The following is a 60948-nucleotide window of genomic DNA, read 5'->3' as shown; positions in this document are numbered from 1 at the left end:
CTGGCAGTTGTGTCTTTAAAAAAAAATTTTTTTTTTGTAGTTGTTTATGGACCTTTATTTATATGCGGTGCTGAGAATGGAACCCAGTGCCTCACACATGCTAGACAAGTGCTCTACAACTCAGCCACAATCCCAACCCCAGTTGTGCACTTTTTAAAATAAACATGGGTTGGGCTGGGGATGTGGCTCAAGCGGTAGCGTGCTCGCCTGGCATGCATACGGCCCAGGTTCGATCCTCAGCACCACATACCAAGAAAGATGTTGTGTCCGCCGAGAACTAAAGAATAAATATTTAAAAATTCTCTCTCTCTCTCTCTCTCTCTCTCTCTCTCTCCCTCTCCCCCTCCCTCCCTCCCTCCCTCCCTCCCTCCATCTCTCACTCTCTCTTAAAAAAAAAATAAAATAAAATAAACATGGGTGCTGCTTCAAAGGTACACTTTTCTATAGGGATCAAGAAAGTTGAGGGCTGGAGATATTGCTTAGTTGGTAGATTGCTTACCTCCATGCACAAGACCCTGGGTTCAATTCAGTCCCCAGCACCACATACACACATACACACACACACAAAAAAAAAAAAAAAAAAAAAAAAAAAAAAAAAGAAGAAGAAGAAGAAAGAAAGAAAAGAAAATCGAACAAGCTGGAGGTTAGCTTGTATGGTTCTTGCCTGTCATGCAAGAGGCATGGATTCCATGTTTGACACACACATAGTCCTAGGAAATAGTATACCCCATTGTATTAGCTTTGCACCTGCCTTATCCCAGACTTTTATACAAATTAAAACAGCAGATCTTATATCAGTTCATACGTTTTGACTCTAAATGTTTGTGGCTTCTAAATAAAAAAGCAAGAGGATGAAAAATTGACAGTTTCATGCTAAGTACTATATGGTATCCATTATTTGTATGTTAGTGTATTATTGTAATCAAAAGGATTACAATAATACAATAATAAAAAACTGATGTTTTGTACGGCCTTAAAAAAAAGCAATCAAAACTTTTCTATTAAAATAAATTACTTTCATTTTTGCAAGATGACCTACTTCCATAATTCATATATTACAAAATAAAAGACCAATACAAGGCCATGGTTTTTCTTACTGGAAGATCTGCTAATGATACAGTTCTTCTATATTTTCCCATATATTTCACATATTTGATTTCCAGTTAGTTTCCCACACAGCTTTCCCTGCTAAACCTAAATCATGTCAGACATTTAAAATCTTATTACAGAAATTTTAAATCGTATTAATTTCTATAACTCCTTTACATGGGTGCAAGGCATACTTTTTATTAGAGAATCTGAGGTTCTTTAACTGTTTAGATATTGAAATTGGTAGTTTTCTCTGTGAAGTTACTCATTCTGCCAATGACTCATAATATTTGGGAATCAAAAGTCATAAAAATGTCAAGCAGTACACAATGGAACAAATTTAAATAATACATACAACATATTGTCTTAGAGATCTGTATAATCCTATTTTGGCTTAATTCCATTTATTCCAATTAATTCATTCTTTGAAAGTTTATTCTTGGGGTTGGGGTTGTGGCTCAGCAGTAGAGCACCTGCCTAGCACATGTGAGGCACTGGGTTTGACCCTCAGCACCACATAAAAATAAAGAAAAAAAAAGTTAATTCTTACCAGGTTAAATACAGAAAATCTTAATTCACATTATTTAAACTGTGATCCTTGGCCATTATTCTACTAATATATTATTATATAGCATGGATTGGAAAATGTTCTGTAAATGTTTTACACTTTGTAGGCCATATAGTCTCTGTTGTGATTCTTTAACTGCTACTATGACATAAAAGCTATGGGCAATAAAACATTATTTATAGGCACTGAAATTTAAAGAGAAAACAAAAAAACCTCCTCTTGCCAGGTACAGTGAAGCAGGCCTGTAATCCCAGCAGCTCCAGAGGCTGGGGAGGGAGGATCTTGGGTTCAGAGCCAGCCTCAATAACAGCAAGGTGCTAAGCAACTCAGTGAGACCTTGTTTCTAAATAAAATACAAAATAGGGCTAGGGATGTGGCTCAGTGGTTGAGTGTCCCTGAGTTCAATCCCCAGTACACCCCCCCCCCAAAAAAAAGAAAGAAACCACAACTCTTCTCTACAAACAACTCATCTATAATAGACGGTTCAGAGATTTGGAGTATTTTGAGTCTATGAAAATATTTCAGTTCATAGCCATTGAAAAATCACTTTACCTGTTAAGCTTTGACACTTCTCCCACCTTCCCAGGACAGATTCAAGAGAAGTTTCTTGTTAAAAACCAGTATCTGTTAAATAGCAGTAATAGTAACTAAGATATTTCACATTCAATGTACTTTGACTTGTCTTAATCTCATTTAAACCATATAAGAACTCAGCAGTAGGTGTATAAGAACTCATCTTCATTTAGTAGAAGAAATAAGGCAACAAGCTGTATTTTCCAAAGGTTTTTAGATGGAAGGTCTGAGCATAGGGTTAAGGATGTTGCTTTCTGGTTCCAGGGTCTATACTCTGGTAGTAAGGATTAAACCCAAGGGCGCTTTACAATGCTACATCCTCAGCCATCTGACCTTTTTTTTTTTTTTTTTTTTTTTTTTTTTTTTTTGAGGCAGGGTCTCACTTTGCTAAATTGCTGAAACTGGTCTCAAACCTGCCATCCTCCTGAGTCACTGGGATTACAGACATGCACCACTGTGCCCAACCTCAGGATCTGTACTCTGAACCACTACACAGTACATCCTAGTGACTTTCAGACTGGCTTTTATAAGCCCTTTCTCTGTCTTCCTTTCCTGTTTGAGAGGACAATGAAGGACCTGAGAAAGTGAACTAACTGTCCAATCATGACAGAATAGGCTCTGTCCATATGTTACCTTTCTCCCTAGGGTCAGGTGCTCTAGTAGGCAGAGAGATGAAGTATAAGATAACCCAGGAGGGAAGCAGGTAAATTCAGCAGTCAGAGCCTTGTCTGGTTTCTTTATTTTTGCAGTGTTAGGGATCTAAACTAGGGCCTGTTCATGTTAGGCAAGCACTCTGCCACTAAACTTATATACCTTGGCTCAAGAAAAAAAAAAAATTTTTTTGGTACCAGGGATTGAAACTTAAGGGCACTAGACCACTGAGCAACATCCCCAGCCCTATTTTGAATTTTATTTAGAGACAGGGTCTCATTGAGTTGCTTAGCACTTCGCTTTTGCTGAGACCAGCTTCAAATTCATTTCCCTCCTGCCTCAGCCTCCCCAGCTGCTGGGATTTCAGGCGTGCGCCACCACACCCAGCTCTATATATATATATATATATATATATATATATATATATATATATATATATATTTTTTTTTTTTTTTTTAAGAGAGAGGGAGAGAGGGAGAGAGAAAGAATTTTCATATTTATTTTTTAGTTATTGGCAGACACAACATCTTTGTTTGTATGTGGTGCTCAGGATGGAACCCAGGTCGCACGCATGCCAGGCGAGTACGCTGCCGCTTGAGCCACATCCCCAGCCCAGCAATATTTTTTTTAACTGAAAATACTGCCAGTCTTGGTAGTACCCAGTTGTAATCCCAATGACTTAAGAGGCTGAGGCAGGAGGGAAATGAGTTTGAAGCCGGTCTCAGTAATTTATTGAGACCCTTCTCAAAATAGAGAAGGGAGTGGTAGAGCTCAGTGGTATAGTGCCCCTGGGTATTATTAATCCCCAGTGTAGGGGTGGGAAGGAAATAAACTGAAAAAAATTATTGAATGGTACTAAATTTAAAAATATATTTATGTATAGCAAATAAACAGGCAGGTCAATCTTTAAGAGGCAGCATCTTGAAATGATCTTCATTTGTAAAGAATTCAATTTTTTAATATTTATTTTTTAGTTGACACAAGACCTTTATTTCACTTATTTTTGTATGTGGTGCTGAGGATTGAACCCAGTGCCCTACACGAGGCAAGCACTCTATCGCTGTGCCACAACCCCAGTCCTTCAATTATTTTTTAAACCACAAATCTCAAAGATGTATCTTTGTGTGGGTGCTTTCATTTTAAATACATCTGTTTAGATTTCACAGCTTAGAGGAGACACTTTTTTTTTTTTTTAGTTGTAGTTGGTACAATATCTTTATTTACTTACTTTTATGTGGTGCTGAGAATTGAACCCAGTATCTCACACATGCTAGGCAAGTGCTCTACCACTGAGCCACAGCCCCAGCCCTTTAGAGGAGACACGTTTATGGAGATGTATAAAGATTTGGTAGTTGGTCAGAAGAGGCCAAATATTTGTGGAAAAGGCCTGGACCCATAGCACCAGTCTTGAGTGATTCCAGCCATCACTCTGGAAGAGTTCCTCTATGTGACTGTTCAATGCTGAAAAAGATATCACAGTAAACAGCAGGGATGGACCCCTAGGACCAGCAGGAGCCTCAAGGCCCTAGTCTTGCATTCAGAGACGATCACCCCAGACTATGGATAACTGCAGACATGAGAGGATCCGAGAACCTATTTGGCTCAGAGGCCCTCTTATAAAGGGAAGATTATATTACTGAAAGATTATATAAACACAACTTCTTGGAGCTTATTTAGTAGTCACCAAATCCTAAAGCGATTTTTTTTTTTTTTTTTTTTTTTTTTGATACTAGGGATTGTACCCAGGGACACTTCACTACTGAGCCACATCCCCAGCCCTTTTTTGAATTTTATTTAGACACAGGGTCTTGCTGAGTTGCTTAGGGCCTCATTAAATTGCTGAGGCTGGCTTCTGCACTTGTGATCCTCAGCCTCCCAAACCATGGGCATGTGCCACCTATAAGCATTGATTTTGGGGGGAGTACATGTTTCTTGATATTTGACTGATTTGACATTTTCTCTCCAGAGATTATTCCTTAGTATGAGTTGTAATGGAATTATTCTAAAGTTTCTTATTTTGAATTCCTATCTGGGTTTTGGGGATGTAAGTCAGTGGTAGAGCTCTTGCTTAGAACAGGAATATCTAATTTGTGTGTGTGTGTGTGTGTGGTGATGGGGATTGAACCCAGGGTATCGTGCATGCTAGGCAAGTACTCTATCAACTGAGCTATAGCTCCAAGAATACCTAATTTTTGTAGGACCTGTTTTTTTACAATTTTGTTTCAAATCACTTAATTTTTCCCATTGGACAATTTCTTTTTCTTTCTTTGTGGCACTGGGGATTGAATCCAGTAGGGTTTAAACCACTTAGGGACGTATGCAGCCCTTTTTATTTTTTGAGACCTGGCCTGGCTAAATTGCCTCGAGTCATGTCCCTTCTGCTTCGACCTCCCCAGCAGCCAGGATTACAGGCCTGCACTACCTGGCCAGCTGTTTTTTTTTCCCTCCAGGTGCTAGAGATCGAACCCAGGACCTCACACATTCGAAGCAAGGGCTCTACCATTCATCTATACTCCAGCCCCAACATTTCCCACCTTTTGACAGTTGTTTTTACACTTCTTGTTTCCTGAAATCAGCTTTTTTTTTTTTTCTTTTGAAACACTGCTCCTTCCTTTATGATCATCATCTACTGGTAATCTGACACTATTTTACGAATCCTTTATTTTTTCCGATGATTAAAAAATTTTCAGCTTAATCTGTGGTAAATGCCCTGACATCTTATCATGACACTATGGCACAATAAAATGGTAATAATTACTAGCCCTAGCCAAATCAGGAAAATTTGTCCCTCTGCCTTAGGCCATTATCCACCAAGTCTGTCAAGCTCAAGTGCTCTATGACTAAAAACCCTGCACTCCTCCGGGATCTTCTGAATCACGTTCTAAGGCTGGGGGTCTTCTCAACCCACGTGATTATCACGTGACCATCTTCGACCAGATAAATCCTTCCTTCGGCCTTTTCAAAGATGGCTTTATGTGCTCTCTTTTCTTCCTGAATAAGAACTCTTATTTTCTTCTCCCACGCTGATCTCTAAATCAAGCTTCCTTTGGGCTTCCGCTTCGATGAATAGCAGGGCTCACCCAGTGATCAGTGTCCTCCAGTGGTCCGTGATCGGTCACTGGGACCTCCCTCCAGCAATCGCGCCTGCGCCGCCACTGTACTCACCCCCCCCCCCCGCCAGAGACGGGCCCACTTCCCTGACCCCGCCCCACCCCCGACTGGCCAATCCTCGGCTCCGATTTGGGCGCGTCACAATGGCGCCGTCGCGGTCTCGCCCTCCGACGTCTGCCGCGGAGGCTCCACCCCGTCCTGGTCCTTGCGTCCTTCCGGCTCCGTCGTGGAAGCAGGACTGCGCCGTGTCTTCCTGAAGAAGGTGGGGTTCGAGGGAGGCCAGTTCGCTGTTACACCGGCAGCTGGCAAAGGGACGGGGACGTGGGCCCCTGGGGTGATTGTTTTCCGAGTATCCGGGGTGTGGGGCCGGGCCTGGGCTGGGAACGCCGGGAGCAGGTGAGCTTCCGGAAGCGCCGCGTGCGCTCGACGGGCGGGAGCCGAAGACCCGGGCCTGCCGCGCGCCTAACCCCGCCCCTTGGAAGCCCCGCCCCGAGCGCGCTGCCGGGGGTTTCCATGGTAATGGTAAACAAGCCTCAACTGCCTCAACTACAACTGCCAAGTCCCCCGCGTTCCACCCTCCTCTAGGTGCTCGGGGGGGACGACCTAGGTGTTGGGTGTGAGAGCGGGAGCGTGGAGAATCGGCGCCCAAGGTGAGGGCCGACCAGGCGGCGACTGGGAGTCCAAGTCTAGGGTCAAACAACCAAGCCGAACAGGAATTGGATCCACTAGCGGTGGGAATTTGGGATTGGGATTTGGAGTCAGGGAGGCGGAATCCGAGATCCGTGGCATAGGACCGCACTCGGAGGTGGGGTGGGAGGCCCTGGGCCCATTGGGGATGGTACCGCGTGATTGGGATTTGGGGTTAGGGAAGCGAGTTCTGAGGTCTGCAAGCGCACACCGGAGGCGGAGTGCGGAATGCGGACTGGTCCCTCTGGAGTGGGCCGGTGAAGTTGGGATTTGTGGTCAGGGAAACGGGATCCGAGGTCTAGGGGCGCACACCAGAGGCCTACAGGGGATTGGTCCCATTAGGGTAGGACTGCGGGGTTGGAATTTGGGGTCAGACAGATGAGTTATGGCCAAGGCCTCACACTCTAGGCCCATCCCTTGACTGGGACTCGGGGTTTGGGAGCGGTGGTTTGCCGAAGGCCGCATGCCCTGGGACGGGGCTGGCGGGTTTCTCGGCCTCTGTCTGCCCGCGGAGAGTATAAACCTACGTTCGCCTGCGAGAGTAAGTCCTCCGGGCAAGCCCGGGACCCTCCGAGTACTGGAGAGCTCTTTGAAATGAAAGCGGACGCTCACGTGGCTGGAGCCGCTACGAGTTGCACAAGACTTGGGGGAGGGAGGCCGACTCCGCCCCCCTCCCACGCCGGGCCCGAGCCTCCGCTTGCAGTGCCCGCGGCCTTTTCTTCCTCCTCGTGGCGGCGCGTGTTCCCGGAGCGCCGGTCTCTGCGTTTGTCCCCTGCTCCTAGAGGTATCGTAATTGCGTTTTGAGTGAAAATATTTTGACTCAGGATCTTAGTTGGTCACTTCTTCTTGCTTTTGATCTACTTCTTTGTGTTTTTGAATATTTTTGCTGGTCCTCGCTGCTCCCAGGAACTTGTGTGCTCGGCTGCACCTTCGCACCCTGCCTCCCAGAGCGTCCCGGAGATGGCTGGCCGCTCGGGGCTTGACCACTCTCTCGGCTAATTTTCCAGACCGCCCCTGGGTGCGTAAGAGTCCCCTCTCGCGTCTCCAGGTGCCCGCGAGAATACCGCCCTGCTACACGCCGGTCCGGGACGGGACTAAGGGCCCGCGGCCTTCCTCCCGCAGCGATCGGGGCAGCGGCGTTGCCTTCCGCAGGCAGTTAGGACTAAGGAGTAGGTCTCCCAGTTTTCGCAACTGCGGTGGGTCGCCGGGGGCTTCTGCTTGCGGCCGGGGCCCAGAGCACGCTGGGGCGGGCGCGCGGAGGGGCCATGTGGCCAAGCCTGCCGCAGCCGCCAGTGTCGCGGGCGGGCTGGATAGCTGGGGGGAGGGGTGCGGGCGGGCGCTGAACCTGGTGGGCTGGGAGTTTGAAGACTGGATCTTTTAAGTCAGAAAGTCATCCGAAGAGTGTCGATTAATATAATTCGTTCTGTCCACTGTGATCAAGTTTTTGAAAGTTAAATATTTCTGAGTTTCTAATAAGAATGAAAATACCTCAGGTTAGACAAAGATATATTGGTGTTTTTAAGTAAGAAGTGGTGTTTTTAGTGCTAATTTCTGGAAAGATTTATTTTATTTAAAAACAAGTAGTCGGGGCCCTATGGCGCACGCCTATTATCCTAGTGATTCGATTTGGGAGGCTGAGGCATAAGTTCCAGGCCAACCTAGGCAATTTTTGCGTAACCCCTGTCTCAAAATAAAAACTAAAAAAGATTTGGGGATGTGGCTCAGTGGTAGAGCGCCGTGGGTTCAGTCTTCCAGTATAAAAAATAATAAACGAAGAAGAGTAAATTTCTACTTGTACGATCGAGCCCAACACACTGCTGTCACTCCCACTAAATTTATGGGGGAGGGAGTTTGAACCACTGAGTTAAAACCCCAGTCCTTTTTATTTTTTTATATTTTGGTACCAGGGAATTGAAACCGGGGCGCTTAACCACTGAGCCTTTTAATAATTCTTTAATTTTGAGACAGAGTCTTCTAAATTGGTTTTGAACTTGGGATCCTCCTGCCTGTCCCCCTCTCTCTGGGATTACGCCACCACACTCGGCTAAATTTCTTTTTTTTTATCCTGACATATCATACATTTGAATCAGATGGGGTATAATTTCTCATTTTTCTGAGTATACAGGTTGCCGAATCATATTGGTCATGCAGTTAGGCTAAATTTCTATTTTTAATGATTATTAAGTGATTGGGTTTCTTGTTTGTTTTGTGTAACACTAGAGATTGGACCCAGGCGTGCTTTACCCCTGAGCTATATCCTCAGCCCTTTTAATTTCGAGACCTGGTCTTGCTAAATTGCTCTCCAGCCTCTGTCAGCTGAGAAGAGCTGAGATTACAAAAGTTCCCGCCCCCTACAGCCTTTTTTTAAAATTTAATTTAATTTTTTTTTAGTTGTTGATAGGCCTATATTTTATTATGTGTGGTGCTGAGAATTGAACTCAGTGCCTCACACGTCCTAGGCAAGCGCTCTATCACTGAGCTACAACCCCAGCCTCTTTTCTTTTTTAAGCTGCAAGTGACTCCAATTTTCACTTCAGGATGGTGTTACAGAGCTTTTAAGCATAAAATATTAAGGTAAAAATATAAATTGATTTAAGAGAAAATATTGTGTAAAGAGTGATTTTTTTTTTTTTAATCCCCTGTGGCCAATCATTGCCAACCTAGAGACAGGAGAGGGGCCGTGGTATTTAACCATAATTAACCCCTTACCAAGCACAGAGCTAGGTAATTTAACCCATTTTCTAATCAGGTGCTTATAACTACTCTAAAGGGGATTATTATTAATCTAAAGGGGATTATTATTAATCCTGTAGTTGGGGCGGGTGGAGAACTGGGACTTAGGTTTGACAGGGACAGACTTATGCCTAGGCCCCTATCCTCACCTTGTTCTGAGCGGAGATTCTTATGGAGGCCAGCAAGATGGGCAGAGGGAGAACTGAGCTCAGTTAAGACAAGCCTAGTTTATAGCAAATGCCAGACCAGTTATTTAAGATTTTAAATTTTTGTTGCTGAGGGCCTCACCTATTCAAAGCCAAGCACTCTCGAGTTATACCCATGGCCCTCAGTAAGTCTTATTAATGAACATTCCTCCCTTTTCTAAAGGCTCGTAGACCATAACCATAAAACCCTTATCACACTTGTTGACACCAGGTATTTAATTCAAAAGTATTGTGTATTAATCCTCAGCCCCCCCTGTGCTGGGGATTGACCCAGGTCCTCCAGCCTATTAGGCAAGCACTACCACTGAGCTACAGCCCCATCCAGCTTTAAATATTTTTATATAGGTGGTTAGTTTGAGTCAGGATCCAAACAAGGTCACACCTTATATTTGGTAGATATAAAATGTCTTATTATCCTATTTCTTAATAAGAGCAAATACTGTCCACTAGAAATATAGTGCTGCGAGTTTTCCTTTCATGTGACACCTTCAAAGCCCAGTATGAATTTGCTCTTAACAGCACATATCAATTTTATACCTATCACATTTCTACTGTGGTAAGTGGCTGCTATATGTTAGTGATCTAAAGCATCCCTTTTCTTAAAAGATCTTCCCTGCGACATTTGTTGAACATATCGGGTTGATCCATTGTAAAGTTTCCTTTTCCATGCTGGGTGTTTATTACATTCCTATGATGTTTTTAAGTCTCTGCGTTTTGTATTTCCTATAAAATGGTAGAAGACCTGTATAAGGTGTTCTGATTTTGATGAGTTTGTAGAGTACTTCATTTGAGGTGCTATGGTCCTGCCAGTGGCTTTAATTCATTAGTGTTCTCTTTTATGATGTAACTCTTGCTGATTATTGCCTAGACCCTTGGTTTTTTCAGTGGTTTCCAAATAGTGATGTATTTTAAGTGTTTTTTACTAATGCATTATAGTTATGCATAAGAGTGGGGTTCACTGTGTCATGTTCATAGATGCATGTAACAATTTGCTTCACAAATTGGCTATATTTTAATTTTTATATTCCTTCTTTGGAGGGGGGTTACTGAGCACATACCCAGCCTTATAATTTTTTCTTAGTCATCAAAATAAAACACATCTTAAAGTGATCAATTTTCTTTTATTAATCATTTGATTACTTTTAAGATGTACTTTGTTTTATTTTGAGATAGGGTCTTGCTAAATTGCTCTGAGTAGTTGGGATTACAGGTTTGGGCCACCATTCCTAGCTATACTTTCTATTTGAAGGGCCAGTTGAGGGTTTTTTTTTTTTTTCTTCCCCTTTTTGGTTCTGGGGCAGTAGAGACAGGGTCTCACTCAGTTGTTTAAGGCCTGGCCAAAAACTTGTGTGATTCTCCTGCCCCAGCTTACCAAGTTGCTGGAGTTACAGGCATGTGCCACTGTGCCCAGTTTGATTTCTTTTTTCTTTCTTTTTTTTTCCAATATTTATTTTTTTAGTTTTAGGTAGGCACAGTATCTTTATTTTTATGTGGTGCTGAGGATTGAACCCAGTGCCTAATGCATGGCATGCAAGCACACTCTACCAGTGAGCCACAATCCCAGCCCCCAGTTTGATTTCTTTTTTATGCTTACCAATATTCAGCATAATGAAGTGGATTTCTAATCTCTACCATGTGCCGAAGGTGGAAAAATTTTCTAGTCTCATCATGAAGTCATAGATTTTAACATACAGGACATGTTTGTTGATGTTGTATCAGGGATTGAACAACTGAGGGACACTTGCCCACTGAGCTGCATCCCATCCCCAGCCCTATTTTGTATTTTATTTAGAGACAGGGTCTCACTGAGTGCCTTGCTTTTGCTGAGGCTGGTTTTGAACTCCTGTCTTGATCCTCCTGTCTTGGCCTCCTGGCTGCAGGAATTACAGGCCCCTCTAGGATGTGTTGTAATTCAGGCATCTTTTAGATTCTTTGATTCTCTAGTGATCCAGTGTCTGGCCAGTGGGAGCCCTTCATACTGGTTCTTAATATGTCCCTACATTCTAATAATGAGCTACATCTCTAGCCCTTCTAATTATTTCTTGACACATTAACTTAGTAGGTCTTATAAAGAACTTAAAAATTACCTTACTTCATACTTTGTCTCCATTGATAAATCAGTGTTAAATTGCAGTGATGACCTTGAAATGATTGAGTACATTTGCAATCCTGAAATCCAAATTGGCATAATGTTATTGCTTTGTGTATTGCTGGATTTGAGCTAACATTTGCTTAGGATTTTGGCATTCGAATTTGTGAGTAAATTTAACTTTTGGAAATGGAAAATCAGTTTCAGGTTGATTATAAATCTAAGTGTAAAAGTACAGGTCAAAGCAACAGAACATTGTAAGTTAGTGAAATATCCATGTGATTTCTTGAGACAGAAAAGGCAGCAATCAATTATTAAGGAAAAAAAAGGTATGCTAGAATTTATAACCCCTAAATTCTTATTAGAAAGTATGCCCTTTCTATTACAAGACATCTCATGCGGTGCTGACTTTATAAATTTTTCTCTGTCTCTTTTAAGTCTTAACTGTAGATATATATACACTGCAAAAAAATGATCCATCATTGACATCTCCATTCTTTTTATTTTCCAGTCTAAGCTCCTCTTCTGCTTTTGTGTGTATGTGTGGTGCTGGGGGTTGGATTCAAAGTTTCTCTAATCCTAGGTAAGCGCTCCCCTGCTGAGTTATGTTGCTAGCCCTTTTTCTTTTTAGATAGGGTATCACACTAAGTTAGTTGCCCAGGCTGGCCTCAGACTTGTGATCCTCCTGTCTCAGCCATTCTGAGCAATTGGCACTGTGCCACTAGGCAGTTGCATGTGCCAGTATGCTTGGCTCTATCAGTATATTTTTAAAAGAACACAATCCAGCCATATGTTGGTGAAACTTCTAAATTATAGAGAAAACTGACTTGAAAAAGTATATTCTCTAAATCTCTACTTCATTATGTTTTTTCCCCCTCCCTCTGTTTCATGATTATTTTTTCCACTTGATTTTTCTAGGCTACTCTTCCTTGGTATCAATAAGGTCCCCCCCCCCTTTGGTAGTAATTGGGGATGAATTTAATGATTTATGGTAGCAGTAAATTTGTCTTTGTTTTTGGTACCAGGGATCAAACCCAGGGGTGCTTAACCACTGAGCCACATCCCCAGTCCTTTTTTTATATTTTATTAGAGGCAGGGTCTCGATGAGTTGCTGAGGCTGGGTTTAAACTCAAGATCCTCCTGCCTCAGCCTCCCTGAGCCACTGGGATTACAGGTGTGCACCACCCACCAGGCTCGAGAAAGTTTTTAAAAATTCTGTAATGGAGTATCTGAAATTACTCATGGTTTCGATTGGGTTTTTTCCTATTAAAATATTTATGGTTTTGTTCAGCACAAATTGCTTCCTGAAGCCTGCCTATGATAGAAATATGTATTTTTCTCTGGGAGCTAGAGCCCCTCACTCTTTCATTGCCAAGTTTCTAAGTTCTTTTCTTCCTCCTTTTCTCTATGGCATCCCCCAGGACAGAATGCTGTGTTCTTTTGAAGTTAGAAACAAGGAATCACTAGGAGCTATAGTTCCTGTCTGGACTCTTGGTGTGGCCAGTATGAGAGACAAGATAAAGAGTAAGATTTCTGTGAAGGCTTTTTGAGGAAGCCCATCCCTCCTAGACCCCTAGGAACAACTTTTCTGAAGGGACTATGGGCTGGCATTGCAGAGGTCTCTCTGGAGACAAGGAACCCAAACCGCAGACTTCTTGAGGCTTGCCCAGCTCCAAATTTAAGACTAGCTAGGAGAACAAATTTGAGTCAAGCTAGGCGCTAGTTGTCCCAGCAACTCAGGAGGCTGAGGCACAGGTTCCAGGTCAGCCTGAGCAACCTTATCTCAAAAAAGGACTGGGGATGTACTTCAGCAGTAAGTACATCAATCTCAGATGTAAAGTTTTTGGGTTTTTTTTTTTTTTTAGTTTTTCCTATTAGATATTTTTTTAGTTGTTGACAGATCTTTATTTATTTTTATGTGGTGCTGAGAATTGAACCCAGTGCCTCACACATGCTGGGCAAGTGCACTTCCACTGAGCCCTAGCCCCTTAATACAGATATGCAAAAAATATAGTGTAAGGTAAAATTGAAAAAATGAACACTGAAGAAAACAGTAGTATTATCCCAGATTTAACTTAGTATACTAAATAAAGGGGCTCCTCAGAGTTAAAAAATAGTGGATCATGACATTCCCTTTGGATAAAAATGTAGTGATGGAGTAAAATTTGAAATGTTAGCATAATGAAACAATAGCATCTTGGTCCTTTATAACTCTTATGATAGTGTTGTGTATGGATTGGCTCAAGACTCCTCATTTCAGATCCATCAGCCCCCTGAAAAGTTAAGTATAATGATGTATGTGGGTACATGTTTTTGATGAAGCTGGTCCAGACTTGCATGATAAAAAGCCACTCATTTGGGACTTTAATTTTTGAGGCCATTAAATACAATTTCTGGCAGAATCAGAAGACAGTAATAATAAATAGTCTAGGGGCTGGGGTTGTGGCTCTAGTGGTAGAGCGCTTGCTTTACACATGTGAGGCCCAGGGTTCGATCCTCAGCATCACATAAAAATAAAATAAAGGTATTGTGTCCAACTACAATGAAACAAATAAATAAATAGTCTAGGCTCTGCTCATATACTATACCACCATGAAATTATTCCTCAGACCCATCCAACCTCATTTGGAGAACAAATACGAGCAGCACATACTGTATCCCAAAAGAATTTACCACAAAAATATTAATACAAAGGAAATGTGTGACAAGGGGCTACATGAAAAATAAAAATTTCTAACAAGTGTCTAGGAGGAATAGGTAGGCAGGGTACAAAGGGAAAACATTATATTTGAGCTTCCACCTTCTATATTTAAACCATAACTATTTGGGAGAGGGGGATGCTCACCTTCATTCCACATGAAATTCTAGTACTGTTTTCCACCCCATCACTCACACAGAACCCCAATCTGAGTTAATCCCCATCAAAACTTGTCATTTATTGATTTCCTATATTCCACTCTTCTGTAGACTTACGAAGGTGGAGACTATGCCCGTCTTTCCCACCATCTTACAAATGCACATTTTTTGCTGAATAGTCAAATCTCTTTTAAAGTTTGGCACCTTTTTTTGCCTGTCACTCAAAATCTTTCACATTTCTCCAGTTCTCACCAGTCTCTCTTTTTGGGAGTACCATGATTGAACCCAGGGGCACTTTACTACTGAGCTACATGTTTGAAATGATATAAAAAATTGTTTAGGATCTCACTAAACTGTTGAGGCCAGCCTAAAACTTTCAATCCTCCTGCTCCAGCTGGCATCACAAGCATGCACCACTGCTCCCTGTGCACCATTCATTTCCATATAGCACCTGAACTGTTCTAAAAAGCAAAACTTTCCACTGATCTTAGAATATAAAATGTCATAGTGGGCCTTCAAGGATATGAAGAATCTTGTCTGGCCAGGCACAGTGTCGCATGCCTGTAATTCCAGCTGAGGCAGGAGGATCCCTGAGTTCAAACCCAGCCTCAGCAACTTAGGCCCTAAGCAACTCAGCAAGACCCTGTCTCCAATAAAAATTGCTGGGGTTGTGGCTCAGTGGTTAACTGCCCCTGGGTTCAATTCCTAGTACAAAAGAAAAAGAATCTTGTCTGCAGCCTCCTTTCATTGTACTCAGTCTGCAGATTTCCTCTTCCCTGGCTCAAGTCATTTGCACATATTCCTCTTTACCCTCACAAGATAAAACATAACTTGATTGATAATAACACTTGCCTTGACTTAGTCACAAAACTGTTAATTTAAGGCATGCAAAAAAAACCACTCAAGTACAACAAATACATTCAGATGAAATACATGGTAAAATAACAAACTGATCATATAAATTACCAAGAATGTATTTTTGAAAGAGGACTTTAAGAAGCACACTTAAAGAATGCTTATCAGTTAAGACCATTACCAAATAGAGCACTCTTTCTGAAAACAAGCCAATTTTATGACTAATTTTCCTTCACAATATTGTTTCACTTCTTGAATGTGGGAATTTTTAGTGTTTTTCTCACTTTACTTGAGATAGCTGGATTTTGAAGCCTGAGAATCCTTTATACTAAGAATAAGCAAGGAATTAGGGTTGATAGCTTGTTATTTTTTATATCATTTCAGACATTCAAAAGTAAAAAGTATAATAAAAATGAACTCCCATGTACCACCAGTCACCCAGCTTCAATTAACAATCAATTTCAGGATGTATCTCTTAAAAATTAACTTCCTCATTTTTTAAAAAAATTCTGTCAGACCTAAAGTGTAAATTTCTAGTCAATGTTTAAATTTCCCTTATTGCCCTACAAATGTTTACCAGTTTGAATCAGGAGCCAAATCTGCTAGGACAGCAGCACACACAGGTATAGGTAGAAGGATGGTAAGTTCAAGGCCAGCCTGGGCAATGTAAGAATGTAGGGAAATACTGTCTCAAAATAAAAAGGGCTAGGGGTATAGCACAGAGATAGAATGTTCCTGGGTTCAACCCCTGTGTGTGTGTGTGGCAAAATACGTCCCTTGACTTGTCCTTGAAATCTTTAAAAGCTTTTCGAGGGATAAATGCCATGTTCCTCCCCCCCCCCCCCTTGGAGCTATTCTGTGGAAGGACTGGCTGATTTACTATTGTGAGTTTCCCTTCTGCATCACAATATTCTCAGTACCTTTTCCCTATAACTTGTACAAAGTGGTGATTATCTATAGTAAATAATTCTGAAAACTTTTTTCTTTTAAAAATGACAGTAATCCCAGCCGCCCTCGAGGCTGAGGTAGGAGGAGCAGGAGTTCAAAGTCAGCCTCCGCAATTTGTGAGAACCTGTCTATAAACAAAATATTAACAGGGGCTGGGGATGTGGCCTAGTGGTTAAGTGCACCATCCTTTCTCCCAAGACGGTTTTTAAATGTCAAATGAAAGTGTAATGAAAATAAACATACATCACCAGGTTTCATCTGTAAATATTTCTATTCTTAATAAAGAGGGGTCTTTTGTAAAATTTATTTTTTAGTTGAATACAATACCTTTATTTTTTTAAAATTTATTTTTATGTGGTGCTGAGGATCAAACCCAGGGCCTCTCACTTGCTACGCCTACTAGCTAGCTCTACCGCTGAGCCACAACCACCCCAGACCAATGAGGGTCTTTTCAAGAATTTAAGAAATCCACAATAACAAAACAAAATATATTTTCTAATTCTTTAACAAAATGGTCACTGCCCATTACCACAATTACTTTATAATTCTAGTGGCTCATTTTAAGTAGAATTTAAGTTTCATAAAATTCATAGCTGACAAGCAATTTTATGAACTGCATTTTTAAAGTTGTCTTAAAATAGGTGAGTCCATGTTCAAATGTACAAAATATTGCTTCCACCTTTCCACTGTAGAATCTAACCTCCTTCAGAGATCATTTGTTTTTAATTTGGTGGTTTCTTTTCCACGCTCCCTCCCCTCTCCAGTAGCTGGTACTGTGGACTTTGACCGGTTGCTGCCTCGCTCCTTTCTAGAACTCACTGAGAACTGTCTTCCCCGTTGCTTTCTTCTCTCCTACCCCCACTTCCTGCCTTGGTCGACCGCGCGGGCCGCGGGCCGCACCTGCAGGAACGCGTTTCCCATTGGTGACATCTTGGCGGGCCCGGCGGCGGCACTTCCTCCTTTGCACCCCGTGACCCACGTCCGGCCGCCGGCTTAGATCACGCGGCCTCTGCTCCCGTACTTCGGACCCGACGGCCTAGTCCGGGCGTGGTGAGCCGTGCGGGGGTGCTTGCCCCTCAGCGCTCTTCCTCTCTCTCTCCCCTCCCTACCCTCCCGTCCCAGACCCCTTTCTGGCTTTCCCTCCCGGACCTCGGGACGCTAAACCTGACCTGGTAACTCTCTGGCCGCCGGGAAGTTCTCCGGCCTGTAACTGCTCGTCGCCCGTCGTCCCCCCCCTCCCCCCAAACCCGCTCCCACTGCCGCCGCCGGGGCGCTTTTCTCCCCACCCCCACGCGGCGGGTGAGCTCCGTCTCCCGAGCTTTCCCCCGCCGCCCGCGGGCCCTTGGAGGAGCTCCAGCAGCTCCTCCCCCACTCCGCCCGAGAGGCACTGAGTCCCCCTCCCCCGCTGCTCGCCCCGCCCCCGCCCGGAAGCTCCCGCCCAAGCCGGAGCCGGAGCCCGCGCAGGCCCGGGCCGACCTTCCTGCCCGGCCGGAGCTCTCCGGGCTGTGGGTTCGTCGTTAGGTGGAGGCCGGAGGGAACGCCGTCACCTTGTCACCGGATCTCGGCCTTGCTTCCCGCCAAAACAGTGCCGCGCCCCTGGGGTTTCGACCCTCACAGAAAGCACTTGCTCCAGCGATTTGAACTTCCTTTTCAGGTTAAGAACAAAAAAGATGCACCTGGACTTTCCCCAGAGCCTTCTACGTTTCTAAGCGTCGGTGGAATTTGAGGTTCTCTGGCTGCGAGCCGCGCTTACTTGATGAAAGAAATCAGCCCTACCTTCCTCAGTGGTAAGTCTTAGCAGAAAAGTCCGCGGCGTGGCCCTCACGGCCTCGGCTCCTGTGGACTTTTGACTTGAGTAGAACTTTGAGTAAAATAACCTGGCTGGAAACTCGCCGCCACCGGGAGGTTCAAACTCAATTACAAAATAGAGGGAGAGGTGGGCTCCTAGTGAAAACTGTTGGGGACGCTAAGATGAGAAAGGAGGGCGAGGCCAGGGTCCCACCCGAGCCCCTGTCCTAAACAAAAGAACAACGTGGGTGGTGCCTGAACTGCCCTGTTTACTCGGCTGATAAACCCAACTAGCCAAGGATTTAAAGGCGCACCCTGTTTATCTTGATTAGAACTACCTGAAGGCGGTGTAAATCCAGTCTAACCAGTATCACCGAGTGGGGAAGAGCATATTCTTTTGAGCTTGTTAGAAACGCAGGACAATATCAGTCCCCAGTCGCGTCTGGGTTTTCTCTAGTCCCTCGGTGATCCATGTGCATGCTCAGGTTTGAGAACCATCGATCTAGAAATCGGCTGGCTACTCTGTCACACCATCTTGTCTCCAGGGGGCAGTTGTGCAAAGCCCTCCCAGCACTCCATACAGCTAAATCTGAAAACGGGAGAAGTTTTTTGTGTGGTCGTTTTTTTGCTGTTGTGTTTTTGTTTGTTTTAAATACACTCAATTACAATTGCTGTGCTGTTAGCAGTAAGACTGGATCTTTTAATCTGCCTCTAAACACACACACCCACACACACAGTGTTAGTGCATTTCAAGTGTTAAAACTTCTCTGAAGGAATTAAAGTGTTCTGGCTTCCAGCTGTATGTCTCCCAGAGGGGCCTCAGGTGTTAGTGAGTGGACTAAGTTAGAAAAATCTTTGGAGCTGGAATAAACAGCTCCAAAGGTTTTTCTGCCTGCAAGAGACAGGATATGGGAAGTTGAAGGGTTTTGAAAACTTGATTCCAGGGTATTTTAAACTACCTTTTCCTTTTTGTGTGTTTTTTTGTTGTTGCTGTCAATTGACTTTATTTGTATGTAGTCCTGAGACTAAAACCCAGTGGTAGGGTAAAACCCATGGTAGGCAAGTGCTTTACCACTGAGCCCCAACCCCAAACTACCATTTCTTAATAAGTTTCCCAATAACTCTTACTTTCCATTTGTATAGTCCCTCAGCAGTATCTTAAGAAATAATCACAGGAAGTTTGTAAGACAAGGCAGATGTAATTGTTCTAAGACTACAGACAGATTCAGCAGGGTTAACTGACTTTCCCATTTCACATTTTCAAAACTAAGAATACTACTTAATTCTCAGAAATATTCCATAGACTTCAGCCCATGTCTAGTTCTTTGGAGACAGCTTTCTCAGGTGACTGAGAATGTAGTTGTTTTTCCTACTGAAAAACATATTTCAACATCTCCTCTCTTTGGATAATTAAAAGATCAATGTCAGATCAAATACATTTTGCTCAGATAGTTACCAAATAAAACTGGGAGAGTCCTTTGAGTGTCTCCACACTGCCCCCAGAGGGATTCTTGTAAACTGTAAATTAAGTAAAACAATTTCTAGTGAATAGTGTTGTCAGGGTGCCCATCCCAGTGAAAGGCAAGCTGCCACTTTCATCTCTAGACATGCTCTCTTTTTCATCCTATCAGTATTTCAATTTTCTCCCATGGGGTATTTCCCTTCTGTTCTCTGTTACCCTATGAAAAGGTAAACTTTCGAATTGCTGTTGGGATGGGTATTGTGAAATTTAACTGTGTCCACCCAGGGATATAAAGGGTGTCTCTGGCCTGTTGGAGCTTAAAGTTATCTCTCACTCTGTTTGTAACAAATAATCTCTTTTGTTGTTGTTGTTGTTTTAGGACAATTTGTTACCTACTTTAAGTGTCTCCCACTGAAGGCATCCATCTTTCCTTGAGGTAAGACAAGTCTTTTTTTTTTTTTTTTTTTTTTTTCAGTTACATTTCATTTGTTAAACAGAAAGTGTTTTTCTTAAAAGTTTAAAGTGTTTTCTGCCACTACTTTAAATCTAACTTTGAACAGGACTCCACTATTTTCAACTGAGTTTTAGTTAATGAAAAGTTAAGGGCTTCTAGAAAATGGGGTATAAAACTGATTCTGGAGTAAAAAATGAGCAATAGGTGTATTAAATGTAGGGATGGTTCAGGAAAAAAGTGCTTTTTTCTTCATACCTTCAGAGAGGAAATCACTTTGTATCTGAAGCAACATTTATAATCTAAGGGTTTCTACTAGGGGTCATTTTAAGTCATTCTTTGAGATGTCTGTGTTGTTTTATGCTTCTCTTGCATGTCTTTTCAGCCTAGCTAGGCTGCTGCATTCTTGAGGAAGCTGTTGACCCCACATTGGCCAGTTAATCCTTTGCTAATCTTGGTCCTGCTGTGCCAGGCCTGTGCTGAGGATGAGGTCACAGTGGACAACAGAACAGAGTCTGTTCCCAGTAGATATCCAATGCAGTTTTTTAAGACACTTTAAACCACAAAAAGAGTACTATGGGAATGTAGGGCCATGAGTTTTAGGTTGTGGATAATGGGAAGATCTTTTGGAAAGATGAGCTATTGGAGCAGAGACCTAAAGGATTAGCAGGATTTAGCTAGAAAGAAGGTTGGGCAGGGTATATTTAGAGGGAGAATTACCATGTGTGTCAAATCCCTGAAATTGGGGGTGTATGTAGCTCAGAATAAAACAAAAAAAACCTTGAGCTATGATTGGGTTGGATTGTTTTTTGTTATTTAATATTTATTTTTTTAGTTGTAGTTGGACAGAATACCTTTACTTAATATTTATTTTTATGTGGTGCTGAGGATCGAACTCAGGGCCTCCCACTTGATACGTGAGCGCTCTACCGCCAAGTCACACCCCCGGCCCCTGGATTGTTTTTTTTTTTTTTTTTTTTAAGGGGGGGAATTTTAATATTTACTTTTTATCTTTCGGCGGACACAACATCTTTGTTTGTATGTGGTGCTGAGGATCGAACCCCAGCCGCACGCATGCCAGGCGAGCACGCTACCGCTTGAGCCACATCCCCAGCCCTGGGTTGGGTTTTTTGATGGAGTGTTTGTTTGGTACTAGGGATTGAACCCAGGGCCTCACACATGCTGAGCAGATACTGTACCACTGGATTACATCCCCAGCCTATGCTTGGAAATTTTTTTTTAAATGAGACAAGGGTAGCTAGAAATAGGCTGTCATTTGTATTGGAATTAATAGATGGATATGAAAGAAATGCAGAAAGAAAATTGTTTCCTTTGGTAAAGGAGGGAATTAATGAATTCTTACTCTGCCATGCAATGTATATACCTGTGAGAGACTTTATTTTGTTTGGTACTGGAGATTGAACCCAGGGGTGCTTTACCATTAAGCTAGTCTTTTTTTTTTAAGAGAGTGTCTTGCTAATATGCTTGAATATCTTGCTAAATTGTTGAGTCAGACTTCAAACATGCAATCCTCTTCCCTCAGCCTCCTGAATCAAGTTCCTAAGATCACAAGCATGCTTCATCACACCCAGCTGTGAGAAACCTTTAAATGGTCCCTAATTTATCATGATTGAATGATTTTTCAACTTTCTGATGGTGTAAAGAAGGCCCCACTCAGCATTATTTTAAGATGGACTTTATGTAACTATAGACTAATGTAAATATGCTAAGCATATTTAAGTGTATTAAAAGGCATTTTAGGATATGTCCAACTTATGATAGGTTTATTGGCATTTAACCCCCATCATGATTATATCTGTTGTTGGAAATCAAGAAATAACACACAGGGCAGGAGACAGTAGCATATGCCTGTGATAACAGCAACCTGGGAGGCTGAGGCAGGAGGATTGCAAGATCAAGGCCAGCAGCCGCAGAAACTTAGCAAGGCCCTAAACGACTTGGTGTGAGACCCTGTTTCAAAATAAATAAAAAGGACTGGGGATGTAGCTCACTGGTAAATTGCCTCTGAGTTCCAGTATCAAAAGAAAGAAAAAGAAATATTGAACAGGATTTAGGAATGAGGGTCCTGTGGAAAATGAGATAACATAAGGGTTTGAGAGGCTGGGAGAAGTTAAGAATTCAGTTATTTTCTGATGCCTCTGGTTGCAGGTAAGGCCATTCATGCTGTTATTGGAAGGCTATAGAGAGAAGATGATGAGTCCATTTTTGGTATAGGGGAGCTATGCATTTGTATGTATACATTAGGCTTATTATTAAATAGGTTGCCAGAAGCATATTTTATCATTAGGAAATAAAGTGGAAATGAGTGAAAATGAGGAAAGTTAAATGTTAGTGGTGGTGATGCATGTGTATAATCAATCCTAGTTACTTGAGAGGCTGAGGCAGGAGGATTGTAAGTTTGAGACCAGCTAGGGCAACTTAGCTAAGCACTCCCCCAAAATGAAAAGAATTGGACTGGTAATATATGTAGCTCAGTGATAGAGTACTAGAGTGTTTGTCTAGTATGTGTGAGGCCCCAGGTTGGATCTCCAACACTGAAAAAAGAAAAGTGTTGTGGATGTAGGTCATTGGTAAAGCATCCTGGGTTCAATTCTCTGAAGAAGAACTTCTCTAGGTTGTTGTCCAGGACAGAGGTATGGGTGAGGATATCAGCTATAAGAAGGGACAAATTTTTGTTTTATAGATTCCTGCTACAACCATGGAACAGTCAGATACTTGGGATCTTCCAAGGGTCTAGTTTTATTGGCACATAAAATAAAGAAGTACGTGCAAATTCTGTTTTAGAAGGGACTGAAATATGGTACATGAAGCCTAAGCTGGGTGGTGAGAAATAAGGAGGCGGGTGTGGATAAGGAAGCTGGGGTCTATGAAGAACATTGGCAGTTGTGAAGTTAGGAGGATATGATTGCAGAGTGGGATTTCAACAGGGTTATGCTTGGACTTGTGGAAGTCAACTGGTGGTAACAGTACCTAGGGAATGGGGAGATTCCCTAGGTCATTGGACATAGGAGTCCAGGAAGAAATGATATGTTAGATGAATTATGTATTCTCCAGCAGGGTGGCTAGACCTAAGGCTGGGAACAGAAAGTAGTATTTCCAGATTCTTCCATAAGTGAGAAGTATATCCAGAGTGTAGGTCATGGACAACAGGACAGAGTGTTGGGCCTGACTGGGCAATGGGAGTAGAAGAACTCAAGGAACCCTCACTTTTTTTTTTTTTTTTTAATACCTTTTTAAAAATTTATTTATATGTGATGCTGAGGATCAAACCCGGGGCCTCCCATGTACTAGAAGAGTGATTGCTGAGCCATAACCCCAGCCCCTAGGAAGCCTCACTCTTGGTCATCACCCTAAGAAAGAAGTCCAATAAAAACGTTTCCTGAAAAGGAGATTTCTAAATTGTTAGTGTAGAATTTTCTTAGTGGGCAGGAGGAGAGCTGTTAGTATTTTTTGCCACAGGAGCATGTTGTTGCACTGAGGGGACCAGTGCCAGTTACGGGGTCTTCAATAAGGCCTAGGAGGTAGTGCTCAGGAAGTACATGTTTATTCAATTTGTATGTGCAGTTGATTTAATATGTTTATGCATAGGAGAGCAATAGAGATTAGTCCCCCCTCATCCCTTTCCCATCAGCAAGGGTAATACCTTAAGTACATGTGGCATTTGCATTCTAAATCGTGATAATGTGGATAAATTCTGTGTTAGGTCTTGGTGATATTTTCAGGTTATTGCATATAGAGCTGTTTTTTTGTACCCTTACACCATTACTGGGGGATGTGGAGAGGCTATTTTTCAATTCTTCATTTACAAGTAAGCATGCAGGTAGCATTCTTGTCATTTGTGGTCTGATGTAGATACAGGTGAGTAAAATTCTTACAGAATGTGGTGTGTGCCTTTTTAACTTGAGAAGAATTTAAAAATTAACCTAAGCATGGGTGGTTTTGAATGAGTTGTATATCACTATGGTACTAATATAATGTCATTAAATTGGTTTTCCTTGATGCCTGTGCAACTCAGTAGTCCATATATCATAAATTTCCCTTTTTTCCCCCTTTCCTCAAATCTTTTTCTACATGATAGTTTACACTTCTTAAGAAAGCCCCCAGTTTTTGTTTGATGCGGGGGGGTTGATGCTGGAGATTAAACCCAGGATCTCATACATGCTAAATATATACTTCTGAATGACATACACACCACAAATTTCCATATACTTCAGTGTCATCTTGTACATTGATGATTTAAAATATTTTTTACTGTAAATTGCAGTATGTTTATTGTTATACCTCATATACAGACTTTTCTGCTTGTCTTTCAGTTTGGCTTCAGACTTTGACTGGCATTTGGTTGAAGTGACAGGAGAATAGAATCATACTTGTTGTATTCTGACAGCATTATTGCTGAGGAGAATACTGATGATTTTGGTTTTTTTGTTGTTGTGTTGTTTTGTTTACTTGGATTGGAACTAGGGTGCTCTACCACTGAGCTACATCCCCAGCCTTTTATTTTGAGACAGGGTCTCACTGAGCTGCTGATGCTGGTCTCAAGTAACTAGAGTATACCACCCCACCCAGGGAGAATACTGAAAAGGTTTCACCCCAGTATTTAAAAAAAAAAAAAAAAACAGACAAAAGAACAGCAACACATATGTGATGCTGAGGAGCAGATCCAGTGCTTCATGCATGCTAGGTGATCACTCTACCACTGAGCCACAACCCCAGCCCCCAAAGTGCTATTTTTTATTTGATGCTAGGGATTTAACCTAAGTCTTGTACAAAAACATGTGCTGTGTACCTACCTTCACACCCTAACCCCAAATTTTATTGGGTGCCAGGGATTGTCTCGGGGGGCTGGGGAGCTTAATCATTGAGCCACATCCCCAGCCTTTTGTATTTTTGGAGACAGGGTCTTACTAAGTTGTTTACGACCTCACCAAGCTATTTGAGATGGGTTTTCCCTAAGTTATTTAAGACCTAGCTAAGTTAAGACTGGCTTTGAATTTCCAATCCTCCTGCCTCAGTCTCCCAAGTCCCTGCGATTATATTCATGCAAACTATGCCCAGCTCCAAATTCGTTTTTTTACCAATTATAAAACAAAACTACATATTAGTGGAGTAATGTGATATTTCCAAGTGTGTGTATGTATACATACACCCCGTACATGTATAATATTTTAATCAGGCTAAACATACCTGTTTAAACATTTGTTTTTTCATGGTGAAAACTTTGGAATTTTTGTATGTAACTGTCTATGGTCATATTCTGCTGTGTAGTAACACTAGAACTTGTTCCTATCTAACTTAGTGTATTCATTGGTCAGTTTTTCCCAATCTCTGGAAACTACCATTTCTGCCTGACTTCATTTCTGCCTGATCAACTTTTCTTTTTTTCCCCCCCTTCTTATTTAATTGTAAACATATCTATTTTTCCTGGGTTATTTCATGTATTGTTCAGTTCTACCTCAATTTTTTTTTTTTTTTTTTGGTGGGTTGACACATTGATGCTGAGGATTAAACCCAGTGCCTCACGCATGCTAGAGAAGCACTCTACCTCTGAGCCACAACCCCAGCCCCATCCACTTCTATTGTTATAAGCAACAGAATTCCATCTGTTTTATTCATTGACAAGACATTTTGCTTGTTTCCATTTCTTGGCTATTGTGAATAGTGCTGCAATGGACATGGGAATTCAGATGTCTCTTTGGTCAGCTGGTTTAATTTCCTCTGGATATATACCCAGTAGTGGGATTGCCGAATTATATGGTGTAGCTTAAGAAGCTGGTGTCTCTCTCTGGCTCAGGCTGCCCTCAAATTCCTAGGTTTAAGTGATCTCCCACCTTAGCCTCTCAATTGCTGGAACTACAGGTGGGTACCACCACATACCTGCCTTTTGTTTGTTATTTAAGACAGGGTCTGACTAAGTTACCAAGCTTAGGCTGATCTCCTACTTGGTCCTCCAACCTTGACCTCCCAAGTCATTTGGATTCCAGGTGCATGTGGTACATCTCACTATTTCTATTTCACTCATCCTTAACCTTCTGCATTATTAAAAAAAAAAAATGGGGACATTATTTATTTCGTATTATTTTGCGTAGTAATGAAAAGTTATGTAAAGTTGTTTTTGCCTTTTTTTTTTTTTCCTCCAGCCACAGAAACCTGTGCACAAGCTTGTCTGACATCTGCCTTGTCAAGTGTCCATGATGCTGGGCCCTGAGGGAGGTGAAGGTTTTGTGGTCAAACTCCGTGGCCTGCCCTGGTCCTGCTCAATTGAGGACGTGCAGAACTTTCTCTCCGACTGCACAATTCACGATGGGGTTGCAGGTGTCCATTTCATTTACACTAGAGAAGGCAGGCAGAGTGGTGAGGCTTTTGTTGAACTTGAATCAGAAGATGATGTAAAAATGGCCCTGAAAAAAGACAGGGAAAGCATGGGACACCGGTACATCGAGGTGTTCAAGTCACACAGAACCGAGATGGATTGGGTGTTGAAGCACAGTGGTCCAAACAGCGCCGACACTGCCAATGACGGCTTCGTGCGGCTTCGGGGACTCCCGTTTGGATGCACAAAGGAAGAAATCGTTCAGTTCTTCTCAGGGTTGGAAATTGTGCCAAACGGGATCACATTGCCTGTGGACCCCGAGGGCAAGATTACAGGGGAGGCCTTCGTGCAGTTTGCCTCACAGGAATTAGCTGAAAAGGCTCTAGGGAAGCACAAGGAGAGAATAGGGCATAGGTATATCGAAGTGTTTAAGAGCAGTCAGGAGGAAGTTAGGTCATATTCTGATCCGCCTCTGAAGTTCATGTCTGTGCAGCGGCCGGGGCCCTATGACCGGCCAGGCACAGCCCGGAGGTACATTGGCATCGTGAAGCAGGCGGGCCTGGAGAGGATGAGGTCTGGTGCCTACAGTGCAGGCTATGGGGGCTATGAGGAGTACAGCGGCCTGAGTGATGGCTACGGCTTTACCACCGACCTGTTTGGGAGAGACCTCAGTTACTGTCTCTCAGGAATGTATGACCATAGATATGGAGATGGTGAATTCACAGTGCAGAGCACCACTGGCCACTGTGTCCACATGAGGGGGCTGCCCTACAAAGCAACAGAGAACGACATTTACAACTTCTTCTCTCCACTCAACCCTGTGAGAGTCCATATTGAGATTGGCCCTGATGGTAGAGTGACGGGCGAAGCAGATGTTGAGTTTGCCACCCATGAAGAAGCTGTGGCAGCTATGTCAAAAGACAGGGCCAACATGCAGCACAGATACATAGAACTCTTCCTGAATTCAACAACAGGGGCCAGCAATGGGGCTTATAGCAGCCAGGTGATGCAGGGCATGGGGGTGTCAGCTGCCCAGGCCACCTATAGTGGCCTGGAGAGCCAGTCAGTGAGTGGCTGTTATGGGGCCGGCTATAGCGGTCAGAACAGCATGGGTGGATATGACTAGTTTTGTAGTAACATTTGAGTTATTTCAATCAAATTTTCACAGGCAGCCAACAAGCAGTGAAAGCAGTTTATAACTAGAGAAAGCTGTGGGACCCATTTTGCACCATGAGTTTGTGAAATCTGGATTAAAAAATTACCTCTTCAGTGTTTTCTCATGCAAACTTTTCTTCTAGCATGTGATATTGAGTAAACTAAAAACTATTTTCTTCCGCTTTTCTTGATTAACATTTTGGTAGTATACTTCAGAGTGATGTTATCTGAGTTAAAGTAGTTTTAAGTATGTTAAATGTGGATCTTTTACACAACACCACAGTGAACACATTGGGGAGATGTACTTTTTTGGAGAACTCAAAGGTGCTAGATCCCTAATTCAAAGAGAAACATTTCTCATGTTTGTTCTATTTTTTTTTTCCTTCTTCATTTAAAATTTTTAGGTTAAGATTAAGCTTTTTAAAGTTAGTTTTGAGAACTGAGACACAATACTAATACTGTAGGAATTGGTGAGGCCTTGACTTAAAGCTTTCTTTGTATTGTGATTTCCTTTTGGGTGTATTTTGCTAAGTGAAACTTGTTAAATTTTTTGTTAACTAAATTTTTTTCTTAAAATAAAGACTTTTTCACAATGACTGGCACAGATTATCTACTCAGCAAAGGTAGCAAAATGGGTGGTTGGAAAGAACTCATTTTAATCCTAATGTATTTTAGTGTCAATTTGAAAATTACTTAGTTATCAAATATATGATCTTTATATTCTTAGAATTGAGGTTAAAATAAAAGTAATAAAAATGTTCAATATGTGCATGGTGGAAATGGTGACTGGAAACATCCCAGCAAATATGAAGAAGGACACAACCCCAGCCACCTTTGACTTGCATGCATTTGTGTATTTTGTTTTCTAATTTTTGTGCTCCGTATTTAAGCTGTTTGCAATATCCCACTTTTCCCTATGATGCTAGAGTTAAATATTGTTCATAGCTAGAGCCATTAGCCACAGCTCTTTTCACATGTTTTATAAAATGTGCTGTTTAAATGTTCTGGATTTTTTTTTTTTTAAGATTATTTCCATAGGAACATCATTCCTGAATTAGAATTAGCAATGACAGATTTTTACAGGATGTGCATACTTTCTTTTACTTTTTGTATTACTGGAGATTGAACCCAGAGTCATTTTACCACAGAGCTATATATCCCTAGCCTTTATTTTGACTCAGGGTCTTGTAGCAAGTTGATATTGAATTTATAATCCTCCCCCCTCAGCTTCTCAAGTAGCTGGAATTACAGATATGTGTTGTGTACCTAGCTGGTTTGTACATATTCTTAAACTTGAGGCCTTTTTTCAAATTGCTACTAAAATTACTATGTCCAAATTCACTTCCAGGCAGTTTACACCTTTTTTCATTTTATAACACTTAAACCATTAGGAGTTTAAGAATGTGAATGGAGGTTATTTTAGAAGCATTCTGTGTAAAAATGCTTTGTTATTATTTTCCCAAATTTCACATTTAAAAAAAAATTTGTAAGTGAACACAATACCTTTTGTCTTTAATGTGGTGCTGAGTATCAAACCCAGTTCCTTACCACATGATAGGCAAGTGCTCTACCACTGAGCTACAACCCTATTTTTCACATTTTAATAAGTCAAAATATTATTTTAAGAATTTTCATCTGGTGTCCTAATTCCTGCTTTTGCAAAGAAAATGTTCTTGATAAGTCCCTAGGGGTTTTGTAAAAAGTGACTTATAGACCTGAATCTAGCAATTTCAGGCTTCATTGGACTTCACAGGCCCACCTGACCAGCCAGCCTTTTCTCCAATGTTGTGGGTTCTCCAATGGCACAACAAGGTAGGAGCATTGGCCTCTAGTGTATAAGTATAGGGCTATAAATGGGTACTGTGGGAGGGGGTCCTGGAACACTGATTTTCTCCATGCTCCAGGTGTGGAGCAACAGTGCATCATGGGGAAGTGGAGATCCACAGGTTATAAAGGAGGATTAGAGGAACTGATGGAATTCAATTTAAGAGCCAGGTGAGGTTTGGGCTGCCATGAAAAAGGCTTTCATTGGGCAATGGACTTTCAAGGAACCTGCTTTCAGTATTCATAAGGATGGGTTCCAGGAACTTTGGTAGAATTTGGGGTGGGGAAACTACAGAAACAAGTAGGCCTATCATTGGAAGGTCAGTGGGTTGGTAAACCTATTAAACTGATGATCCACAATCAGATGCATCAACTTTACCAGGAACTTAGAATCCCCCAAAGATGAAGAGCTGTAGTAAAAAGGGTTTTATTGTTTTACACAGTGCTGGCAATGGAACCTAAAAATGTCCTATCACTGAAACAGGCTCTCTCCAAACAGGTCTCAACTTGGTCATAGTAAAAATATGAAGACAAGGTTTGCCTCACTTTCCAAATCCTGAAATATCTGGCTCCTTAAAAGTTTGTCCACCCAGCTCAGCATGGTGGTGGTGGGAGTTCAAAACCAGCCTTAACCACTCTGCCTGCCTTTTCCAGTGTAAATGGGCTTGGAGTGTGGCTCAGTGGTTAAGTGCCCTTGCATTAAATCCCCAGTACCAGAAAAATACTAATAGTCAATCCTGGTTGTAGAAAACTGGAAATAGGGGGTGAGGATGTAGCTCTGGTAGAGTGCTTACCTAGCATGTAGGATGCCCTGGGTTTCATCCCTAGCACTGGGGGTGGAGGGTAGGGGGAGATGCACGTGGTACAGAAGGAAGAGGAAGTTTATTTTCATCAAAGATTCGGAGGAGCCTGATATTACAATTAAGAATCAATTAGGATCATAGCATATGAAAAGGCCTTATGACATCTGTTGATTGGAATATCTCCCATGTTACAGCTTAGTGGCAAGGGCACATAGCTAGGAAATGGTCTCTGTTGAAAAGGGTGGTTATACTAGGAAAGACTGGGGCCAGAGAAAACAGCAAAGAATAATTTCTGGAAGTGACCAGGGACACCGAATGGATACAGAGGGATGTGCTGGAGGAGTGGCATCAGCATTTTGAGAAGCTTAATGGAAGATCAGCCCAATGATTCCACACACAGGTAGTATTGGCCATCAGGGGTGGTAAACATGATTGTAGTAATGGCAGTGAGGGAGCTTGAGCATCCTGGATCTGTGGCAAAGGCTAACAATGAGGACAGCTAATGAAGGTATATCTTGGCTAAAATAGCCAAAGGAGAAGACTGGAAACAAAACTGACATCAACCATGTTTTTCTTGTGGTTGGTTTTATGTTCTTAGTACTGAGGATTGAAACAGGCACTCTTCCACTGACCTACATCCTGAGGTCCCTGATGTCAGCCATTTTAGCAGAATCTTGTTCTATTTACAACCAGTTCTCAGACCCAAAGACCATGATCAGTTGAGGAAAGGCATGGCACCATTACAACTACACAATATTTTACTATATTTCTTTCCAGGACCAGGGCAGAAGGAATGAATGATCCCAGTCTCGGCGCTGTTAGACATCGGGTCTGGGTCAGCATGAATATTGGGACCCATTATTCCCTTATGACTCCTTTGTTAGAGAACAATTCCAGAAAGGTAGAGTGGCCTTGGATTCTCGGATGGATACTGTGTGTCTTACAAGTTTATAGACCGTTATGTCAAAACCCAAGTGTGAGTGGACAAGGGTACTCCAGAAAGCCAATCTCTCACTGGGTCCCTGGTTTGTGAAGAGTCACAATGGTAGGAAAGACCAAGAACAACCCAAATGGTTTTCCCCATCCAGGAAAGTAAATCATCATTGTGCAACTTTTGAGGTTAGGAACATGTATAGAGACCAAAAAATTTCAATTTTTTTTCGTGCTGTATTGAACCAAAGCAGCACACATGCACACATGTTAGGCAAGTGCTCTACCATTATATTCCCAGCCCTGCATCTTGCAGCTTTTTTTTTAAATTTTTTTTTTTGAGAGGATTTTTTTTAATATTTATTTTTTAGTATTTGGCGGACACAACATCTTTGTATGTGGTGCTGAGGATTGAACCCAGGCCGCACGCATGCCAGGCAAGCGCGCTACCGCTTGAGCCACATCCCCAGCCCCCATCTTGCAACTCTTTAACCAGTAAGAAAGGCACAATTTGTGGTAGGACATTTTGGATTTTGAAGAAAGATTCTTTGACACTTGAAAAACTGTTGCCCAATTGCCAGAAGGCTGCAAGAGTTCTGTCAGCTGCTCTGCCATCTGCTACAAATGACAGAGCAGGCCCTACCACAGAGGTACCTGTGTTCATGAATGATTCCAGCTGAGTACAGTGGCACATGCTGTAATCCCGGAGACTCAGAGGCTGAGGCAGGTGATTCTCAGTTCAAGTCAAACCTGGGCAACTTAGTGAGATTCTGTCTCAAAGTAAAAAGCTCAGTGGTTAAAGCGCCCTTGGGTTCAATCGGTAGGACCAAAATATAAAGGGGAGGAGGCTGCAAATGAAGCTCAATGGTAGAGTACTCCTGGTACTATCAAAAAATAAGATGATTTTATGTGGTGACTGAGAAAGCTAAATTGTTCAAATCCCAAGTGTCTGAATCAAGGCCACATCTTCTGCAGGAGAGAACTAGTAGTTATTAAAAAAATCAGCCCTTAGCCAGGCACAGTGGCATATGCCTGTAATTCCAGCAACTCCAAAGGTGGGAACAGGAGGACAAAAGTTCAAACCACCCTCAGCAACTTAGTGAGACCCTGTCTCAAAGTTAAAAAAAAAAGAAAAAGAAAAGAAAGAAAGAAAGAAAAGAAAGCAAGCTAGGGATGTAGCTTAGTGGTAAAACACCCTGGGTTCAATCCATAGCAGCCACCCACTTAAAAAAAAAAAAAGAAAAATCAGCCCCTGAGTACTACTGAATTCATCAGAGCTGGGCCCAGTGCATGGGAGACCAAGTCACCCTGTAGAAAGACCAACTTCATGTGCCAGGTGCTGGCGGGTGCATTTATGTTTCCCAGTCTGGTTTAGAACTCCTGGACTCAAGCAATCCTCCTGCCTTAGTCTCCCGAGTAGCTAGGTTACAGGCATATGCCCCTGTGCCCAGCTTATTTGTATTTTCTACATACAAAATCATATGACATTTTGTAGCTCAATGATAGTGTTTGCCTGGCATGCAGGAAGCCCTAGGCTTAATCCCCAGAACCACAGAATAAATAAAAATATCACTCAAAAATAATGACAGTTTTGCCAGGCTCAGTGGCACCAGAGGCTGAGGCAGGAGGATTGCAAGTTCAAAGACAGCCTCAGCAAAAACGAGGTCCTAGGCAACTCAGTGAGATCCTGTCTCTAAATAAAAAACAAAATAGGGCTGGGGATGTGGCTCAGTGGTTGAGTGCCCCTGAGTTTAATGCCCAGGACCCCCCAAAATAATAATACTGACAGTTTTATTAATTTCTTTTAATCCTTATGTATGGACATCATTCTGTCTATGCTTAGATTTGTTGCTATTTTAGCACTAGAAAATTTGATGCTAGCTGGCATGGTAGCCCAGATTTATAATCCTAGCATCAAGTTTTTGAGACAGGGTTGGGTCTCACTAAGTTACTTAGGGTCTCACTAAATTCTGAGACTCGCCTTGAATTTGCAATTCTCCTGCCTGTCTCCCAAGCCTCTGGAATTGCAGGTATATCACTGCACAGACACCCAACCACAATTATATTTAGGTTTTCTTCTAATCATTTCAACATGCGTATCTTCTTTCTGTTTGTTTAAAAATGTCTATTTATGGCCGGATACAGTGGAACACACCTATAATCCCAGTGGTTCAGGAGGCTGAGGCAGAAGGATCTGGAGGCCAGACTCAGCAATTTATGGAGGCCTTAAGCAACTTATTTATTTTTAAATAAATTAAAAAGTGCTGGGGATGTGGCTCAGTGGTTAAGCACCCCTGGATTCAATTCCTGATTCAAAAAATAAAAATGTCTTTTTCTGGTCAGGTGCTGTGGTACATGCCTATAATCCTAGCAACTCAGGAGGCTGAGGCAGGAAGATTGCAAATTCAAAGGCCCTAAGCAATTTAGCAAGACCCTTTCTCAAAAAAGGCTGGGAATGTTGCTTATGGTTAAGCACATCTGTGTTCAATGTTTTAAAAAATAAATATTCATGCCAAAAATATTTTTTAAAATAAAATGGGTTTTTGTTTGTTTGTTTGTTTTGTACTAGGGATTGAACTCAGGGGCACCGAACCACTCAGCCATATCCCCAACTCTTCTTATTTTTTTCTTTTGAGACAGGATCTCACTAAGTTGCTTAGGGCCTTGCTTGCTAAATTGCTGAGACTGGCCTTGAACTTGCAATCCTCCTGGATACTTTTGATTATTAGACGTTATATGCATAAATTGTAGGCATGGGATAGCTATTAGAACCACATGATATTCTCATCTTTTGGAGAACTGGTGGAAGCAGTGCAACCAGAATTTTTTTCCCTAACCAGGGATTGAATAACCACTAAGCCACATCCCCGGTGTTCCCACCCCCACCCCCTACCCTTTATTATTATTATTTTTTAATTTCTTATTTTGAAACAAGTCTTGCTAAATTGCTGAGGCTGGCCTTGAACTTACAATCCTTTTGCCTCAGCCTCCTGAATCACTGGGATTACAGGCATAAGCCATCTAACCTGGTACCAGATTTTTTAAAAAAATTACCCTGAGAATTCGAAAACCTCAAAATAACCAATATGTACTTAATGGAAATCACAAAACTGCGATCTGAGAATGGCAAACACGTGAGCCAAAACTCAAGAGAATTCTGCAAATGAAAATCTGTAATTTACACTCTGGTAGGAGTGGGAGACCATAGCAACAAATAAATGGAATAGTTTGGGCTGTGTACAAAGAGAAGCCAACAGTGGTTGGAAGGATGACTTTGGTGTTGCAGTTTTAGAGATTCAGAGAAACCTATTGAGACGTCCAAAGGATGGGAATTGGTGACCTAGAAAGCCTGGGGGGTTGGGGAAATGTGCAGCAGAGGGACTAAAGTACCCCCGTGCCTTAAGGCTACACTAGGAGGCATGGTGAGAGTACAGAAGGTAAAATTGGAGCTCTAATGATGAGGCCTCTTGAGCCTATACAGGATTGATAACAGCTGTGCACCACAACACCCGACTGAATTTTTTTTATATATGAAATAAATAAAGCACATTTTGAGCAGAGTTGATATGACCTTGCCTTATGAACATTCTTCCACTTGCTGAGTTGGGACTTAAGTGATTCCTCTATAGAGCCACGCACAGGACTTAATCAGAGAACCCTGAGACATCCTGTTTATCATCTCTCATGTTCACTGCTAACCCTCACTTCTTATCCTGCGTTTATAGTCTTAAAAAAAATAATAATAATGAGAGTAGGATTCTGCAACCTTCTGGGAAACAGAAATATAACAGTGTTCTCAAGCCAATGATCTTAGAATAAACCTTAAAACTGTTTTTCTTTAGTTTCTTACATAAGACCCTTATTTCTAAAGCACTTTCCTGGACTACTTAACAATAGAAATGAACAAACTATTGATTCACACCACAACTTGTAGGGAATTCTAGAGAATTATGCTCAGTGAAAAAAGCTAATCTTAAAAGGACACACATTGCCAAGTGTGATGGTGCAAGTCCATAATCCCAGCTACTCAGGAGGCTGAGGCAGGGGGATCACAATTTCAAGGCCCCTTCAGCAATTTAGCAAGACCTTGTCTCAAAATTTAAAAGGGTTGGGATGTAGCTCAGTGATAGTGTGCCCCAGTTTAATTCCCAGTACTGTAAACAAAACAAAAAAACATACTTTGTGATTTTATTTATATAACATCTCTCTCCATTCTTTCCTTTCCTCCCTCCCTCCTTCCTTTCTTTCCTTGCTTCCAGTCCTGGGAATGGATCCATCCCCAGCCCCATTTATATAACATCCATGAAATAATAAGATTATAGACATAAAGAACAGGTTACTAACTGATAGGGGTTAAGCCCGGGTTTTGATAGGGAGGGGGTAAATATGACTATATTTTTATTTTATTTTATTTTGGTACTAGGAATTGAACCCAGTGGTGCTTAACCATTGAGCAACATCTCCAGCACCATATTTATTGTTTTAGGACCTCGCTAAATTGCTGAGACTGGCTTTGAATTTGTGGTCCTCCTGCCTTAGCCTCCTGAACCACTGCGATTACAGGCATGTGCTACCACGCCCAGCCACAAGTGTGACTCTAAAAGGTTGGCATGAGGGATCCCTCTGATTTGTGGTGGTTGCCACACAAATCTACACATAAACTGCACAGAACTAAACATACTTGCACATACAAAAGAATGAGGTAAAACTGGTATAGTTTCAATAAGGTTAGTTGGTGTATCCTGGTGTTTTGTTTGGTGTGAGGGATTGAACCCAGGGGAACTTTTATTACTGAACTACATCTCCAACACTTTCTGAAAATTTTTATTTTGAAATAGGGTCTTGTTAAGTTGCCAGTGTTGTTCTCAGACTTGTAATCCTTCTGCCTCAGCCTCCCAAGTTGCTGGGATTACAGGCCTGTACCACTGTGCCTTAATCGGTATCCTGGTTTTGATAGTGTACTCTAGTTATGCAAGAAGTTTTCAGGGCTGGGAGTACATCTCTGCATTATTTTTTACAATTTCATGTAAGTCTCCAATTATCTCAAAATAAATGCAAAGTTTTGTTTAATTAAAAAAAATAGCACAGGAACAAAAATAATAGATCTAATTAAAAGATTAGGAAGTCCAGAATTTGATATTTATTTTCTTAAGCATTATTTATTTATCTATTTTTGGTACTCGGGATTGAACCCATCCAGGTTCAATCTGAGCCACATCTCTAGTTCTTTTTATATTTTATTTTGAGACAGAGTCTCACTGAGTTGCTTAGAGCCTTGATAAGTTGCTGAGGCTGACTTTGAACTTAGGATCTTTCTGCCTCAGCCTCCTGAGCTGTGTGCCACTGCACCCAGCTATTTATTAATCTTTGTGATATTGAGGATTGATACCCAGGCCTCATGTATGCCAGGCAAGTGCTATACCCCTAGCTTTGTATATAAATATAAACAAATCCTAGTATACAGTAATCAGAAAAAAAAAAAAAAATCCTTTTCTCAATTGTCACCTTTGAGTTCTGTCATAGCCTGAATTCTGGTCACCAACTCACATGTAAAAGAGAGAGGAAATGCTCTCAAAGACTAGTAAGCTTTTAGCCTTGATTATTTCTTGATGGTAGGTCAGGAATTGGTTTATCTTCTGACTGATATGTCTTTGTAAATGCCTATAAAAATCGTGAAAGACCAATAAAAAATCAAGATAAAAAATAAATAATAGATAATAAAGTATCCAAAAATAAGATTTGTTTAATTATAAAAGAGGGAGCTCACAAAAAATAAATAAATAAATAAATAAAAAGGCAAGCTTCCCCAGAGCTCAGGAACAGACTGCTGAGAGCTAAACCAAACAGTTTTCTATGAAAGTTTTTTTTAAATAAACTTATTGACCAACAAGCTTATTAACCAAGCAGCAAAAGATTAATTAAACACATATTAAAATAAGAAATATATAATCACCTAGTAGGCCCAGCTACTGGGCTCTCTCTGGGACAGTATAAATGTCAGAAACAACCCAGTCCTTCAGAAACATAGCTCAGAAGCTATGGGTTGGAGGCTACCTGTGTACTGCATCTGCCTGTGAGAATTCTGAGTGCTTCAGTATCCCCTTATGAACAGCAAGGAAAATAGAGTCTCTATCTCATAAGTTACTGGGAAAACTGAATTAGCATGCACAAAGTGTTTATAACAGTATCTATCACATAATAAGTGCTCAATATAGTGGAAGTTATTCTTTACCTTTTCTTTCTCCTGGGCAGCCCTTCATCTAGGAGAAGATGAGCCCAGGGAGTAATCTCACAAAGAGAAACCTGGAGAGAGATGCCTCTCATTTCATGGCTACATATTTCACTCCTTACTCCAAGGAGGGAAACAGAAAAGCTTGTTTCCCTAGGGATTCAGCAGCCCAATCCCATGGCCCTCCCTTGTCCATCCATATGGCCCTCCCTTGTCCATCCATATGGCACTAACACTGACTTCACCCTGCATCTTCTCATACCACTAGCACACTGCCTCCTGGCACAGTATCACACGCCATGATTAACCCAATCTCCCTGATATCCCCTTCACAGGTGTCATATTTGACAATGTAAGGATAAGCCTGCAATTGGTCACTGGTCAGTTTTATTGACCAGTGATAAGGGGGCTACACACAGGGCACTGTGTGGCTTCTAGCCTAGAGTAGTTTCTTAAAGAAATGGAACAATTGTGGGATTTAAATTTCGAGTGACATTTATAAAAATAAAGCACGAAGCCAAAGCAGGATTGGATGTAAAAGGTCTCCACTACCATGAAGCCCAGCAGGAACAACCTGAAGATGCATGTGGAATACCATATCCAGCAACCTGTCGCCCCATGCTAGATGCTCTGGTTGGAAATGGAGGCTGCATCTCATGTCAGTGACAAGTGCACCAGACAAGGGTGGGGTTTCATTTTAACAGGATTTCATACAGTAGAGCTTTTCAAGGTTTGTTGATTGTGGTGATCCAGTTTCTCCAAGTCAGAGTGCCATGCTGTTTCCTTTCACCTTGGCAGGCTGGTTCCCTCCTGTTACCCCAGATTTGGATCAGGCAGAGCTTTTTTTTTTTTTTTTTTTTTTTTCCCCTCCTCCTTTTTCAGAAGCCATCCACTCACACCAACATTCTCCTGAGTCTAAAGATGAGAGGAACTCTTACACCACTCCCTCTAAGATTGAAGGGTGGGTTGGAAGACACCTTGAGTGGGCTCTACTGAGATGGCCTCTCCATGAGGGCCCATCAATCCTCCTGCTCCAGCCCTCCCACAGGGCTCTGCTGCATAGCTAGCGGCCCCCTGTGTGCCTGCAGCGCCTCACCGCACCTGCCTCCCTTTTGATTTTATCACCTGCATTCCAGTCACGCTGCCTTTTTTCTACTCCTGAGAATCAGCGAGGTCATCATGCCCTCCAGTAGTTTGCATGCGCAAACTCTATGAAGGTGGTTTGCGTGGCTCCTCTAACCTTTCACCTCTGAGGACTCAGCTCCTGTGTCACCTCTTGGCTGGAAAACTGGTCCACCACAGAGCTTATCCCCCGCTCCCACTGCAAATGCTGGGATCCTGCAGGCTTTATGGGGCCAGCAGGGCAACGGGGAGAGCTTGCCCAGGTCCTCAGGTCTTTTGTCCACTGGACCTGGACCTGCCTGGGCCACTACAGCATGTCAAATGGCTTGTCGAAAATGCATGACTGGCAGGCACTTCCACACACCTCCTGGTGGAGGAAGACAAAATGAGGCCTTCAGGGAGCAGGCTTTGGATATACCAAGGAACTCAGATTTGCATAGATGACTTTTGTTTCTAAAATGCATCATGCATGGCTTTTTGGCATGGAGTTCTTTGTGAGGTCTCTCAGGAAATTGGGGATGGGTATATCTTGTGTTGGTCTAGGGGGATACAGGGTTTTCCTGGGGTGGACAGATCAATGAAGGAATTGCTGCATTTCCTGGGCTGTGCCAGCTAGAGAATGCTCATTGAATAAGGGTGAGCCACTGAGGGTCATTCTAGGTTACAGGACTTCTAGTGTCTCTAGGCAAGAGCTGAAAAGTATAAGTTTTTTTAATAAAAACATTGTGGTTTTTCATGTGGTGCATGGATCCCTATGGGGCTGGCTAGAATGGGAGATATGGTATATATTGGGGGAAGGGTTCAACAATAGGAAGGGTCTCAAAATCTTTCTATGAATGGGCCTCCAGACACATAGGAGGCTAAAAGGAGCAATCTGCAGGATGCCCCCTGCCATTTCCTCCCAGACGTAGAGAGGATCACAAGATAGCTTGAGGGAGTGGTGAGACCAATTTAATTTATAAATAAATTTTGGACAGCCCCCTAATCAGAAGGGCACCTAACAGCCCATCCTGGAAGAGAGACCATTCCAGAGGGTAAGGCCTCCAGTGGGGAGACAGGAGCAGCCACTGGCAAAGGCTGAGATCATGAGGAGTCCCTCCAAGCTGGTCCTGTGCTCAGCAGGTATTGGCAGAGCCTGCAAAGAGTTGGGGCGGGCCTCAGAGATGCATCCCTATGCAGTCACCCCTTCCCTCCCCCGACTCCTCAGAAGCCCAGCTCACCTGGAGTGATGAGTGGAGTGGTTTTTTCAGGTAAGGGACTAGAGAAAGGATGTAACCAGATTAGCATCAGGTTAGCATTGAGGAGCTTCTATTTTCCTCCCCCAGGACTCCTGGTTTCCCTCCCTCTGGGGGCACACCTTGCTTCCTGCTCTTCCATGGCCCCTTCTACAATGAGCAGAGCTTTCTCTGATTTGGGGCCCCTTGGGTAGATTATTTGTCAATAACAAATCCCACTGTAATCTCAGTGAATAACCTCCAGGCTGCTTCCCAGGCCTTACTACTTTACAACCTAATAAGTCTGGAAAGAAAAGAAAAGAAAAGAAAAGAAAAGAAAAGAGAAGAGAAGAGAAGAGAAGAGAAGAGAAGAGAAGAGAAGAGAAGAGAAGAGAAGGGAAGAGAAAAGAAAAGAAAAGAAAGAAAATAAGTCTGCTCAGCAGGAAGAGCACACATTAGTGTCCCTGTCTCACCTGGGGGTCTGATTGCACTTGCATTTGCATTTGCCACCTAGGAGAGGAAGAGCCAGTGTGAGAGCCAGCTGGAGTCAGTTCCCCCCAACTCTCCCACTCTGACAGCCCCACCACTCACTCAGGGCCATGGCACATCCAGCGACACAGAAGAGACCTGCGAAGATCATCCCACCCAGCTGCAGGCTTTCCCAGTCTGAGGTGGAGATAGTTAGGAGAGGACAAAGAATGAGCTCACATCAACCTGTGGACTCACATTCATTCAGAAGATATTTATGGGGATGGGGGTGTGGTTCAGTTGTAGAGCACATGTGGGAGGTTCTGGGTTCATTCCCCAGCCAAAAAGAAAGAAAAAAGGTGTTTATAAGCACCTGCTTGGGTGGAGTACTATAAATAAATGCCTGCCCACCTGGCACTTACATTCCAGGCAATGAAAAGACATGAAACCAGTAGATAGTACATCCTGTAGTATTTGATGAGGTCAAACACTATGAGGAAGCCAGGCTTGGTGGCACATGCCTGTAATCCCAGCCACTCTGGAGGCTGAGGTGGGAGGATCGCCAAATTCAAGGTCAGCCTCAGCAATTTAGTGAGGCCCTGAGCAATTCTCACAAAAAAACAGGTTGAATCTCCCACCCGCTTTGCCTATACTGGTCTCCACATCACCCTTTGCCAACTTGTCTGGCAAAGAGGCCCAGGATAGAAAAAGGGTGGGGGATATCAGCTCTTACCATAGTAGAAGGGACTATCTTTATCTGCAGGAAAAAGAAAATAAAGAAAGAATAAAGGCCAGAACCAGGAGACAGGATGTGGGGTCTCAGAGGGGAAACACATGGGGCAGAGTGGGCATGCAGCTGGGGGCCTCACTCACCGAACAGCATGTTGGCTTTCAAGACAGGCAGGCCTGGGTGGGAAAAGGAGAGGAAGTGACACTGGTGTCCAAATAGGTCAATTGGGGAGGTGATTCTGGAACCACCAGATGCATTTTTTATACCTTCTCCAGCTCCAACACTCCTGGGATTTTGCTCCCCACCCTGAATCCTTCACCATAACGCCCCCCCCACACCCCCACAGGCTTCCTATTTCTCAGCCTTCCTGCTATTCTTTCTTCCATTCTATCTTATTCTTTTCTTTTGTGTGTGTGTGTTGAGGGGTTACCAGGGATTGAATTCAGAGGCACTAGACGACAAAGCCACATCCCCAGGCCTATTTTCTATTTTATTTAGAGACAGGGTCTCCCTGAGTTCTTTAGCACCTCACTTTTGCTGAGGCTGGCTTTCAACTCGCCATCCTCCTGCCTTAACCTCCCTAGCTGCTGGGATTACAGGCGTGTGCCGCCACACCGGGCCTTCTTTCTTGCATTCTGAATGAGATAACTTGTTGGTACCTGTTTAACCTTTCCTGGGAAGCTTTCTGCAAGAAACAGGTGACTTTTCTGCCTTCTCAAAAAAACAGGACATGCCTTTATTTATTTATTTTTTTATTCTTGGGATTGAACCCAGGGCCATTTTACCATTGAGCTACACCTCCAACCCTTTTTATGTTTTATTTTGAGACAGGGTCTCACTAAGTTGCTTTCGGCCTCTCTAAGTTGCTAAGACTGATCTCCAACTTGCAATCCTCCTACCTCAACCTCTGGAATTGCTAGGATTACAGGCATGTACCACCATGTCCAGCCAGGGCATGCCTTTCTGTTTGTGCCACAGATAGTCAATTTTCCCCAGTTCAATGACTCAGGAACCATTAGAACAATTTTTTGAGAGTCCACATTCCACCATACTAAAATATCCTTCAGTTGACAATTTAAATGTAAACACATTTATTGGACACCAACCCTCCTTTTAGGAGAGGCTGTCTGATCTTTACTGTCTTGGCCAGTGAGTAAGATGACTAGACAACTGTGTCAAGAGGCTGAGAGGACTCACCTGCCAGCACCAAGAGAAAGGCCCAGGTCACTCTTTCCATGTCACAACTTGTAAGGCAGTACTGCAGGGTGAGACACACGGGGAGAAAGAGGTGGTTTGGGGTTCACAATCCAAAATCTGCCCCAGGCTCATCGTGTAACCCATTAGCAAGAGGGGACAAGCGAAGGGCAGAGCCCCGTTGTGAGAGTAGGATACAAACCTGGACAAATGCACCTGCTTATAGGGTGATTCTGGGCTATTTTGTTTTCTCATCTTAGACTGCCTAGAGGAATTATGTGTATTGGTTAATTCTAGTTAAACACTCAGAGCAGTGCCTGTACATAGTAAGGACTATGGAAGGCTTTTGAGGAGATAAGATATTTACAGCACCTTTCTCCCCATTAGAAAGATATTATCATTATCTCCATTTCCAGAAGGGAAAAAAAGGGGTGGGGGATTCAGAGAGGGGAAACAAGATGCCCAAGATCAGGTGGCTGTTCTTCCAAGTCAGGGTTGGAGGGTGTTGACTATCAGACCCTGGCTATTCACAAGGGTCTGAGCTGGGGTGGCCAAACTCTGGAACTCTCTGGCTGAGTTCCCAGATAGCCCTAGAATCCCAGCACCTAGGGCAAAAGGGCAAAAGGGAGTGAGCCACTCGTCTCTGAGGAAAAGGGACTACTGCAGTGAGGACCTCCTCTTTTAGCCAACCCCCCATCTCTGCTCCAGGCAGCCCAATATTCCACTCTCAGGATATAGATGATATCATCTAGAAAGATCCACTGAGGGTGGGACACTGATCCTTCTCAGGCAGGTAGTTGCTACCCACAATCCCATTTATTTGTCTCTAAGGTGGCTGAGTCCTTGAGATAAAGCCCTTCCCAGCTTTCTGCATATTGTTAGCCACCGGCAGGCTCCTGTCACAGGTTCAGTTCTGAAGCCACTGTTATTATCTGCTATGCCCAGCTTTGGCCTCCTAATGAGATCACAGATCCCAGGCCAGCTGGCTGGGCTTGAGTCCCCTCTGAGCCACTTACCAGTTTTGTGACTCAGCAAGTTGCTTCTCTGGGCTTCAGGGTCCTGTAAATAATAGCAACCTTGTAAGTTATAACGATGGAATGAAATGAACTACTATTTGTCTAGCCTAAGAAATATGCCTAGCACTGAAAACCTGTTATAATACATATATATGTAAACAAACACGTGGGTCCTCTCACCCGAGGAGGAGGTACTATTGGCATGGCTTCTGAATGCAGTAGGTGGGAGTGCATTACATGCTAGGCCAGTCTGAGAATCTGGCTTTCCTTTGCCCTTCGTTGGCCTCTCCCCCGACCCTTTTCTGCCAAAGTTTCTGAACTTTTAGGCTCTTATCTCCAGTTCATATATTCTTCAGCCAAAGGCTGGCTCCTCTTTCCTCCAGCCTCCAACCCATCATCCAGACAGCGATCACAAAGTAAGACGCTTCAAGCTCCAGGAGGCTGCTATGGCCTCTGACCTCAAAACCTCTAAGCTCTATACCATAACTCAAATTCCTGGCGCACCCCCCATCCCTTATGAACATGGGTCCCAGGTCATCCCCCCTCCACCTAGCAGCTTCAAAATCCTAGCAAGTGCTTGCTCACCTGAGAGCTCACCTGAGCCAGGTGCAGAGAGTTCTGAGGAGCCTGCTGGGCTATGGACAGCCCAGGTGGGTTCCGGCTCTTTAAACCCAGGGGCCCCGCCCAGGGCAACACACCAGCAGGCTGGAGGGAACTGGTCAGACTCCTTGGATTCCTGCAGCCACCCCTCCCCATGTGCTAATCTTAAGGAGACAGCTCACCTGCCACACCCAGAGGACAGCCATCTGGGGTCCCAGGCCTGCTCAGAGCTGAGGTATGAGTGGAAAAGGGAGAGGGATGGGCTAGGACTTAGACCCTCTCTGGAGGATTCAGTTTCCTTAATTCACCTAAATTCTAAAAGATGGTCCAGAGGGGTGTGATTGAGGGGACAGACAGGTGTTGCCATGGGGTTGGGGGGTTCCAGGGCTTCTGTGTGTGGGTGTCCTGGGGACAGTAGAATGGTTGAGAAGTTGAGAACTGGTCTTGAGGCTCCATTTGCTCAGTGGTCTCATTGCTTTTACTTGAACTGGGTGTTCTTGGATGGAGAGGGCTGGGGCTGATGGATACTCCTTGAATTGCTTCCCCTCTGACCAGGCCCTCATAACATGTGACTCTGGTCATAATCAGAAACTGCCTACCTAACAGAGGTAGGGTGGAGTTGGGCGGAGGAGGGTGCAGTACCAGGAGGAAGACAGTTGGCTCTGTTTGTTGCTGGCCAAACTCACCCTGTCACACACATGCCTTTAGATGACCTCATCAGGCCTCTGTTCTTCTGTTCTTCCTACCTGATTCTTCTTTGCCAAATGAGGGACAATTTATCTAGAAGGTAAAGGGGATGGCTGAAAAGGAAGTGGAGGTCTCTGGCCTGGACTTGCTGGGAAAGGCCAAATGGGTAAGTTGTTGGTAGAAGTTGGAGAGGGGATGCTCTCCACTCCACTAGGACAGAACTGGGACAGAACACAGAGACTCTATGAGTAGAACACTCTACCAGGCCATTGACCCAGAGTTGGGAGAGGGGTTGGGAGGGGCAGGCACACTCTGAAAGTAGAGATGCCAGGAACCCCAGACCCACCGTCTACATGATTCCTCCAGGAGATTCATCAGACTCTGCACAGAATCAAGCAAGCTGGAGGGCTGACATTACTTCTCCCTGTGTTTACTGGGGACTGAGAGAGTTGCCATCAATGAGAGGGCTCAGGGCGGGCACAGGGCAAGGGAAGGTAGGGGAAGTTAGGAATAGAGAATTGGGCTTGGTAAGGTATCCTTGGGAACTAAGTGGCTGAGAAACCTTTGGGCTAGGTAGAAAGCATCTCTCATTCAGAGACATGGGGTTCTCTGTCTCCCTGGGAGGCCCCCAGCAGGATGGGGACAGATGGGGATTTCTCCTGGGCATTGTCTATGAGCTCTGCCCAAGATTTCATGACCAAGGGTATGGAAAAAGCAGGCACACTTTCTACCTAAGAATGCAGTCTCTGCAAAGACTGAAGCAATTCTGTGTGTACTAACTTGAAAATATCTCCCCAGCCTGACATGGTGACGCATGCCTGTAAGCCCAGTGTCTTAGGAGGCTGAGGCAGGAGGATGGTGAGTTCAAAACCAGCCTCAGCAAAAGCAAGGCACTAAGCAACTTAGTGAGACCCTGTCTCTAAATAAAATAAAATAAAAAAAGGGGCTGGGGCTGGGGCTGTGGTTCAGTAGTTGAATGCCCCCGAGTTCAATCCCTGGTACCGGTACCCCACCCCCACCAAAAATTTCTCAGACATGTTTATAATTGAAAAAAAAAGCATAGATCAGTCTGAATAGGATGCTGGCACACTTGTGGAAAAAATTATGAAATGTCCATAAATGCTCCAATCTGCAGGGACTCAGAAGCTGCAGGTGGCAGGGCTTCCTGGGCAAGAAGTCCAACAGCTGAGGCACAGGTAGAGGGGGCACTCTCAACTGGCCCTTCTGTGCCTACCACATGTGTTCAGAAACAGAAGTACACACACTAGTTAAGGGCAGACTCTGTGGGCCAGGCCTGCTGTGGCTACTGCTGCCCTCATGACCTGTGCCCCTGTGCGCTCCTCCACTCTGGGCATAGTATAGAGGTGTCCAAACAGTCTCTGAGAGTTTGGTGCTTACTCAGCCCAGCTCTTTCCTTGAGCTTATTTCACATAATATTTCATGTGTATCTCATGGCTCACAAGTGTCCTATGAGGTACATATTCTAATTATTCCCACTTTATGGGTAAGAAAATTAAGGAGTCTAGGGTGATGTCAGGACCGTACCCCAGCAGTTATGACAGTGATACTTTCACCTGTTATCACCTATGGCAACTGCCTTGCGGTGCTTTTGGCCTTTCTGGGCACCAGTCTCCTGAAGAGTGGATCTGAGCTTTCTTAGTGCTGACATTCTAGGTGTCTGTCTCCTGCTCTTTCTTTTTTCACATCTCTGGGTGTTCCCTGACATTCTCCCCAAGTGTGGGAAGTAGAGTTTGGTAGCTTTGAAGTATAAGAGTTTGAACCTGAGACCCATCTTCCAAGATGTGTGACACTGGAGGGGGGTTCTACCTCCCTGGGTCTCTGTGTTTTATTTTTTTCATATGAGGGACTGAACCCAGGGGCACTTAACCACTGAGCCACATCCCTAGCCCTTCTTATTTCTTCTTTTGAGACAAAGTCTCACTAAGTTGCTGAGGCTGATTTTGAACTTATGATCCTCCTGCCTCAGCTTCTTGAGTTACTGGAATTACAGGCATGCACCACCATGCCCTGCTGGGTCTCTCTGTTTAAATTTATTAAGGGAGAATAGTAAGGTGGGCTAGAGATATAATTAGTGGTAGAGCTGTTGCTTGGCATGCAGGAGGTCCTGGTTTCAACACCTAGCACTGTTTAAAAAAACAAAAAAACAAACAACAACAACAACAAAAGTGAAAGCCTGGTGTAGAGGACTTGATTGCTGAAAAGGGCTATCTTGTCATGGTGGTCTCCATGGTGGTGTTAGGGTTGCACACAGCAGCATGTGTCTCTAACTTCTGCTTCTTTCTGCCTGAGTCTCTTGTGTCTTTTCAAGTCTCTCCCATTGCTGGGTGTGGTGGCACATTGTCTGTAATCCAGCTACTTTGGAGGCTAAGACAGGAGAATCAAATTCGAGGTCAACCAGGAGCAATTTAGGAAGATCCTGTCTCAAAAAATAAAAGGGCTGGAATGTAGCTCGTGGTAGATTACCCCTGGATTCAATATCCAGTACTGCATAAACAAACAAACCAAAAAACTAATTAGTATGTGTATTCATACACAGCCTCTGTGTATGAATGTATGTGTGTGTGTGTGTGTGTGTGTGTGTGTGTGTGTGTGTGTGGTGTGAGAGAGAGAGAGAGAGAAAGAGAGAGAGAGAGAGAGAGAAACTCACATGCACATGCAGAGACATCAAAATAGACAATCTCAGCTTTCTGATGCCTATGACTTTTGGCATATCTTGGAAAGTAGGAGAAATCTCACTATATGCCAAGCAAAATAGTAGCCATGTCCTCTGGTCAATCTTAAATAATTCCTGTCTTGTTTCCTTACCCCAGGAAAATGGATGCTTTTGAGGATGCATCTATATTCTTTTTTTAAAATATGTTTAATTAATTAATTTATTTTTATGTGGTGCTGAGGATTGAACCCAGGGCCTTGCCCGAGCTCTACCATTGAGCCACAACTCCAGCCTACATCTATATTCTTCACAGAGCTAAAAATAGAGTTTGGAGACAGGAAAAGTGCAGTTAGGGAGGGAAAAGTGCATTTTGGTAAGTATTAGACTAGTAATGACAGTGACTGACAGGAGGGATACAGGTGTATGTTCTTTTTTTAAAAAATATTGTTAGGTATAGATAGACACAATAACTTTATTTTTATTTATTTACTTTTTTAATGTGGTGCTGAGGATCAAACCCAGGGTCTCCCACTTGCAAGGCACATACTCTTCCCCTGAGCCACAACCCCAGCCTGTAAGTAGTGTTGTTTAGATTCCATACTCCTCCACCTTCCAAGTTCTTTGTATCCTTGACAATGCTGGCTCTGGAGGGAGAAGAGTTGAAGTAGTTTTCTCTCTCTTTGATATTTTTTGATACCTTCAGACTTTGATCTGTGCCCACCCAGCTCAGGTGCACTGGCTAGCTATCATCAGCTGCCCTTGATTTCCCTGTAGGTTTCATTGCCTTCCACTCAGCTTCCCCTCGTAGTAGATAAGAAATCAAACCCCAATACAAGGCTCCAGGGGCTCTGATAAGGAATGCATATTCAGGAAGCAGGGAAAGTAACTTCTGAAAACAGACTTCACTGCCAATCCAAATCCTCAGGAATCACCAAGAGAGGGCTATCATTCATTCTAAACTCTCCTAGTGGATAAAAGGACAGTTAATTGAAAACTTTGTTGATCTTCTTTCCACTGTCTCTCTCTTTTTGCTGTTGCTGTGGATTGAACATAGGACCTTGAGCATGCTAAGCACAAACTCTATCATTGAGCTACATCCCCAGCCCCAGTAAACATTTCTTAATATACATAGCTTTGAAAGCTTCCTGCACCCACTTTTGTGACCATTTACAAGTAATGGGTTTAATATCTAAAAAGATAAGTTTATTAACATAGGAACTGGCTTTGTACCATTTCCAGCATAAAAGGTGTGGCTGAGGGCCGTTGAATGTGTGGCCAGGCTTAGGGGCCTCTCAGAAGGGACAGAAACAGTGCCCAGTGCCCAGGCCACTCTGTAGATGTGGTGACTTATCATTGTGCTTGCAGAAGTTACACACAGGACCTGGGTTCCTAATTCCTGGACCCCTACCTTGGATGGGGACAAGTTTTCTTTCCACCTGTTAAAGGTGATGATAAGGGTTGGGATTATAGCTCAGTAGTGGAGTACTTGCCTTGTACATGTGAGGCACTGGGTTCAAGCCTAACCATCACATAAAAATAAAGAAATAAAATGTATTGTGTCCATCTCCAATTAAAAAAAATATTTTAAAAGGTGATGATAATACCTCATGGCAATAGGGATGGAATGATGCATCCCTGAAAAGGGCAGAAGTTATGAGTAATGGGGAAATGCTATGGTCTTCTGGAGATGTGGATCTGAGGTCCCTTCCAGGAGACCTTCCAAAGTGAAGGTGGCACTTGGGACTTACAAATGCCTTCTTTCTTTCTGCTTATTCTCTGTAGCCTGATAGGATAGAAGTTACCAGGGGAAATGGAAATTTGTGGGCTGAGTCCTCACTCTCCTACCAGGGTGTAGTGTAACCTAGCCCAAGATCTTTCTTTTCTCTAGAACAGTTTCCTTCTGGAGGGGTCTCTCATGGTGGTTCTCTTTCTTTCAGGCTGCAGATCTTATCATTTGTGTATCAAGATCAACTACAATAACAGCTCCTGCAAACTAAGCCCTCACCATGCAACTGTCGGCTAAACACAGGCAGTATAATCAGAAATAGTTGTCACAAATACTCCAAGTATTTGGTTGTTGGGAATGCAGCTCAGTGGAAAAAGCACTTGTCTAGCATGGGTTAGATTTTGGAGTCCTCAGTAACACCAAAAAAAAAAAAAAAAAGGGGGGGGGAATTAAAGTTGATTTGGTCATTCATTGTTCCTATTTCATGGGTGAAGGGATAAAAATAAGTTGGTTGTTGAAATGCATGCAGCAAATAACTAACAGGATTTGATTCTAAAATATGTGTTAGTGGTGCCCCTGAATCTGAGGTTAGGGAACTTTATTTACATCCTGACCTGAAAGGCATTCATTCCATAAATATGTATTGAGAGTATTGATGGCCCCCGCCTCTTGCTGCTTGTGCATGATTGCTCATCAGAAGGTTGAGATTGTCTGTTTGAGGGATCTAGTAGAGGAAAAAAAAAAATAAATAAATAAACGCTTCCTGAGAGAACCCGAGGAAGGGCAGAGTCTCTCCTCTGGGGTCTCTCCCAGTTTTCTTGGATGAAGTCTGACCCCCCTCTCAGTGCCCTCTCCCTCAGGTTCCCTATGACTGCCCAGGTAAGCAGATCTGGGGTTCACTCTCTCTGAGGAACCTCAGGAAAGATGCAGCCGACTTCTCGCCTGCCTAACTGTGTGAGGGCGGGAGGTGCGCAGAGCCCTACCGAAGGGGCCGTCCCTTGGGACGCGGGCTCGCTGTTCCGGTTCTGGGTCTTAGGAGGCTTGGACACTTGCCGGAAGCTGCCCATTGCCAGGCGGGCTTTGAACTCACTGGAGAAGGGGATACGGAAACTACGTGAGGGTCTCGAAGGCAGCCACGCCCCTGGGGACCCAAGGGAGGGCCTAGCCTCCTTTACTGCGCACAATCAGGCCCACACAAACAACCCCATAAGCCTCTTGGAGGCTCCTAGGCAAGGAGCCAAAAGACAGCCAATTGGAGCTGGCTCATTGGTGACAAATAGCCAATGAGCACAAGGAATGTCGGTTGAGGCGGGTCCTCAGGTGAAGCCTTCTCTGAGGCGAAGGTCCAGGCAATGTGGGTGGGGCTTTCCTGCAGCGGAAATGATTCCGCCCCTCTCCCCGTGAATTGGCTCCTCTGGTTCAACGGAAGTGCCTGTCAAGCTGCCACCTACGACGCTTGCGCAGCCTGTGGGGCGCTCCTCTACCTACTCAACACAGTAGGGATTTTTATCTGTTCTTTCACCCGTTTGAGTGTCTGCGGTCTACCTTGAGGGTGGTGGTCTTTAGTAATCATAGCCTTAGAGGCTGTGAGGGGCAGTCGACATGAAGGGACAGCATAGTGGGTGAGGCTGGCAGGGCGGAGTGCGCCCTTGGCAGATCCTGTGAGGCCAGATGCCCAGCAACGGGCCTTAGATCCTGGAAGAGTTTCCAGCAAAGGGGAGATACTAGTAGATTTGCATTTGGAAACGTCCTTTGGGGAGCTGTTTAGGAGAGTAAGAATGAAGACCTGGGTAAGAAGAGAGCACCTGAAAAGGTTCTCCTTCTCAGGCTGTGACTCTTATCAAAAGGAATAGACAATGGTCTATGAGCTCAAAAGTCTCATCACTCAGCATGATCAGCCTGTCAGTGGACCAACACTGTTAGGAGGTTATGCAACACAACTCCCTTTCCCTGCCACATTCAATCCAGTTCTACAAGCAACTCCGTATCTCCCTTATTCAGTCCTTTCTTTCCATCCTAGACCTTATCCCCTCACCATGGACACCGAGCCTTTCCCAATGTGAGCAACTCAGTAGCTGCCCTGTTTAGACATACCTTTCCTGCTCATGTGCCTCTGTTGCCCCCATGGAGGGGCCCACTCCATGCATTGGTGTGTTTATTTTGATCACTCGTCTCCCTTTTCTCCCATTTCCATTGACTGCTTATTATTCATGGCATTGCTCTCATGACTCGTGGCAGGAAGTGGATATATGTATGAAATAAATATTGAACAAAATGATGAATAAATTACTGAGCAATATGTGAATGAATGGATACACTTATGGATGGATAATTAGGTCTTTAAAAATTCCTCTTAAGCCAGGGGTGGTGGCACCACATGCCTATAATCCCAGTGACTCCAGAGGCTGAGGCAGAAGGATTGTAAATTCAAAACCAGCCTCAGCAATTTAGTGAGGCCCTAAGCATTTTATCAATACTCTGTCTCAAATAATAAATAAGAAGGGCTTGGGGTGTGGCTCTGTGGTTGAGCGCCCCTGGGTTCAATCCCCAGTACCAAGCAGCATCTGAGAGTTGACCATCCTCCTTGACCAGTCTTCTCTTTCTCTTCTCAGCTCTAGACCACCATGTCTACTTCTGTCTCCTGTCACCACATGAATGTTTCACTGGCTTCTAAAGCTCAAAATTTCCCAAAATAAACGCTTGGTTTCCTTTTTAGACTACTCCACCTACTCTCTATCCTCCATCCAAGTGGTAAAAACAAAAACCCTGAGCATCATCCTAGATTTTACCTGCCCCCTAAGTCTTTATATCCAATCATAAAACAATGCTGGTCCTTTCTGCTTCCTAAATATCTCTATGACTCATGTGTTTTCCTCCTCTGCTAGTCACATAAAGTACGAGCTTTGGCTTTCAAGGCTCTGCTAGAACCACCCTCTCTGAAGTCTCCCTCAGTTCTCCCCCATGCTTGATAAGCCCACGCAACTCCAGAGTCTTTTGTCAATTCAAGACCTTTTTAAGTCTTTGCACATTGCTACTCCTTCTGGAGCATTCCCTGTTCTCCTTATCCATGTACTGAAGTAATCTTTGAAGGTTTTTGAAGAACTATAATACTTTTTGCATAGCTTTAATTTATTTAAAGTTTTTAGCATAAACTTAAATAATTGCAAAAATATAATTTCTGGTATATTTTAATATAAATAAGTTAAAGAAAAAAAGTTATGTGATGTGGCTGGGGCTGTAGCTCAGTGGCAGAGCGCTTGCCTAGCATGCATGAGGTACTGGGTTCTATCCTCAGTACCACATAAAAATAAACAAATAAAATAAAAGCATTCTGTCCATCTACAACTACAAAAAAAAAAAAAGATTAAAAAAAAAAGTTATGTGACTCTTACTAGAGCCAGTGGAATCTGAACACCATACTATTTGACTTCAATCATAGTCCATTTGAGATTTGCATAAACTCTTTGTTTAGCATTAGTTTATTTCACACTCTTTTTCCTCCTCGGTCTATATTTCCTTATTCTTTCACCCATAGAACCTAACTTCATATATTTTATTCTTGAAAGGGTTTTACTGACCACCTGTCAAGTGTCAAATACTTTCTGTGTCTTCTTAGCCTAGTGCATGATCCTTATGTTTACTGAGTGCTTGCTATCTGGTTGACTTTTTCCAACACTTTCTTTGTGTTAACTCATATAATCCTCACAACTGTTCCTAGAATTAAGATCTGAGCTGCCTGAATCAAAGGCCAATATTTGTGAGAGGAAGTTTAGTAGGAAGAAATCAGGCTTGAGAGCTAGCATTCTTTTTTTTTTTTTTTTTTTCCCATTTTGGGGCTTGAACTCAGGCGTGCTTTACCACTGTGCTACATCTCCAGCTGTCTTTATTATTTTTTTTAATCTTCAGACAGGCTCTTGCTAAATTTCCAATACTGGCCTCAAAATTGTAATCCTCTTGCCTCAGCCTCACAAATTATTGGGATAAGACATGTAACAGTGGTCCACTTTATGTTTTGAGTATAGCCCTTCCTGCTCTGCCACATGCAACTGATTTTTAAAATGGATATATTTCTTTCTCTTCCTCTCTCTCTGGTCCTACTTAATCTCTCCCTTTCCCTAATCTCATGGGAAATAGGATTACCTTTTTTTCCCTATCCTAAACAGAGTTATCTGTCCTTGAGTACTCACCCACCTTAGGAACCAAGTAATCCAGATTTTGGGAATGGCATCAGAAGATCTCAGAAATTACTCTCTCTCAGCTCTGTTGATAGAGTGCTTGCCTTGTATGCACAATGTCCTAGCATCCCCCCAACCCCCCCAAAAAAAGACTATCTCCCGACTTAACAAGTGAATTACAACTCTAAACAGAGAACATGAGGAATGTAGCCTTTGAATCACCTTTTAAAAGCCACCTGTTCTTGCTGATGGGCAGAATCACACACATCCTTTGAGACAAGAGTCCCCTGTGTTTCTCCTTTGCTAACAAAGCAATAAACTCTTTTTTTTTTTTCTTTCTTCAAAACTGTATCCTCGTTTTTGGATTGGCATCAGGGACAAGGACCAAGCTTTGGGCAACACACAGGGCTGGTAATCTTGACAGAATGGAGAGTTTCTCTCCTCAAAGCTCAGTCTTAGGGACTTAGGGGCACAAAGGGCTTTGATAGGGAGGGAAAGGAAGAGTCTGGCAGGAATACCATGTGCTGCAGGGTCTTTCTCATCCAGGATGTAGGTATTCTTTCTTTTTATAGGTGGGATCCTGAAATGGACCTCAACTTCCTGTGGCTTGTTCCTATAGTCCTTTTTAGACAGAATTAAAATCTGAGAAGGGGTGCTACAAAGGTTATCAGATATTCTCTGCTCTGTAAATCTAGTGAAATATTATTTAGCCGATTACACCTTAACTATTTGGGTGGGGCTTCTCTTTAGAATTTAGAATGCTGAGCAAAAAGAAGGGAACCTACAAGAATAAGAGGGGGCGGGGCAGGCAAGGCAAAAGTAACTGCCACAGACAACTTTTCACAACAGCTGCTCTGTTTTAAAACCACCCTGGAGGGAGGCCTCATCACCCCAATTTTAGTATGAGAAAATGAGGTGCAGTGAGGTTAGGTGGTGTTCCTCAATAACATAGCTGGAGGTGGCTGCCTGTCCCCAGAGATCGCTTTAAGCGATCTGTGCATTCTTTATGCATAGCTGTGCATGTAATTTATTTTTAATTTTTTAAAATATTTATTTTTTAGTTGTAATTGAACACAATATCTATTTTATTTATTATTTATTTAATGGTGCTGAGGATCAAACTCAGGGCCTCTCATGTGCGAGGCAAGCGCTCTATCGCTGAGCCACAACCCCAGCCACTGCAATTTATTTTTAATGTGATATAAAAGCAGTTTTAGGGGGCTGGGGATGTGGCTCAAGCGGTGGCACGCTCGCCTGGCATGCGTGCGGCCCGGGTTCGATCCTCAGCACCACATACAAAGATGTTGTGTCCACTGAAAACTAAAAATAAATAAATATATATTTAAAAAAAAAAAAGCAGTTTTAGGGAGATGTGACTCTCTAACCATACATTTGACTCATTTAAAATGTACAGTTCAACCTGGTGTGGTGGTGTATACCTGTAGTTCAAGCTACTTGAGAGGTTGAACTTAAAAATAAAGAAGTTATCTTAAAAATAAATAAATACTCAGCAAAAATAAAAGTTGTTGTGTAAGCTTAGAAATAAATAAAAAAATAAATAACGGGTACAATTCAATGGTTCTTAATAAGTTGATAAAATTTATACACATTTAAAAAAAATATGTTTCTCTTTGGGGTGTATGATTTTTATGCAGATAGTAATGTTCAATATTTTATGTAATCGTACATTTTATTTTCACGAGAGTGCCAACTGTTGAAAAGTTGTTATCATTATAAATGTACCATGTATATACCATGTTTTTAAAATAAAAAGTATTTTGTATTTTTACTTATTTATAGATAGGGTCTCACTGAGTAGCTTAGCACCTTGATTTTACTGAGGCTGGCTTTGAACTCATGATCCTCCTACCTCAGCCTCCAGAGCCACTGGGATTACAAGCATGCACCAATATGCCTGGCCTGCGACTATTTTTTAAATGGACATGTTTCTTTCTCTTCCTTCCTCCCTGTTCCTCCCTAATCTCAGGGGAAACATGATTACCTTTCTTCCTCATTTTAGGCAGAGTTGTGTACCCATCATAGGAACAAAGTAATCTAGACTTTGGGGATGTTACCAGAAGATCTCAGAAATGACTGTCTCCCAAATTAACAAGTGAATTACAACTCCAGACAGAGAACACGAGGAATGTAGCCTTTGAATCATCTCTTTAAAATAACCTCTGTTCCTGAGATAGGAAGAATCACAGCCTTTGGGGCAGGAATCTCCTGAGTTTCTCCTCTGCTAGCAAAGCAATACACCTTCTTTTTCCTTTTTCTCAAAATTGTTCTTGTTATTGGATTAGTGTCAGGAAAAGGACAGAGCTTTCAGCAACAATTTCATCTATATTAACACAAGAATGTTGAGGAACACATCATTTTAAAATCATAGCACTAACCAAGTAAGAAAACTGCCTCAGGGCTAGATTTGTAGGTTAGTGGTATAGACCATGGGTTCCATCCCCAGCACCAAAAACAAAAACAAAAAATGTGTAAACTACACTCAAAATTTCGCCATGTTATTTTTTTCCCAGTTAAGCTGAGCCAAAGAAGCCAACTATAAACCAGGTGTATTGGCACACTCTTGTAATGCCAGCTATTCAGAAGGCTGAGGGAGCTTTGGCAACTCAGCAAGACCCTGTTTCAAAATAAAACATAAAAAGGGCGGAGATGTAGCTCAGGGGTAAAGCACCCCTTTGTTCAACTCCCAAAACCTGGAAGAAAGAAGTTAAATATATACCAAGAGGGGGCTGGAGTTGTGGCTCAGTGGTACTCACTTGGCAAGTGTGAGGCCCTAGGTTTGATCCTCAGCACCACATAAAAATAAATAAAATAAAAGTATTGTGTCCAACTACAACTAAAAAGTAAATATTAAAAAAAAAAAATACGAAGATTTTATTGCAGGGGAACAGATGCTGGGAAATTGAACCCAGGAACTCATGCCTGTGCTCCTACTCCCCTCAGCCCTACACTGTAGATTAGAATTTAATTATGAAAAAGCTATCTTATCTCAGACCAGAGGCTCTCATTCCAAGAAATATCTTTCTAACTTCTTTATCTATACCTTTATCAAAATAAGTTAGTTATAATGAGATTAAGTGTCTGATAAGAAGAACCACTTGCTTAAAGTTGAAAGAATGTAAACATGCTACTTCATAGACCAAAGGCCATACAATTTGTAGAGTCTAACATTTCAGCTGCTTTTAGCTTTGTTTGTTAGCATACAAGTGGGAATGAATGTCTGTAGTTTCTAGAAGCTTGTCCGTTAAATAAAGTACTCATTGAATTTGTGGCCACCTAAAATCTGGACTTCAGTGCAATCAGAGTTTGACAAAGTCTTTATTGTCTACACACAGCAGTAGCTAATTTAAAAACTGCAACATTTTGCAGTCATTTGTTATTCTGCTTTACAATAAACAAAGGGAATTGTGTTACATTCTACTAAATCAGACTACAAAAGAGAATAACAACTTCCTTAAAGCATTGTTTACCAAACTAAAAAAACCTAATGAAAAAATTGAAATTTAGTAAACAATATGGAAAAATCCAATTATGTTAAGAAATTTGGAAGCAGTATTAACCTTTTTTTTTTTTTTAATAGAAAAAGGAAAAAAGAAGTTTTATTGCTTTGCTAGCCCAGGAGAAACACAGGGGACTCCTGTCCCAGAGGATGTGATTCTGCCCATGGGGAAAATGGGAGTGGGAAGTGGTGGGGGGTAGGAGGGTGTTAAAGAGGTGATTCAAAGGTTACATTCCACATGTTCTCTGTCTGGAATTGTAATTCACTTGTTGGGAGATAGTTATTTCTGAAATCTGGTGCTGTTCCCCACCTTCCTGTGGTAGGTGCCATACCCACCTTCCTATGGTGAGTATGTGCTCAATGACAGATAACTCTGTCTAGGATGGGGAAGAAAGGTAATCCTATTTCTTTTGAGATTAGAGAGAGGGAGGGATTAGGGAAGGAGAGAGAGTAAAAGAAATATGTCTGTTAAAAAAATAAGTGTCAGTGGCAGAGCATCAAGGGATATATATATATATATATATATATATATATATATATATATATATATTAATATTTATTTTTTTTAGTTGTAGTTGGACACAATACCTTTATTTTATTTACTTTTATGTGGTGCTGAGGATTGAACCCAGGGCCTCGAATGTGCTAGGCGGGTGTTCTACCACTGAGCCACAACCCCAGCCCAGCAAGGGCTATATTTAAAGCATAAAGTGAACCACTGTTTCATTTCCCCACTGTCAATTTCTACATTTCATTTCTCTGGAAGAATGGGCTACAACATCTCCAAGCTGCTTCCTACTGAGAGAGGGTGAAATTGGGAGAAGGGACCTGAAATCCTTGTTCTTTATCAGGTGGGGCATGAACAATTAAGATTAACCTTTTTTTTAATTTAATTTTATTTATTTTTTTATTAGTTGCTCATGACAATACAATGATCTTGACATATCATACATTTGAATCAAATGGGGTATAATTTCTCATTTTTCTGAGTGTACAGGTTGCAGAATCAAATTGGTTATACAGACACGTATATACATACAGCAATACTAGTGTCTAATTTTATTCTGCTGCCCTTCCTATCCCCTCTTCCCCTCTCCTCCCCCCCATCATCTCTCTCTACCCAATCTAATGTGACACATTTCTTTTTTTTTTCTCCTCACATCATCATACATGTATTTTGTATAATGATGAGGGTGTCCTTCCATCTTCGTGCAATTTCCTTTCTCCCTCCCATTCCCTCCCACCTCTCTTCCCTATTTAGTGGTAATCTTCTTCTCACGCTCTTCCTCCCTACCCCATTTTGAGTCATTCCCCTTATATCAGAGAAGACATTCGGTATTTGTTTTTTAGGGATTGGCTAACTTCACTTAGCATAATCTGCTCTAATGCAATCCATTTCCCTGCAAATGCCATGATCTTGTTGTTGTTTTTTTAGTGCTGCATAATAACCTTTTTTCAATAATAAAAATTAAAATGTCTTGTACTTTGCATGTAAATTATTTATTTATTTTTTAGTTGTAGTTGGACACAATGCCTTTATTTTGTTTACTTATTTTTATGTGGTGCTGAGAATCGAACACAGGGCCTCACACGTGCTAGGTAAACGTGCTACTACTGAGCCACAACCCCTGTCCCTTTAAATATAAATTATTATTATTAGTAGTAGTAATATTATTATTATTATTATTTAATATTTATTTATTTTTTTTAGTTTTCGGTGGACACAACATCTTTGTTTGTATGTGGTGCTGAGGATTGAATCTGGGCTGCACACATGCCAGGCGACCACGCTACCACTTGAGCCACATCCCCAGCCCCAGTGATATTATTTTTGAGGCAGGGTCTCACTATGTTGCCCAGTTGGACTTGAATTACTGAATCTAAGTGACTTCCTGCCTAAGTTTTTGGAGTAGCTGGGACTACAAATGTACCACTTTTTTTTTTTTTTTTTTTTTTTTTTTGTATTGAACCCAGGGGTGGTTAACTACTGAGCCACATCCCCAACCCTTTTTTTGCTTATTTTGAGACAGGGTCTTGCTAAGTTGCTGAGACTGGCTTTGAACTCATAATTCTCCTGCTTTATCCTCCCAAATCACTGGGATTACAGGCATGTACCATGGCACCCAGCCAGGGGCACCACCATGCCCAACCAAAACATAAATTCTTAAGTGCTATTATTTGCCTCTGAGTCCTTCATAAATTAGTAAAATATTAATATATTAACTTCTAATGAACAACATTGGGATTTTCCATGCTGAGGATCCAAAGCCATCATGGATACCACAGAGGAGCTGGAGAACCGGTTTTTCCTGGAGGGATGGAGGAGTTTGCCATTTTTTACCTGTTTACCAACAGTAATGACTAATACCTTCTACTAGGCTCTTTCCATTTCTAATTGGTGCTCCTACCTTGGAAAAAAATTGGCATTGCTTGTAAAAGCTACTGTTCTGCAAACATGGTGCCCATTAGCAGTGTCCCCTTCTATCCCCCCAAATAACATACAGTCTTGCCCCAGGAACAGGAAGGCAGATCCAGAAGTGGGAGCTGAATTCAGCAAAATATGGGGGTTATCTCTAAGAAAAGAACACAAACTAGTGAATTTTGTATCAGGTTTGTCTGAAGTTTATATTTACTTATTTATTTATTTTTGGTACCAGGGATTGAATCCATGGGCACTTACTGCTAATCCTACCCACAGTTCTTTTTAAAAATTTATTATTTTGAGACAGGGCCTCACTAAATTGCTGAGGCTGGTCTTAAATTTTTGATCCACCTGCTTCAGCCTCCTGAGTCTCTGGGATTATAGGTGTATGCTACCACGCTAGACTTCATATTTATTTAGAATGATTAAAAGTTAGATAAAAAGGTTGAGGGTTTAGCTTAGTGGTGGGTTCCTTGCTACCATGTAAGGGGCCCTGAGTAAGAAAAGAAAGGACTAATAACCATAAAATTTTAAAAATCATGGATTTTAATAACCATGAAAGTTGATAAGCCAACTACCATGTATGGAAACAAAATATAATTTTGTTAATAATCTTAGAAGAAAATTAACATACCTTTTGGTATTTTAGCTAAATAAAAATATCAAGGGCCATTACATGCAAATCAATGCTGACATATTTATTTATTTATTTATTTGTTAAAATATTTTTTTTTTTAAAGAGAGAGGGAGAGAGAGAGAGAGAGAGAATGAATTTCAATATTTATTTTTCAGTTTTTGGCAGACACAACATCTTTGTTTGTATGTGGTGCTAAGGATAGAACCCGGGCTGCACACATGCCAGGTGAGCGCGCTACCGCTTGAGCCACATCCCCAGCCCTGCTGACACATTTAAACATTACAAATTTCTACCCCAAATATAAAATTAATGAATAAATAACCAGGCAGTATCAAAATTCTGAATTTCAATATCTTTTCAATATAAAAATTCTTTAGATGGGCTGGGGATGTGGCTCAAGTGGTAGCGTGCTCGCCTAGCATGCGTGCGGCCCGGGTTTGATCCTCAGCACCACATACAAAACAAAACAAAACAAAAAAACAACAAAGATGTTGTGTCCGCCGATAACTAAAAAATAAATATTAAAATTCTCTCTCTCTCTCTCTCTCCCTCTCACACTCTCGCTTTAAAAAAAAATTCTTTAGATGTAAAAGTTTGTTTTAAAATATTTACTTTTTTAGTAAAATAAATAAATAATAAGTAAAATAAAGTCCTTTATTTTATTTATTTTTATGTGGTGCTCAGGATCGAACCCAGGGCCTCGCACATGTGAGGCAAGTGCTCCACCTCTGAGCCACAACCCCAGTCCCATAGATGTAATATGGTAGAAAATCTGGTTTTCTGGTTTTACTTAGACTGTTTACAATAGTGGATTATTCTATTCTGAAATAATTACACAAATACAGACCAACACATACTGCTTAATATCCTTTTCTGGATTCATAGTTTGTTGGCTTCTTATCAATCAAATATGGATTGGTCAAAAGTTAAGAAAGAGAAACTTAAAAATAAAACATTGACATTTAATAATAAAAAGAAAGGGGGTAAAGAAGGCAAAGTAGCAGGATATAAAACCAACACCCATAAATCAAGTACATTTCTGTACATTAGTGATAAATCCTCTGAAAAAGGAATTGGGAAAGCTACCCCATTTATAATAGCCTCAAAAAAAAAAAAAAAACAAAAAACAAAAAACAAACAAACAAAAAAAAACACTTGGGAATCAATGTAACAAAAAAGTGAAAACTAGAGAACACTAAACAAAGAAATTAAAGAAGATCTTAGAAGATGAAAGAATCTCCCTTGTTCTTGGATAAGCAAAATTAATATTGTCAAAATGACCATATTACCAAAAGTGTTATATAGATTTCATTCAAATCTAATCAAAATCCCAATGATATTCCTCATAGAAATAGAAAAAGCAATCATGAAATTCATATGGAAAAATAAGAGACTCAAAACGCCAAAGTAATCCTAAGCAAGAA

At 42.3% G+C, this 60948-nt stretch overlaps 2 protein-coding genes and 1 long non-coding RNA gene across 6 annotated transcripts; 1 reads left to right on the top strand and 2 right to left on the bottom strand.

Moving 5' to 3' along the window:
• Positions 1–6174: 6174 nt before the first annotated feature.
• Hnrnpf (heterogeneous nuclear ribonucleoprotein F) lies at positions 6175–28152 on the top strand. 4 transcript variants are annotated; one of them, XM_076834503.1, is made up of 4 exons: positions 6175–6254; positions 18021–18153; positions 19996–20052; positions 26229–28152. In XM_076834503.1, exon 4 carries the CDS (start codon positions 26280–26282, stop codon positions 27525–27527), a length of 1248 nt encoding a protein of 415 aa, XP_076690618.1. In that variant the 5' UTR covers positions 6175–6254; positions 18021–18153; positions 19996–20052; positions 26229–26279; the 3' UTR covers positions 27528–28152. The 4 variants fall into 4 exon arrangements, with proteins under 4 accessions (XP_076690618.1, XP_076690620.1, XP_076690619.1 ...); XM_076834505.1 differs by lacking the exon at positions 6175–6254 and adding an exon at positions 7388–7463; XM_076834504.1 differs by lacking the exon at positions 6175–6254 and adding an exon at positions 17315–17416.
• Positions 28153–39667: 11515 nt separating this feature from the next.
• Fxyd4 (FXYD domain containing ion transport regulator 4) lies at positions 39668–43098 on the bottom strand. Its single transcript, XM_076835177.1, has 7 exons — positions 43087–43098; positions 42074–42134; positions 41020–41052; positions 40880–40903; positions 40270–40344; positions 40152–40188; positions 39668–39722 (listed from the first exon to the last, which is right to left on the bottom strand). Exons 2-7 carry the CDS (start codon positions 42111–42113, stop codon positions 39668–39670), a joined length of 264 nt encoding a protein of 87 aa, XP_076691292.1. The 5' UTR covers positions 42114–42134; positions 43087–43098.
• A 4516-nt stretch (positions 43099–47614) lies between these two features.
• Positions 47615–49926, bottom strand: LOC143381594 (uncharacterized). Its single transcript, XR_013088825.1, has 3 exons — positions 49757–49926; positions 49388–49497; positions 47615–47691 (listed from the first exon to the last, which is right to left on the bottom strand). It is a non-coding gene; the product is annotated as an uncharacterized LOC143381594 (long non-coding RNA).
• Between the last annotated feature and the right edge of the window lie 11022 nt (positions 49927–60948).

Source organism: Callospermophilus lateralis, chromosome 15 (assembly GCF_048772815.1).
Source record: "Callospermophilus lateralis isolate mCalLat2 chromosome 15, mCalLat2.hap1, whole genome shotgun sequence".
Classification (NCBI taxonomy): domain Eukaryota; kingdom Metazoa; phylum Chordata; class Mammalia; order Rodentia; family Sciuridae; genus Callospermophilus; species Callospermophilus lateralis.
This window is presented reverse-complemented; position numbering and strand designations above follow the sequence as displayed.

What these genes read in the sequence shown, in the direction of transcription:
- Fxyd4 (XM_076835177.1), bottom strand. Translation starts at nt 42,113, where the DNA reads ATGGAAAGAGTGACCTGGGCCTTTCTCTTGGTGCTGGCAG. An exon ending in CTTTCTCTTGGTGCTGGCAG is followed by an intron (nt 41,053 to 42,073) that starts GTGAGTCCTCTC and finishes TTTCCCACCCAG; the next exon opens with GCCTGCCTGTCTTGAAAGCC. An exon ending in TGGATGTGCCATGGCCCTGA is followed by an intron (nt 40,189 to 40,269) that starts GTGAGTGGTGGG and finishes TTCCTCTCCTAG; the next exon opens with GTGGCAAATGCAAATGCAAG.
- Hnrnpf (XM_076834503.1), top strand. Translation starts at nt 26,280, where the DNA reads ATGATGCTGGGCCCTGAGGGAGGTGAAGGTTTTGTGGTCAAACTCCGT.